This window comes from Urocampus carinirostris, chromosome 1, assembly GCF_059441175.1.
Source record: "Urocampus carinirostris isolate Australia breed hairy pipefish chromosome 1, RoL_Ucar_1.0, whole genome shotgun sequence".
In the NCBI taxonomy this organism is placed as follows: domain Eukaryota; kingdom Metazoa; phylum Chordata; class Actinopteri; order Syngnathiformes; family Syngnathidae; genus Urocampus; species Urocampus carinirostris.
In genome coordinates, this window is record NC_142349.1 from 28400255 (window position 1) to 28471875 (window position 71621).

At 40.8% G+C, this 71621-nt stretch overlaps 4 protein-coding genes and 2 pseudogenes across 6 annotated transcripts; 5 read left to right on the forward strand and 1 right to left on the reverse strand.

The window, feature by feature from the left end:
• The first annotated feature begins 2136 nt into the window (after nucleotides 1–2136).
• LOC148374186 (uncharacterized) lies at nucleotides 2137–9148 on the forward strand. Of its 2 annotated transcripts, XM_088333413.1 has the most exons (7): nucleotides 2137–2273; nucleotides 2673–2779; nucleotides 4228–4302; nucleotides 4636–4734; nucleotides 5033–5072; nucleotides 5316–5370; nucleotides 8256–9148. In XM_088333413.1, the coding sequence occupies exons 1-7, from the start codon at nucleotides 2225–2227 to the stop codon at nucleotides 9001–9003; spliced, it is 1173 nt and encodes a 390-aa protein (XP_088189539.1). In that variant the 5' UTR covers nucleotides 2137–2224; the 3' UTR covers nucleotides 9004–9148. The 2 variants fall into 2 exon arrangements, with proteins under 2 accessions (XP_088189539.1, XP_088189546.1); XM_088333420.1 differs by lacking the exon at nucleotides 5316–5370 and having other exon boundaries at nucleotides 8256–8427.
• Nucleotides 6211–6321, forward strand: LOC148374187 (U2 spliceosomal RNA; annotated as a pseudogene).
• Nucleotides 9149–20623: 11475 nt separating the features above from the next.
• Nucleotides 20624–23645, forward strand: atf4b (activating transcription factor 4b). Its single transcript, XM_088333461.1, has 3 exons — nucleotides 20624–20797; nucleotides 21958–22404; nucleotides 22464–23645. Exons 2-3 carry the CDS (start codon nucleotides 22062–22064, stop codon nucleotides 23384–23386), a joined length of 1266 nt encoding a protein of 421 aa, XP_088189587.1. The 5' UTR covers nucleotides 20624–20797; nucleotides 21958–22061; the 3' UTR covers nucleotides 23387–23645.
• Nucleotides 23646–25675: 2030 nt separating this feature from the next.
• LOC148374189 (GTPase IMAP family member 8) lies at nucleotides 25676–36849 on the reverse strand. 2 transcript variants are annotated; one of them, XM_088333441.1, is made up of 6 exons: nucleotides 35655–36849; nucleotides 34395–34950; nucleotides 32175–32272; nucleotides 31965–32096; nucleotides 30178–30768; nucleotides 25676–28090 (listed from the first exon to the last, which is right to left on the reverse strand). In XM_088333441.1, exons 1-6 carry the CDS (start codon nucleotides 35683–35685, stop codon nucleotides 28017–28019), a joined length of 1482 nt encoding a protein of 493 aa, XP_088189567.1. In that variant the 5' UTR covers nucleotides 35686–36849; the 3' UTR covers nucleotides 25676–28016. The 2 variants fall into 2 exon arrangements, with proteins under 2 accessions (XP_088189567.1, XP_088189558.1); XM_088333432.1 differs by having other exon boundaries at nucleotides 34395–34953; nucleotides 35655–36848.
• Nucleotides 36850–36899: 50 nt separating this feature from the next.
• On the forward strand, nucleotides 36900–51492 carry adsl (adenylosuccinate lyase). Its single transcript, XM_088333450.1, has 12 exons — nucleotides 36900–37154; nucleotides 38973–39176; nucleotides 41407–41451; nucleotides 41598–41677; nucleotides 41752–41923; nucleotides 44783–44829; nucleotides 46305–46395; nucleotides 46498–46567; nucleotides 46660–46807; nucleotides 50308–50488; nucleotides 50582–50758; nucleotides 50845–51492. Exons 1-12 carry the CDS (start codon nucleotides 37011–37013, stop codon nucleotides 50929–50931), a joined length of 1446 nt encoding a protein of 481 aa, XP_088189576.1. The 5' UTR covers nucleotides 36900–37010; the 3' UTR covers nucleotides 50932–51492.
• A 112-nt stretch (nucleotides 51493–51604) lies between these two features.
• LOC148374191 (U2 spliceosomal RNA) lies at nucleotides 51605–51742 on the forward strand (annotated as a pseudogene).
• Nucleotides 51743–71621: the final 19879 nt, after the last annotated feature.

Sequence of the window (71621 nt, forward strand, 5' to 3'; positions counted from 1 at the left end):
AAAAAAAAAAAAAAATCCATACAAGGATTGTTACGGCATACTCCATTTAAAAGATCAAAAAACGTATGCAATGCGGGAAAATCGTTTAAGTAGAATGTTCACAGGAGAGGTAAGATTAAGCCTGAAAATCCAGCCCGGTCGACCTAGCCTAAGTGTATTAAAGCCCAAACCAGCCCGAGCCTGACCAACTAACTGGATTTGCAGGACCGAGCCCAAGGCAAATCTGAAATTTCATATTTATTTTGTGAGGAGAGGTGATTTAAGATCACAAGTTGAAGACAGACTTTCTCAAGGATATCCATGTTAAACAAGACTGTATGAACATTTACATTACTTGTATTTCTCTGTCTGTGGGAGTTATATTAACCGACAATTTCCCATCATTGACTGAATATATGTTTTTTGTACAAAATTGATCTTTTACCGCGGTCAACATTACTGACGGCCCACATATTATTATCTTATGAGAGAGACAGTAAAAATTCAGGGCCATAACTAGCGCCAATGACGGACTTTGGACACGGCTGGCCTACTGCATTAGAATAAAAAGGCCAATATAATAAATTAAATTATGCAGACCCCAAAATTGATCAATTGTCACCATAATTCCCAGTTGTTGCACTTTTTCAGTAATTGCGATTGTAGTATATTGTCATGAATTTCAAAGGTCTATATTTCGGGATATTTAGTTTTCCTTTTTATGTTCCATTTAGAATTCATTTGACAAAAAAGTGGCCTGTGAAAGTATCTTACTTCATTTGCTAATGTGACATTTCAACAACATGTCATGGCCAGCATGGTCGCATTGGTGACCGGTCTGCCCCGCCCCCTGGGCACCAGCTGAAGCAGATCAGCTAATTGCGTGTGTGCTACTTAAGGTTGGGTTGTGGGTATTGCGGGTGATGGTTCATTACACATTTTCCGTTCTGTTATGCCCTGTCCGGTCCTGTTTAGTTTGAGTCGGAGGAAACCTGTACCTGCCTATTCTGAGTGTAAGAATGTTTTTGTTCTGTTTTGTCCCGGAGTTTTGGACGACTTTTATTTTGTTAAATAAAAGTTATGATTGTCACCGCAAATGAGTTCTCCCTCTCTGGCCCGGTCTCGCTCGTGACACAACATTAAGCCTCTTTCAGGATTTTTCCAATTTTTATAAACAATATTGCCAAGTTTTTAATTTGAATTTCTGCATAGCTTGACGTAATCTCCATGCACAATAGAAAATGTGCTTCTTTGGATTATAACTTAGTACATCATTAAATTAAGTAATATCTGCTACATTTAAAATCCAACCACTAAATAAATGTAGAAAAAAACTGTCACTGCTGATGTTTTGCAACAATGAGATTTGATTCTGGTTTGGAAACACATTTAGCGCATGTGCAGGACATTTCTGAGGTCATAAGATCAAACATTCCTGTGTGGAGTTTGCATGTTCTCCCCGTGCTTTCGTGTGTTTTCCTCCGGGCACTTTAAGTTTTGTATTTGCGGACCCCTGCTCTAGAGGAAAGTTGGAGTTAAGTGCTGTCGCTCAAAACACATATTTTAAACTAAATACCTTATGGCTGGCTCTGAATTTATTTTGTCTGTATATTTCGATTTGTATGGTGTCATTTGTGTTAAGACGAGCCTGTGCAGTGACCTTAGAGAGGCAGTTTTGTTTTGATTCTTGTTATTTAGTAACTAAATAAATCTTGGTTGTGATGGACGTTCTGAGTTTGCATTATGGAGTATTGATTCCCCCAAACTTATTTGTAAGAACTAGAATGTAATAGTTAAATTGGTGAAAGTAAACAACGTAGCTCAACTCAAAGGGTAACATTAAATAGCATGAGAGCAATTCAAATCTTTTTACTTGAGCCTGATCAATTCAGTTCACACATTTTAAATTTGTTTATGGAACGGTTACACATAAGTATAAATTGTTAGTTTTATGTACATTAGCTGAGTGGAATGATAATTCTAACTTTATTTATCCAAGTTACCATGACCATGAAGATTTAATTTCATATTCCTTAAACAGCTCAACTAAAACAACTAAAAGTATTTAAGTTAATAAACTTAAATGGTTCATGGCAATCGGTTTCCTCAAATGGTTTCAGTTCAACTTACTTATCAGGTTTAACAGTGTGAAACAATGTGCGTGTGGATGTTTGTGTAATGACAGACTGTTTTTATCCTGAGGTATGGTTTCCACCCCCTCAAGATATAAAAAGGCAGTAAAGCAATGCAACATGTTGAACTACCATGGGTCTGTCTGGCATCCGAACGTGACGGTAAGCATGATTTCATTTTTATATCATCAAAACATGCGGTGAGTTTTAAAATGCTTGAAAAACAAAATAGAATACTTCCACCACATTTTAGGATAATATGTCTTTTGTTTATTTATGATGCCTCTTCAAATTCATGAGAGTGAATTGATGGAGAGTGATAAATATATAGTGGAGCACGAGCAGTTTTAAATTTGTAAAGAATCCATGATGGTGATGATGATTTCATATAAAATCAAACACTGAGTCTTACCTGGTCCAACAAGTGTCCCAAAGATGTAATTGAGGAAGTTTAAGATGACGTAATGACAAAGGAAGATTGTGGTTGTGGGTATTTTGTTATTTGACAGTACATCATATTTTCTGATTTACTTTCGTATTGTTTTTCATTTACTTCACCAGAAATCAGCCACCTCACCAAATACCGGAAGCTTTGTCCTGTAAACTCATCTCTATTTATTCCCAAAATGCTGGCCAATCAAATGACATCACCAATGGAATTAACAATGGTATAGTATACATTTTATGCCTTGATTTCCCATCAACACATACTTTTATACTAGGGGTCACCAACGCCGTACCCGCGGGCGTCAGCGTGCCGGTTCTAAAAAATAGACCTAATCATGAAATATCAACGTCTAAAATGTGATGAAATTGTGTTGCGATTTTTTAAAAATTGCATTTACAGTGTTGACAATTAAAAACAACGAGTATACCAAATACAAACCTAAAGAAAATCGAAGGAGCACAGTTTGATAATCCGAGAACTCTGACAAAACCCAGGGAAGAAGTGAGTGCGCATGACAATCTAAAGAAGTCTCAAAGGGCTGCACAGACCACAGATCATTGCAAACCACAGACTATCATTACACCATCCCTTGATCTAAAACCTACATGAGGGCAAGGAAAAACTCAAAAACCTCAACATGAAGAAAATGAAGAAACCTTGAGAAGGGACCGCACAAGAGGTACCCCCCTTCTAGAATGACCAGGCTGCAATGGATGTTGTAATAACAAATAACACAGATTTTGTCAACATAAAATATAGGTTATTCATAAGCTATAGAATAGAAGTGTGTTTTAAGCCTATATTTAAACAGTTCCACTGAGGTTGCAGATCGAATCTCAGGGAGAAGAGCATTCCACACCACCGGGGCCCGAATGGAGAACGCTCTCGTATCTGCGGATCTCATCTTGGCTCTTGGGATCACTAGTAGACCAGCATTTTCAGAGCGTAGGCTCCGGACCGAAACATAGGGGGAAATTAAATCTAAAAGATATGAGGGAGCAAGTCCATGCATGATTTTGTATACTACCAACAGAACCTTAAAAACACATCTTAAGCTAACAGTGATCCAATGTGATCAAACTTTCTTGTCTTAGTTAAAAGCCTATTGAAAAACTCTTAAAAATGTGTTACCAGGTTTAAAATATATGTTTTGTCTCAATGGCTGCACATTTAGTGATTAGTAAAAATGATATATTTCAGTTTTATTTAATTTAAAGAGAGTTTGTTTTCCTCCCTACATCATTTATCATTTGTACAAACATGGTGCAGAGTTCATGAAACTGATGATAGCTTCTTGAAACGCGATTTCCTGCAAAATGTTGTGAATATTGTCTTTTTTCCTTTTTTTTTCATTTTGAGCATTTATAATTGAAACAAATGAAAAGGTAAAGAAGAAATAAAATATTGCATCTTGAAGTTTATCCGTTTCCTACCTCGTTGATTCATTCCGAATAATAATTCATCATTAAAAATCAGTTCTCCCGTAAAATATCAGAAGGATAGAAAATTCGATGACTTCATTTATAAAGTCCAAATTCTTGTTTCGGAAGTGCGTTATCAAGGTGCCCTTTGAGTTACTCCATGACCATGAAGTTGCTCTCGGCCTAGAAAAGGTCGGAGACCCCTGCTCTACACCAATGATTAAAAAGGCTGTATGATTTCCTCCAGGTTCGAAGCACCTACGAAAGACAATTGCCTCTGCCTCCATTTTGGCGAAATTCCTTCCAGCCTAAGACAGATAACGTGAGAACACACATATATCACATTTATTGTTAACTTGACGTCTTTCAAATAGCAGCCAGCAGTCAGCGGAGCAAAACCTGCAAAGCCAGATTGCTGTACGCTTATTTTTTCATTTTGGCCAACTAAGCCATTGTTACAGAATATCAGCCCTCATTTTCCTGAAGAAGTAACGGCTGCTAATTGGATCTTACGTGTTGTTATGAAAATAGCAAATAAAATAAGTTCTTTTTAGTGACACATTTGGTAGTTCCACTTAAAACAAGGTTCTTGATACTTAAAACTTCCATAACTGACTCACTGTAGTTGTAGTAATGATCTTGTTTTGATTTATAGCTTACGGCCAGCTTGCCAATAATGTCGGACAACGAACCACTCTACATTGACCTTCAAGAGCCAGGCTACCTGGAGGTCTTGCCGGGAAATGAGGGCAAGGTGAGAAAGACAGAGCATCCATCTATCTCAGGGGTCTCCAACCTGGCGCCCGCGGCCACTTTGGTGCCCCCTGAGGACAGCTGAGGTGCCCGCGGACCTGTTGTGAAAATACTCCACCAGTGCTAAATCATTTCTAGTAAAAGATATATTTCTATTTTTATGTTTTGGGGTGGTTGTCTGATTCAAATGAACCCTACGTATATTGCGTTTTCTTTCTGTCCGGTTCCAGTGAGATGTTTGCAAAATCCAATGACTCCATTTGAACTCACAACTTTTTCTGCATTTGTTTCTGTAACAGGATGCCCAAAAGAAAGGGCATTGGATGCAAAGTTTTTCAGGTATGTACATAGAGTGAAAGCCCCGATTGAGCTATTACTATAAATTAATATCTATTTACCAGATAATGGCTAATAGGGGGATTACAGTATCCCATATTGTTAAAAAGTAATGTATCAAAGAAGAAAAACAAGAAAAAGGTATTGAATGCAATTTTTTTGTTTTGTTTTACAAATTATCAACAACTAATAACAATCACATTTTTCTGGGTATAATTAATATGAATGTTCTTGATTTCTTGATAGGGATTGCATGTCCAACTTTGACGTTGCAAGAATTAACGCTCACACAAAAAATAAGGTAATCACAGAAATGTATTTAACCTCAGTTTAGCAATTATTCGTGTTCAGGTCCATTGAGTTTTAAAACAGATCGAATGGTGCGGTCATTTAAAATAAAATAAATCAGTGGTTCCCAAAGTGGGCGGTACCGACCCCTGTGGGCGGTGGAAAGGTCTGGGAGGGCGGTGAGGAAGAAGAAGGAGGTAGGGTCGCGGCAGTTTGAAGTCGGTCAGAAGTATGAACGTAGTGCAGTTGTGAAACCGCAAAGCACTAAAGCACTGCGTTTTTTTCAAGGTTATGTAGTGAGTGATGGAGTTTTGGCCAACCACAATTGTTACTGTTTGAGTTTTAAAAGCGCCGACAAATCAGAGGCAATTTTTATCATGGCACAAGCCAATAAACGCGATTCAAAGTTTACAAGCACCACACTATGCCACACCCACCGTGTGAGCTCATTGAGTGTCATGGCGGACTCCGTAAACATAGACCCAGAGTCAACGAACGTGAAGGAAACGAAGCTTGCACTGAAGAAGGGCAGTGCATCACTTGTTTGGACCTTTTTTGGTTTTGACGAAGCGGACGTGGAACAGAAGAAAACGCCCGTTGCAAAATGTACTTTTGCATAGTCGCTAGGTCCAGAGGAAACACAAGTCATTCGTACCAGCACTTTAAAAATTATCACGGCATGTAAAAAGAATTACAAGTGAAAGACCAATAAGGTGCATCTACAAGTGTACTGTGTGGTAAACAAACCTCATTGTGGATCTGGATTTGTGTACTATCTAGCGTGATAATTGATTTGAATAAGCTTTGATGCTAGGTCCTTAGCTTGGCCAGTGGCAACGGGTAACACCGGTGCATTCCTTTAAATGCTTTGATTTTTGCATTTCGGAGATGGAATATGAGCTTGCTCTGTCCACTCCACGCATCGGCCCGGTATTGCAGTACCTCCGGGAACGGTGCATTCGCAATGATCGCAGCAAGGTTTAGGGCTAGGACCTTAGCTTGGCCTTTTGGCTGAGAGTAAGTGTCCCGGCTCCTAGGCTTTGTAGCGTATTATGAACTGACCGATAACGGATAATGGATAATGAATAACGAAGATAGATCAATAACCCTTAAACCCCCCCCCCCCCCATCAAAGCGGTATCTGCGCCCTTCACGCCATACGAAAAAAGTTCGCAAAGGCCCAAAGAAATAAAGAATAACCATTGCTGTGACTCTAGCTAAAAATGTTTGATAGTGTCCGACCCGAAAATGGCATTATCGATTAGAGGTGACACTTTTTATTTATGCAAGTTAATAAGTGAAATGTTATAATAAGAGTAATAAATAGTTGTAGCAGTAGTGTTAATAAGTTAGCAGGAATGGTGGGTTTGAATTAATACCTGAATACATTTCTTGCACTGATGAACATGCTGCAGTAGCACATGGATACATTTTATATACATTAATTGCAGACATGTCATGTTTACAGCCTTAAAAGTATGTGGATTATTTTTAGTGTGCAATGATTACCTTTTTATAGTGTGCACAATTCAATTTTGTTGTTTACTTTGTTTGGGGTGGGTTATTTTAAGTGCATACATTTGATCTTTTATATTGTGCAAATGTTCTTGATTTTATAAGAGTCCATTATTTCCCCGTTTCAAATGTTATTTATGGTAGAGGTTGACTTTGTTTGGTTATGAAGACATTTCAAAATAAATAATTGGAATGTTATTTTGTGATGATTTATTTTGAAAATTCTCCAGAGCTTAAAGTGCTATCTAGTGCATTTCATAAGTGGGTAGGTACTTCTATCCATTGAAGAATTGAAAAGTTAAAAAAATGGTCAAGGGGGGGGGTTGCTGGTGGAGAGGGTGATGGGGGCGCTAGCTATACACTGGGGAGCCAAGGAGTGCCAGCTTGCAAAAGTTTGGGAACCATTGAAATAAATGATTGGATTTTTAAGAACAAATAAATAAATGATACATCAAAAAGAAACTGTTTTTTTATTTATTTTGGAAGAAAAATCACATGTAATAAAGGGATTTTACCAATATTTCTGCAAAGTGTAAAATTGCTCACTCCATGTGGTCCATGGCCCTGGTTAAAGGTAGGGTGCATTGTTTGTGTGTTCTTAAATGGGATTATTCATGTCAAATCATAGCTTGCTGTGAACAATAACATTTTGGACTAAAACACGTTTGAAAGTATTATTCTTAAGTGATCCCAAGATCCAAGAAGAAATCCACAGGTTTGAGAGCGTTCTCCATTCGGGCCCCGGTGCTATGGAATACTCTGCTCTCTGAGAATGTATTTGACACCTCATCTTCGCTTAAAAACACACTTACATTCAATAGCTTATGAATGATGAACCTTTATTTCATGTTGATGATGTCTGTGTATTGTCTGTACAGTCCTTTGAGATTCCTTGTGATTAAGGGCTATACAAATAAACATGACTTAAGTTGACTCAAAAAAGTTAAGGTACACATTTTCTCCAACAAGTAGGTGTTATAAATGCCTCCTAACTGAGATCAAAGAACTCCTACACTTTATTTTCCATCGCGTCTATCTGCTTTTTCTTACTTTTAGCAGAGCTGTTTAGGGCGGAACACCTTAGGTTCCCGGAAGGGGGACAATTCCTCACGTTTGGACTCTACTAGGGACGAGCATTCCATCCCTAGAACCTAACGTGTTCTGTCCTGAAATGCTTTGCTAAAAGTAAAATAAAAGCTGAAAGGCACAGTGTAAAATAAAGCATAATGGCTCTTTGAACTTAGTTAGGCACTGTCAACACACACTAAGTAAAGAAAATATTCTACCTTCAACTTTATAAGGAAACCTGGAACGACGTACGCCACCTTTTAGTCGTAGTTTTCTGTCTAATTTTAAGACTTGCTTTTGTTCTTCACTTTCCAGGGTGTTTAATCAGAGAGCTCTGAGCACGAAACATGCCATAAATCTCTTTTGCGCTCTTATGGCAGAGCGCAGTCGGCGTCTGCAAGACTACATTTCAGAGTTCAAATCCATTTCGGGACGTCTGAACAAAGAGAAGAAATTGGTGAAAAATTTGGACATTGCTGGACGCACTACAGGTGCAATGGGAGGGGCGGCTGCTGTGGTGGGATTGGCCCTCGCACCAATAACCCTGTGTACCTCTTTGGTGGTAACAGCTGTTGGCGTGGGTATAATGGGGGCAGCAGGAGGGATGGGTGCTCATGCTTCAAGGACCAACAAGAAATTTGGAAAGAAGAGCGTTATTGAGAAGGTTGTGTTGAGTTACATTTTAGATGTTTCTGATATTGAGGAGTGTTCAAATTTGATCCTCAATGAAATGAAGGAAGTGCAAAAGCATGATCTTGTGAGGTTACACCAGGCTGGAACTGATCCTGAAGCTTTGACAGTTGTTCTGAAACTACAGTATGTAAACAATAACCTGAAAAATATCAAAAATGATCTAGTTTCTGATGGAATGGCTTCTCATAAGATGCTGAATACCTTTATTGCAGAAATTGATCCATATTTTGAGGAAAAGGGAGGGCGTAAAATGTTAAAGACGAAGTGTGAAAAGAGCCTTTCATGTGCAATTCAACTGCTTGCTGATGGCCTTCAAAAGGAGCTTGACTGTCTGCAATATTTGTGGAACAGCATTGTGTCATGCATGTAATATGTCAACACTCACACTCAAAAATATATCCAACCCACCATTTGTAAATGTTTGATTTATGTTTTGGTTGAGTAAAGTATAAGCTTGGACTATAACATGTTGAAACTGTTCTAATACAAATAAAAATAAAAGGCATCTATCTGAATTTTCTGGGTTTATGTGTTTGTATTTTTCCTTCATTTTTCTTGTTTTTTTTCCTTTTTCTTGCTTTTTTTTCTTTCTTTATTTTGTTCTTTCGTTCTATTTTGGTTTCCCGTTCTATTTTGGTTTCTCTTTCTTTGTTATATTTCTCTTTTTTCTCTTTCTTTTATATATGTCACGAAGTGGGGTGGAAGGCGGGGTGACCGGACCGGAACGGAGAACTCAATTGCGTGACGATCCAGAACTTTTATTTATCAAAATAAAAGTTGTCCATAACTCAGGGACAAGACAGAACAAAACAGGTTTTAACAAAACGTGCAAACACATGCTTCTTCCAACTCAACAAGCAGGACAAGGCATAACAGAACAGACAATGGGTGTATATATATAATGAGCCAGCACCCGCAAAGCCCACAATCCAGCCTTAAATAGCAGACACGCGATTAGTTGAACTGCTTCAGCTGGTGCCCAGGGGGCGGGGCAGACCGGTCGCCAAGGCGACCATGACATAGCCCCCCCTTTAAGGGACAGCTCCCGAGGTCCCAAAAAGAAAAAATTACTACCTCGCGCCCCGGAATGGTTCGACGCTCACGATTGGGGCAACCCCGCTCCCCCCTCCGAACACGCAGGAACGGGGAGAGGCAGGCGCCATCTGCGTCGGGCGGATCGGAATCGGCGCTCGGCAGGGGGGGTCCGGCGGGCAAACTGGACAGGCGAAAAAAGACAGGCAGAACCGGTGAGAACAGGACAGGTAAACAAGGGAGTCGGACCGGCAGAATCAGAAGAGTCGGACTCAGGACAGGCAGATTCAGAAGAGTCGGACTCAGGACAGGCAGATTCAGAAGAGTCGGACTCAGGACAGGCAGATTCAGAAGAGGTGGACTCAGGACAGGGAGATTCAGAAGAGTCGGACTCAGGACAGGCAGATTCTGAAGAGTCGGACTCAGGACAGGCAGATTCAGAAGAGTCGGACTCAGGACAGGCAGATTCAGGAGCGGCGATTCAGACAGGACAGGCGGAATCAGGACAGGCAGAATCAGGGGAGTCGGACTCAGGACAGGCGGAATCAGGGGAGTCGGACTCAGGACAGGCGGAATCAGGGGAGTCGGACTCAGGATGTAGTGGAAAATAGACTCGCATTTGTCGAATAGAGTTGCATACATTTAGAAATGTAGAAAAACCTGCTTACGTTGCTTACAGTAGTGAGGGAATGTTGACATCATTCGAGAAGATCCTTGACAAGATAGTCGAGTTTACCAAAATGGGCATGAGACCTACAAGGCCTTTCTTCAAGGACTCTCTGAGCAAACTGAGGCAACAACATGTCCTAATAAGGGTACGAACAACATGTCCGTGTTGATTACTGAGGACTAGGGCCGCCTTTTGGGCTGAAGCTATAAAAGCATTGTTATGTTTGGAGTTCTCTGAGTTCTTTTGGGATGATGAAATAAAAGGCTCCCCCTCATGGCTGGTTCCCGATGTACTTAATTCAATCACGAAAGAAGACTTAAAAGATTATCGAACCTACAATTTCTCCTACAAATGGCGCCCAACGTGTTTTTTTGGCTCAAATTGACTTCTCGTCGTGAACGCTGCCCCGAGAAGCGGTTGAGGTAAGGACAAGGTTTTTCTTTCCTTATTTCGGTTGGCTTGTCGGGGTAAGTGAAGTACATTGGGGCATGTGACGTGAGGGCTAAATTATGAAAATGCGTGCACGTGGGTAATCCGTCTGTAGTCCGGCAACAAGTTGGACGGATTGTATGAGTTGATATGAGATTTATGTCCGGAGACAACCTTGTGCTCAGGGACTGTTGTGATGTTTTTTGGTCGGGCTCCGGGGAGTCTAGACGAAGTAACAGTGAACTAAGTGTCGGTGTTTGTGCATTTGGTGACGGTTCGGTTCTCCGTGGTGATGTTGAAGGAGATCGGTCTAGAAGGCGATGATGAGGAGTCATCGGTTGCTGATATTTTCGGTGACAGAGAGTAGACGATCTATTAATGGTCCTACGGAGGTGTGTTTTTTTATGTGAAGAGTTATACCGGCAAAGGTTAATGAGCAGATGTTTAGATGTTGTATTATTGAGATGACTTCGCGTATAGACAGCGTTGGAGGAGCTGTGTGTGTACTGACGTTTTTTTTTTCGCTCTGAGCGTTATCTCGCTCGGGAATGTTGGCTGTAGGTGTGTGCGTGAGTTGTTTGGTGTGCGTCTTTGCCTTTTGCGGTCTTGTGTGTATCTTTCGCGCGTCTGAATGCGTGTTAGGGATGGGAGTGTGTTTGAGACAGTTGTAATCGAACTTTGTGTGTGGGGGTGTGTGCCAGCTGGCGATAATTGTGCGTGTGTCTCTCTGTATGTGGATGTGTGTTCTGTTCGGTTCGGTTTCTCCTCCGCTCGCTCGACCCCGCCCGCCGGAGTGAGTGTGTGCGGATGATTTCTTAACTGTTTAAGGGCTGGGACGACGTTGTGCGGAGGAGAGCCTTTGTTTCTTTTTGTCTGTTTTGTTTTTCGTTTGTTTGGCGTTGGGAGGGGAGTTAAGGACGTATGGATGAAAGATGGAGTCACTGCTTATTCTCGCGGGCGAGGACACAGTGGTAGTAGAGAGTGGTTTAACGGCATGAGGGGTTTTGGGAAGCAGTGAAACCGGGGTGAAAAAATATTGCGCGACTGGTGTGTGAGATAAGTGTAAGATACTTACGTTACTGGGGAATACATTGGGATGAATGATTCGTCCAGCGCTTCGTCTGCGTGTGGCCTCTGATTTGTGAGATCTTGTTCCGTTAAAGGTATAGTTTGGGTAAATTAAGAAAACGATTTGTCAAGCATTTTCAAAAGACAATAAGGAGCAGACTACTCGATCTTGAGGAAGACCATGAAAAATTTAAGAATTTAATTGCTAAGGTGATGTCTTCATGGTCATTTAACCTAGACTAAACATCCGAGTTTGTAAACATGACCGATTTAACAGGATTCTGAAGTCAAACGGACTGTTGAAAAGGGCTGAAGATGGACAGAAAAACAAACAAAGAACAAACAAAGACGTTCACTCATCCGTTGTCTGCGCCGCTTGTCTACAGCAGGGTCGTGGGGACACTGGAGCACATCCAGGCTGTCCTCAAACAGTGAGCAGGGGGCAATCTGAACTGATTGCAGCCAGTTTCGAGGAGAAAGAGGAGGAAAACTGGGCACGACCAAGGTCAGTGATAAGGCTCATGGACACATTCCTGCTGCAGATTGCGGTGGAACGTCACAATGGACTGAGCCAGACAGCCAAGGCCGTCGACGAGGCGGTGATAACGAACAACACGAGTCTGCATTGAATCACGTTAGGATCTTGTTGATTGACGTGGTGTTTACAAATCTGAGGAATATTGATACGTTTGGATTGTAAATTATTTTATTTTTAACACAGGAATACTGCTAAAATTGTATTTTGAATCTGCTTTCCAGGAAAACGGTGATGTGTCTCCAGATGCAGGAGCATCAGGAGGATTATTAAGGAGAATAGGTAACAGGGGAATACCTTTGTAAAATAGCTGGAGAAATAAGGTTACAGGTCTCCGTATTTACAGGCCACGGTAGACGGAGTGCTCAACCAGTATATGAAATCTGTGCAGAGAACAATATCAGGAGCAGTTCAATCAAAAGATCTAGGTGCGGAAACAGTAATAAAGCTTTTGATCAGAGAAGTTATTCCGCGATTTGGTATACCGTCTGAAATAAGCTCAGATGGTCGTAATAAGCATTAGTTCAAAAGGTCGTGGAAAGAGTAAATGGAATATTAAAATCAAAGATAAACAAGATCTGTGTGAGTACTAGGCTCAACTGAGGGGATGCGCTACAGTTAGCGCTGATGAGTTATCGCATACAAACTCATTGGATCACGCATTTAACACCGCATGAAATGCTAACAGGCAGACCAGTGCCGCATCTGGGAGGTCCCTACAAGGGACCGCCACTTGAGCAACTACAAACTGAACTGAGAGACTGTATGAGACAATTGACGGCTGTCATCTACCGGCTGGTTAAGAGACGAGGGTCCAAGGTCGAACAACCATTGGGGAAGAAGGTGGTCCCAGGGGATCTCGTCTACATCAAGGTTTCGACGAGAGTGGAACCAACCGAGGCGTAAGGGACCGTACACCGTCGTGAGGGCAACGCCGACAGCAGTCCAGGTCGAGGGCAGCTCAACCTGGTACCATCTGAACCACTGTACCAAGGCTCACGCTGCCACCGTCAATGGGATCAACCAAGATCAACAGGGCAGTAATGTTAAATTAGGAAAACAAGATGTGTATGATAAAGTGGTGTGTGGTAATAAGTTGTTTGATATGGTTGTTACTAGGAGCAGAGCTCGAGAAATCGCAACGGCGAATGGAAATCGCGGGTCCGGAAGTGCAGACCTTGACGCATCAAAAAGACAGCAGCCCGGTTAAGTGTGACACTACTGTACAACATACCAAAACGGTTGAGAATTTGGAAAGTACAAGTACATTTTACCTCTTGAAGGGCTCATTGGCCCTGAGGTATGGAAACTCGAAAGTACCAAAATTAAATTATTACGGAAAAAAAAAAAAAAAAAAAAATTGGGATAAGGCGAAAACGTGTAAAATATAATTGGTAAAATATGGTGTCATGAGAAACATGCACTCAAAACCTTTTAAAGGGACAGTGTGTATAAATTGACCCCAAGATGTCTCTGCATTGTGTAGTGCAACCGAAATAAAAGTGCTTAACAGGATAAAAGAGGAGAGTCACAGTGCCCAAAGAAGCACTATTTTCTTCTAATTATTGTGTCGTATCCACTGCCTCTAGGTGATGCTCATGTTATGGAAACTCTAGTAACTCCAGTTTACAGTCACGTTGTCACACCAGCAGTCCCTGTTTTGAATGTAAATTACTAAAAATACTTTATAAGAAAGCTGATTAAACGACTTAGGTTCACTATCGAGACATTTTTGATAGAAACTCACAGGAAAAAACTTTAACCCAAAACTCAAACAATTTTGATTGGGTGGGTGTTAGGAACTATAAACAGGACATGCGCATTTTACTCCATTGCCCAGCGCATGTGCTAAAAGTAAATACTAAGTATCTTCAGTTTTAGGAATTTTTGGCATTTTCACAAAATTAACTTTGAGACAAAACGACAGACAAAATGAGCCTCAGCACTCATAAGTGACGGCGGGAGGGAGTCGAATTTTAAGTCCTACACCTCTATTGATATGGAACACTCAAACGTCACACAGTGAAATTAAATTCGCTGAAAGAAAAACACCGTAGAAGTACAACGACATTAATACGGTAATGCAGAAATGCCACTAGTGATATACTACATAGTTACTGAACGGGTTAACATATTGTAACTGACAATTAAATTTGGCATGACACTCCATCATCAAAGTGGGGTAAAGGAACGGAAAAGATAAGGTTTAATACAGTATTTACAAAAAACAAAAAAACAAAAATACATACCACACAATACATAAAAATTGTATTATAAAAAGAAATGTGCTGAGCACGGGGGTAAACAAGTTAATCGAACACATTTTTCCACAATTGGGTCAGAATTAAACCTCTAGGGTTTAATCCAGCTATTCGTTTGCAGTTAACCAAAAGGGAACAAGAAATGAGATGGCAAAGTATTACAATAATATAAATGGAATTACTAGGAAACGAAATATGGAGCTTACAAACAGGAACATAGTATATGGTGTAGCTATAATTCTGCAAGAATACTGCTACAAAACTGCAACAGCATTAATACTAGCACTACTAAAGAAATCGTTCAAACATAAAGCCTCAGGTGTACTAAAACCTACTTCGAAAATGTTACAGAAATGTATTGTTTTGGATGGAAACGATAGCACATCTCGTTAGGAATCTAAAACGTTCGTTGTTTGGGAAATCGTTTTGACGCTAAGGGTGTGCAACGTAACGTCCGAGAGCCTATGGAGTTCCCGGAAAATAAATGTTTTTCGGTTGGAAAACGATGAATTTAGGGGTGGAAAGTTTAGAAAAATTATGTTGAGTTATTTTAGATGCATTAAGTTAATGCCAGAACCACACCATGAAAAGATGGAATAGTGACGGAAAATGAATAAAAATGTTTCGTTTTATAGTTAAGAATTGGAGAATTAAGTAATGAAAAGACGAGGAAAAAATCCAATTGAGTGAATTGGGATAGATTAATGTGGGATGAAGGCATGGTTATAAGATCAATGCACGTAAAATTTCACATTAAGCTAAAATAGTAGATTTAGTTGGTTTGGTAAAGAAATAAAATGAGAATAAGGTAAAATTAATTGGGATGGTTGTATGTCAATTTCCCATTGGGACTAGTGGGCTAAAAAGCAAGTGTTAATATTCAATATTCAATATTTATCTGGATAACTCTGGATAAGACCGCAGAATGGATTAATTACATTTATTAATTTATTACAACCAACGATGTTTTATTTATTACACTAACAAGGCCTTTAGTAAAATAGGAGGACGTCATGATTTTTATCTGGTGGCATTAACAGTCGGGAAAACCTACACTATATGATGGAGCATCTGAGGGAATGGACACATACAATGATATGGACTAAATGAAATATCTAATAGTAATTTCAGTTGACACACAACACACAATAGCGCTAGGAATAAAAGCTACAAATATGTTGTTTTCTAATTGTGATTCTCTTGTTGGTATGTCACACTGCCGGGGAGCAAGCTGCTGTCTGGGATGGTCAGGATGCATCGTCGCTTCCGGGTTTTTGGCTGCATGGAAACTGAGCGTGATGCCTGCTGGGATGAACACTCACTCCAACATCTGACTTCACGACACCCGTTGATGAATACGACAATGCATGGTCTTCAAATTGTTCACGGGGGTCAGGCCAAAGGCCAATGTGTATACTGTATCACTATCCAGTCATGCACTCATCTTGAAATGTATCAACGACTGTTACCAAAATTTGTTATCACTTATCAGTTCAATTATTCATTTACCTTTATCACGTACAAATCAACCGTCGACGGTCTACGTGTATAATCCAGTATGTACGGATAAAGATAAATGAAGGGGGGGTTAGTGCATGGGTCAGATGTTTGGAGTGTTGGGGTTTTTGTTATCGAAACATGAATAACAAGAGTTGAGATAATCGCAGCAGGCTGACCGCCAGGATCGTGTTTTCATTTTTATTTTTTCCGATAATTCTGTGTATCTATGATTTAAGATACTTTACCACTACCCTGTATTGATTTTTCAATTTTAATTTCCATTCAAAGTGGGAGTATAAACTCCCAAAGGGGGGATATGTAGTGGAAAATAGACTCGCATTTGTCGAATAGAGTTGCATACATTTAGAAATGTAGAAAAACCTGCTTACGTTGCTTACAGTAGTGAGGGAATGTTGACATCATTCGAGAAGATCCTTGACAAGATAGTCGAGTTTACCAAAATGGGCATGAGACCTACAAGGCCTTTCTTCAAGGACTCTCTGAGCAAACTGAGGCAACAACATGTCCTAATAAGGGTACGAACAACATGTCCGTGTTGATTACTGAGGACTAGGGCCGCCTTTTGGGCTGAAGCTATAAAAGCATTGTTATGTTTGGAGTTCTCTGAGTTCTTTTGGGATGATGAAATAAAAGGCTCCCCCTCATGGCTGGTTCCCGATGTACTTAATTCAATCACGAAAGAAGACTTAAAAGATTATCGAACCTACAATTTCTCCTACAAGGACAGGCGGAATCAGGGGAGTCGGACTCAGGACAGGTGGATTCAGAAGAGTCGGACTCAGGACAGGCGGATTCGGAAGAGTCGGACTCGGGACAGGCGGATTCAGAAGAGTCGGACTCGGGACAGGCGGATTCAGAAGAGTCGGACTCGGGACAGGCGGATTCAGAAGAGTCGGACTCGGGACAGGCGGATTCAGAAGAGTCGGACTCGGGACAGGCGGATTCAGAAGAGTCGGACTCGGGACAGGCGGATACAGAAGAGTCGGACTCGGGACAGGCGGATTCAGAAGAGTCGGACTCGGGACAGGTGGATTCAGAAGAGTCGGACTCGGGACAGGCGGATTCAGAAGAGTCGGACTCGGGACAGGCAGATTCAGAAGAGTCGGACTCGGGACAGGCAGATTCAGAAGAGTCGGACTCGGGACAGGCAGATTCAGAAGAGTCGGACTCGGGACAGGCGGATTCAGAAGAGTCGGACTCGGGACAGGCGGATACAGAAGAGTCGGACTCGGGACAGGCGGATTCAGAAGAGTCGGACTCGGGACAGGCGAATCAGAAGAGTCGGACTCAGGACAGGCAGATTCAGAAGAGTTGGACTCAGGACAGGCAGATTCAGAAGAGTCGGACTCAGGACAGGCAGATTCAGAAGAGTCGGACTCCTCAGCACAGGCAGATTCAGAAAAGTCGGACTCAGGACAGGCAGATTCAGAAGAGTCGGACTCAGGACAGGCAGATTCAGAAGAGTCGGACTCAGCACAGGCAGATTCAGAAGAGTCGGACTCAGGACAGGCAGATTCAGAAGAGTCGGACTCAGGACAGGCAGATTCAGAAGAGTCGGACTCAGGACAGGCAGATTCAGAAGAGTCGGACTCAGGACAGGCAGATTCAGAAGAGTCGGACTCAGGACAGGCAGATTCAGAAGAGTCGGACTCAGGACAGGCAGATTCAGAAGAGTCGGACTCCTCAGCACAGGCAGATTCAGAAGAGTCGGACTCAGGACAGGCAGATTCAGAAGAGTCGGACTCAGGACAGGCAGATTCAGAAGAGTCGGACTCAGCACAGGCAGATTCAGAAGAGTCGGACTCAGGACAGGCAGATTCAGAAGAGTCGGACTCAGGACAGGCGGATTCAGAAGAGTCGGACTCAGGACAGGCGGATTCAGAAGAGTCGGACTCAGGACAGGCGGAATCAGAACAGGCAAGACAGGACAGGCGGAATCAAAACAGGCAAGACAGGACAGGCGGAATCAGAACAGGCAAGACAGGACAGGCAGGGGAGTCGAACAAGACAGGCAGGGGAGTCGAACAAGACAGGCAGGGGAGTCGAACAAGACAGGCAGGGGAGTCGAACAAGACAGGCAGGGGAGTCGAACAAGACATGCAGGGGAGTCGAACAAGACAGGCAGGGGAGTCGAACAAGGCAGGCAGGGGAGTCGAACAGGGCAGGCAGGGGAGTCGAACAGGGCAGGCAGGGGAGTCGAACAGGGCAGGCAGGGGAGTCGAACAGGGCAGGCGAAAACAGGACAGGGGGAGTCGAACAGGGCAGGCGAAAACAGGACAGGCGGAGTCGGACTGGCAGACAGCGGAGTCGGAGTCGGACAGGCAGGCCGCGGAGTCGGAGTCGGACAGGCAGGCCGGGGAGTCGGAGTCGGACAGGCAGGCCGGGGAGTCGGAGTCGGACAGGCAGGCAGCAGAGTCGGAGTCGGACAGGCAGGCCGGGGAGTCGGAGTCGGACTGGCAGGCAGCAGAGTCGGAGTCGGACAGGCAGGCCGGGGAGTCGGACAGGCAGGCAGTAGAGTCGGAGTCGGACTGGCAGGCAGCAGAGTCGGAGTCAGACTGGCAGGCAGCAGAGTCGGACTGGCAGGCAGCAGAGTCGGAGTCGGACTGGCAGGCAGCAGAGTCGGAGTCGGACTGGCAGGCAGCAGAGTCGGAGTCGGACTGGCAGGCAGTAGAGTCGGACTGGCAGGCGTCAAATCCTCCCGGGGCCCCATTCGAGGCACAGCAAAGGCCACGACGGGCGGGGCCGTGGTTCGGGTAGGGAAGGATACCTCAATGGGTGCTTGCCAAACGGCGTCCTCCAGCTCTCCCCAAATCGCGCAGGGATCGTTCGCTGAGTTCAAATGTTGGCTGGCTCATTCTGTCACGAGGTGGGGTGGAAGGGGTGAGGTGACCGGACCAGAACGGAGGCAGGAGGCAGGAAGGGAGAACTCAATTGCGTGACGATCCAGAACTTTTATTTATCAAAATAAAAGTTGTCCATAACTCAGGGACAAGACAGAACAAAACAGGTTTTAACAAAACGTGCAAACACAGGCTTCTTCCAACTCAACAAGCAGGACAAGGCATAACAGAACGGACAATGGGTGTATATATATAAAATGAGCCAGCACCCGCAAAGCCCACAATCCAGCCTTAAATAGCAGACACGCGATTAGTTGAACTGCTTCAGCTGGTGCCCAGGGGGCGGGGCAGACCGGTCGCCAAGGCGACCATGACAATATACTTATTGTTTTCTCTTTCTTTTGATTTTCTTTCTTTCATCTTTTCTATTTTAGTTTTTCTTGATTTCTTTTTTCATTTCTATTTTTGTCTCTCTTATCTTTCTATTTTTGTTCCTTTCATTTTTTGTTTCTTTTTCTCCCTTTCTGTTTTTGTTTCTCTTTCAGGTAATCCGCACAGCGGAAAAGATTGTGGGCACCGGTCTGCCATCCCTGGAATCTATATATAATGATAGAGTTTTGAAACGTACCTCAAATATTCTTAAGGATGAGAGTCATCCTGGTAATGATCATTTTCATCTGTTACGGAGCGGTAGACGCCTGAAGTCATTCAAGGGTACTAAAAGGTTTACAAACAGTTTTCACCCGAGTGCTTTACGAATTTTTAATAATTGTAAATTGTAATTTCTGTTTTTCGTTTTATATTCAGAATGTTGAATGTTGTTAAATTTAAAAATTCTCACTGAGCCGAGACAACGAGACGATTTCCGATGATTTTTATGTGAAGATTATTGGTTGAATAAACTAACTAACTAACTAACTAACTAACTAACTAACTAAACTAGGCTTGCATGCATGGCTGCTATTGGAGTGTGAGTGTGTGTGTGAATAGGTAAGTGTGAAGCACATTGTAAAGCGCTTTGAGAGGTCTTCATTGACTTGAAAAGCGCTATATCAATGCAGACCATTTACCATTTCTTTCCTTTTATTTTTGTTTATCTTTCTTCCTTACTATTTTTGTTTCTCTTTTTTTATTAATATTTGTTCTATTTTTTAATTTTTATTTTTGTTTCTTTTAATTTTTGTTTCTCTTTCTTTCTTTCTATTTGTATTTCTCTTTCTTTCTATTTATGTTTATCTTTCTTTCTATCTAGGTTTCTCTTTCTTTCTCTCTATTTTTTACTCTTTCTATCTTTGTTTGTCTTGTTTTTCTATTTTACTTTCTTTCGTCTTTCTATTTTTGTTTCTCTCTTTCTTTCTTTCTTTCTTTCTTTCTTTCTTTCTTTCTTTCTTTCTTTCTTTCTTTCTTTCTTTCTTTCTTTCTTTCTTTCTGAGCTAAATGAGATAGACGTCTCTGTGATGAATTGCATATAAAAATGATAAAAAAAGCTCCAAGTCTGAAACATGTTGGTGGCCCCTGCATTAAAGTATGTTGATAATCCGGAAAAACCTTAGTCGTACGAAATATAGTTCTTAGCGGATTGATTAATGGACGCGTACTGCGGAAGGATACCGGAAGGCGCGACACATCCATTCAGGGATCATTCGCCATTTAGAAATCCTTTCAGCACAGGGAGCAACAGCAGTTTCAAGAGCTCGCTTCAATTTTGCCGAAATGGCAGTGTAAACGTGCGCAGCGACCCAGCAGCAGCCAGCAAAACAGTGCATCCAACTAGTGCACTGAACTACATTTATTTCAGCAAACATGTCGTAAGTATCCTTTTAAAAAAGTCGTATTTAGTTGTTCCGCGTTTGGGGCCGAGTTGGCCGCCATTAACGGCGACGTCGAGTTCTAAGGAGTGTCAAGTCCCATTTATTTATACAGTGCTTAACACAATAGTATCAAGGCTTTAGCGGACTACGGCTAATCATCTCTTTGTAAAATTTATAACAGATAAAATGTTTTAACAAATTTGTAACCGTGGATGACGTAACTCGAGTCCAAACGGTGGCAACCAATCCCCCATCCCATAAAACATAATCCTGTTATTTCAATGAAGATGTCGGCAGAAGTCTTAATCTGGTATAATAATGTTCCATGTATATTTTACAATTCTCTAATAGTCGATTGGTGACTTTGATGTGCCTACGTAGCCTTCGATTTAAAATCTCGCCGCGTGATAAAATGGCGGCTTTGTGTTGCCGGGGGAGGGGAAGTCTTTGACATTTTGGAGACGATTGACGTCACAGACATGAAACCACGTGACTCGGTTTTTTCCATTCAGCCTGTGGCAATGTAGTCAATTTTCAGCACGGAGTACTGCAAATTCCTTAGCTTGCTAATTATTTTAACATATACAAATGATATGTATTAGAGATATGATCTGTTAAGTTGAACGGAACAAGACTTATCCTTCAGCTGCATGTTTGGGGTGTCCTTATGAATTTACAAAATTAATATTTTCTCCATTAAGTATATGTTAACAATGCCCAACTGAGCTCAAGAGAGGATTTGTGCTATATCTTAAACTGCATGTACCTGTTTTCATCTTAGCAGAGTTGATCAGGGCGGCACACATTAGGTTCAATTAGTGAGGGCTTGGGTGGAGGGCTTTAGAGAGTGACGTCATTCTTGTCCCCGCAGGGTTTCAACATTTTTATTTGACAGTGTAGCATGAAAACGGTGAAAGGAAAAGCCTGCTTGTCGAAGAGTTCAAACTTCAACACCAAACCCTAAGAAAGGTGTAACTAGGAAGTTTATTCGAGCATGTCCTGGATAAGCCGTCTGAGACTGCAGTGATGACGGACAAGGATATGGCGGCAGAGAATCCTATAGTTCCAAATTTCGTACTGCTCCTTTTAAAGACTATTATTTAACACACGACTTGTATTTCAGTGTTCATTTTTATATCTCCTATATTTATTTGCAGGTCCCACGTGGAAACCCTCAAGCCCGCTGCACGCGACAGCAAAAAAGAATTTGGCACCCTCAGAACATTGCCACGCACTCCGTTTGTGACCAACAACGCCCACTATGACCATGATGATGACAAGCTCACTGTTTGGCCTGGAAGACATGGAGGCCCCTCTTTGGGAGCCTTCCTCTCCCATGGCTGATGTCATAGGCTCAAATACATCTCAACCTGAGCAAGAGGACCATCGCAAAGGAGGCCAAAGTTTGGTGCGTGGCGTCATGTCACCATTCAACTCCTCATTTCCGTCTTCCACCTCTCCTCCTTCCTTATATCCCCCCCCTCGCTCACCGCTGGCTCCCCTCCAGGGGAAACTCGAGGTTTCATCTCACCTACTTCCATTCCCCTGGCTGGCCCCATCTGGGCAGTTGAGCGATCATGAGGTTGTCTCAGATGACGGAAAAGGTAAAACTCTAGTGCTCTGTAGTGCAACAAATTTCTAATGGTACTCTTTATGCCCACAGATGATGTGTTTGGTGACCTGGATTGGATGGCCGAGAGGGTGGATCTTGGCGACTTTGACTTGGACTCGCTGATAGGTGCTTGCAGTCCTAATGCGTCTCCTAGTGATCCAGATGATCTCTTGTCCTCCCTTGATTGCCCCATTGAGCTTGATTCACTTCCAATTGCTACCATGTCAAGTCTTGCTCCACCATTTCCGGATAGTCCTCAGTCGCCCTCAGTTGATTCTGATCCACTCGTCTCCTCAGCAGAACCGGCATCCCGCAGTGTCCCCTCCCCTGAACCATCTATCCCAGATCCTCAAAATGAGTTTGAAATCAAATCGGAACCAGCAGTTGCCCCGTGCGCTTCCCCTCCATATGTCGATTCACCATCCTCCCCCGCATACACCCTGGACTTAGGCAGTGAAGTTGATGTTACCATGGATGAGGTGAAGCCAGTGGTGGTACCTCAGGTCCAAAGGGTTGTGCTCTCCCTTTCTCCAACCCGAATTGTCCTCGTCCTAGCTCCTAAAGACGGGAGTGCACCCTCCACTCTATCCACTCGGTCCAATCTTAATCACTCGTCCCTCTCAAGCTCACTTCCAGCAAGGTCCTGCAGAGCCAGTCCATACCCGGACCCGAAACAAAAAGAGCCTCCATTTCTCACGGGCAAAACCAAGGCATTCCAAGGTGCAGATGCCAGAGGGCCTGTCAAGGCGCCGAAGAACAAAAAAAAAAAGAAGATGGAGCAGAATAAGACGGCAGCCACTCGTTACAGGCAAAAAAAAAGGGCACAGCAGGATGCCCTTTCCACAGAGCATTCTCTACTAGAGAGGAAGAATGTAGAGTTAAAAGAGAAGGCTGAATCAATGGCACGAGAGATTGAGTACCTAAAAGAGCTCATGGAGGAAGTTAAGCAGGCAAGGTTGAAAAGTGGCCTTTGAGCACTGACACATTATCAACATGTATTTAAGCAGGAATGCTTGGTTGAGAAACTTGCTTCTACTGTATGATTTACGCACATTGTAGTCAGGATTCTTAGAGTAGTCATTTTTACCATCTCCTAATGTACCCTAAAATTCTTAGAACAGCCTTCGGTTCAGTTTTGTCCGTCATATAGTTGGGCCTTTTTTAATCTATTTAAAAATGTATTATTGCCATGTGTATTATTATGACCTAAGATAAAGATTGATTAAAGACTCATGTTTGAGGGATTTCTTACATTTTGTGCATTAAAATAAAAATGGCAGAGTGCAACTAAAACTTACACAATTGATGTCAAAATCATGTTGAATGGAAAACTGGACAATGCATATTTGGACATTGCTTACCAAGGGGAATTTTGCTGATTTGGAAAAACATTGAAAGCATGTAGTATGCAACTGGACACTGCTGGAGCAGGGCTCATTTATCTAGTACTGCGCCCGAGTAGCCCTCAGGCCGGTTCTGAAACGAACTTGGCCTTGAAGGGTCATTGTGATCATCTTTGAAATGAAATTTCAAACTAGCATGACATGTTGCAAACTGATCAATATTCCCAACTTTCTCAAAAGTGGCATGATTAATGTCTGAAGTAACCCGATGTTCCTGTTAGGGCTGGTGTTTTAGTGTTTGACAGCCATAACCCTACTTTTAATACAACCTGGTAAAAAAGACAAATTATAGATGGATACTTTATTCATCCCCCTAGGGAAATTCACACTTCCAGCAGTCTACCCTGTTGTTTATTAACAGATAAACATGATGCCCTAGGGGTGCTTGTAGCGGAGTGGATGATGTCACACGCTAGTCCAAAAGTTTGACATCCCTGCGGCAGATGGAAATCTTTTCTTTGTGTCCAGGGATACACTACCTCGTGTTAGCAAGTCCGCCTCCTCTCCGATTCCCGCAGGATTTCGTGTCTGTTTGGCGGCGCTGAAGCCGGATGATAGCTCCGGATGGCTACACGTTAGCGTCCGGAATGCTAAACGTGAGCCACGTTTCCGCAAAACAGCAACTGCACTCCTTGTGCGCTTCGATGTTTTCCACCAGCACTCGTTGGTCTTATTTGGTAGTGAGTTCACATTTACCATGATTACGGATGGTACCGAAGACTTATAACGGCGCTTAGCTAGCTCCGGCTCTTCTTCCACAATAGGCCCCTTCATCACGCCGGCACGAGAATTCTTCAGGGCAAGGAGTTGATTCCTTGAATAAATGCATTTTGTGCGCTAAAACCCATGTCCAAGATTGGTATTAAACTGATACAACCCTGTACTAATAGTCGTTTTCATCCAAAAACCTTGGTGACTCCTAGTCTTGACTATTGCTTTCAAGAAACATTTGGAACCATGGCTAGGCGCTTCAGTTGTGGAAATGGCCATCCTTGGAAATATTCATGTAGTGCGCGTGCAACACCACACCCTGGTTAGACTCAAATCCTATTTCCTCATCCAATTGTCACTTAATATGGCGTACTACATTGAGCAGGTGAGGCCTAAAATACTCATAACTACATCAACACTAGATGTCGCCAAAGAAACACCAACAGCCTTGGTGAAAGACCAATTGTGTTTACATTAGTGAATGATGGTGATAGTAAAACGACGAGTACTTATTTGTTCATAACCCCTTTCTCAATGCAATCTACTATATTTGCGAGCAATGTAACGACAATGCTGAATTCATGAACGTTTTTCATACCTGTCAACCTCCATGGCTCCATGCCAGTAAAAACTCGTATTTTCCAGTACAAAATACAAAATCTAACAGCATATTTTATTTTTCCGGAATGATGCATGATGGGAAATTCCCAGGCGGCAGACGCATGCGCACAGTAGCATCAAACCGCTCGCTTCATTTGCAACGGGAAAAAAAAACAGAGGTAGTGGCTTCCGCGGCGAGCTCCTTTGACTTGATTGATTTGCCGTTTCATGATAGTCTGTGTTTACCAGTTGGTACCCAAAATAGACAAATTTGCGTTTTTCTGTACAGATTTTTTTGTACGTCGTACACGTCTTAAAATGCATAATAAACGTACTTTGTAAGGCAAAAACGTACAGATTGACAGGTATGGTTTTTCTGGACACGTGCTTCTCAATGCCTGTGTGACTTGACCGATCACGTGCGTTTGCCAAGTTGGCTAACCAAGGACAGTCAAAAGTAGGTAAAAATATCAATTGCATGTACACTATTATACATTTATCCTTGATGTCAGTTAAAAAAACACAAAGTAAGAATGAAGCAAGACATAATAACAATATACCAGCTATCTTTTATTATATTACAGTCAACAAAGTGCTGAAGATGTCACCATCACCATGAATACATCAAGTGATATCACTTTGAGCTAATGAAGTGTCAAACATAGCGCAAAGTTCTTCATTTACAAGTGACATGAGAACTCACATACTTTACACTGTAGGCTAAATATAACCCTGCTAATGCAATAAATCCACAGGAGAGCAGTCTTTATTCAACAATTGAAACAGCCGCATATTAAACTTTTCAGCCATGCTTTAAAGCACAGCAGAAAGGGAACGAGGTCAAATAATTTTTCTTTTTCTTAAATGTCTTCTTGGATCCATCCATGAAGTCTGACCAGGTGTTCCAGTGAGTATTATCAAGTAAGATTCAAAAGATAATGCATGTGTATAAGCGGTTGGCCCACAACTCTCTTGGATCTTATTTATCAGCATGCAGCGCTCTAACATGCCGACATGGGTATATATTGAATCTACACTTATCAATATTGCATTTATTCTAGAGGATACGTAGAAAAACGTATCCGGTAGCCCTATTTTTGAGCTTGAGATTCACGAGGTTATGCGGTTTCTGTAAGCATGCGAAAGCTTAATGTAACCTATAGGAAACAGCCTTGCAGCCAGGGCTGTACTTTCACTATTACGCTTTGACACTGAGGCACATAGAGCGATGTTGAACTTGTAACATCGAACGGCTGCATTAGCACTAGAGGTGAAGCAGAGCTGCACATCCTGGGTAGCCATCCTAAGCTCCCAATAAGTGTTTGTGTCCTTCCAACAGACTAAAATAGTGCTCATCAACTGGTAGGTTGGGACTCAAACTTGGGTCGCGTTCCCGTTTACAATGAGTCGCAGGCCTCATCCTAGGCAAAATGAAAATAAAAACAATAAAATAATGGAGCGTCTGTTCGATTAGGCTTCTCAGATATTAGGAGACTTGAAGTGACCTGCTAGTTTGCTGCGACTTCTCCTTGTTTGATGTTTGTCTAAAAGCACTCTTGCACACATTGTCTGTTTTGAACCAGTTAAGATCAGTTGGTCACACGTTGGCACAATTGCATGGCGTGAGTTGTCACATATATTTCTCACCACAAAAAAACACAGCTTAAGTTTTTTTTTTTCACACATGTTAAGCGTGGCTAAACGCAGACACAGTGGGAAATATATGAGAGATGGATTTTATAACCTTGAACACAAAGCTACTGAAATGAAGTGTTTTTGATGTCTTTAAATATGCAGCTCATTGAGCATTTGTGGGAATATTATTACTGGAAGTTGTTTTGGTCTCTTTCAGTGAATATATTTTACTCTCTCTGATTTAAACTGGCCAATCCTTTCAACAAATTTGAGATGTGGAATATTTGTTTCTTGATTTTGGTTGTGGCTTGTAATTAGTTTAGGGTGGTGCGTCCTAAAGTCAGAGCAGTTGAGAACAAGTGGACTAAAGTGATCCAATTTCAACAATAGAGATCTACAAGACAAAAAAAAAAGCACAAACACTGTTGTTGCTGCAAACCTGCTTCTGGATTTAATAAGACCCTCGTCTGCAGCAATTCAATCGGCGTTATGCAGCTTTTCTGTCAATGTGCCAGATTTGACCCGGAAAAGTGAGTGAAGCTGCGCCAACACTGACTCATCAAGCAGAGAACGAATCAAAAACTCATAAAGAAATCACATTTTAAATATCACACAGGATCTGAGCAAAAGCGTACAGGAGCGAGTGAGCAAATAATGGCGAGTGCGGGCGCTCCCAGCAGTTTTTTATCTTTTATCATCATCTGGCACAGTAATGGTGTTTTGATTCCGTGTTCAGTGGGTTTCTTTTTCATAGAAGCGCTTCCCCGCAAAAACCTTTGATTAGTTGGAATCAAACAGCAGTAGAGTTGACGCGTTTTCCGAAATGAAAGGTGCAACAAAACAGAAAGAAGCTTTCCTCCGGAGAGCATCACGCATGAAAGGCAACGAGCTGCCAACCCCAGATAATGTCATCTTGGACAAATCCCTTCGTGATTGAAATGGATTAGACTTCTGATGTGTACTCGCTTGCTGCATCACTCGAATCAACTCTTAAACCTCTAAATCTCAACCGTCGGCGGATGGCACATCATTTTACAGAGAGGTCTTTCATTTTGTAAATATTCATGAAACATTTCTTCTGTGAAAGTGCTCAAATCTCATCCAGGATTTGTCTGTCGTTTTCTCATATAAAGAGTAACTGGCTATCCACACCTTTTTTCCTACAACATCTAGAATCTCATATCTAGATGAGGTTAAAGGTACATGAGGTTAGGTCAAAGTAAACTCACGCAGGCGCGCTTTGCTTTCAAATTGATCATTGCAGCTGGCACCCCCGACAGTCGTCCTCAGGCTCGGTGTTGTCGGATGAGTAGGAGCTCTCCTCGCTCACTGTCAAATGCAACACAATCCAATTACACAAAGTTGATGACAAGGCAACAACAGCACACGGTCCAACAGTAGTGTCATCAACATTTTCGGACTCCTGACTACAGTAAACATAGCCATCTGAAGTGAATGAATACGAAACCTGTATCAAATATTTTCAATCAGATAATGCAAATCTAAAACATGCATGTGTGTTTGCTCGCTGTTATTTGCACAGGTGTACAAGTGCACTGCTTCACACGGGAGATTGAGTTATTTCAACTATGATGACATGAAATCAAAGAGCAATTAAACCAGTGCTGTCATAAATACTGCCCACGGGAAATTATTGGCCCGTAAGCCATCTTTCAGTGGCATGAATCAAATCGAATATATTCGTAAAGCGCTTTGCCACTCCAATTGCTGTATAAAATATTAGGAGTACCATAAGAAAATTAAATCCCCTCCTTTATCCCAACCCAACAACCTGAAAGACCTAAAACACAGGCACACACACAAAAGCTAAAGTACATTAAAACAAAATAAATAGTATTATAGATAAAATCTGATTATGGCAAGGTACAGACTAACCATGTGAGGAAAGGGATTTGAGGGAGGCACTAAAACTACTTTGTTCCTAGAAATATGCTTTGTCCAATGGTTATTTATTAACTATTTTAACATTTCCTAAAAAATTCACAATTTCAGTAAAAGCCAAAACTTACATTGTAGGAATGTATTGGGTGCTTGTTTATAAAACAAACAAAACAAAGCAGTAAACAAGCAAACTAAACAAAAAATATTTTGGTATGCTAGATAAAAAGTTTTAAAAAAACTGTGACCCTGGATAAAAAAAAAAAACAACAACAACAAAAAAATTGAAAATGAAAAGACGACAAAATAGAAATTTAACAATGCAAAGCAAAATAAGCTTCAATTCCAATCTCCAAAAAATTATCTAAATTATCTACTTATCTACTCTACATGGCCCTTTTCCCCTGTATTCTATACTGTAAGTCACACAAAAATTAACTTTAAACCATTGGACAAAAAACGATTGGAAAAAAACCCCCAATAGTTTATTTTGAACTCGTTTATTGAAATTGATTGTTAAATAGCGTGGACCCAAAAATAAAATTGTACAATTACAAGTTGTTTGTTTTATTTCCAGGATCCTTATGTTACAAGGATTTTTGGACAAAGGGCCTTCAATCAGCGCTAAATCTTACCCTGACTTCTGAATTGCCCCACTTTCATAAAGAAAACAGTGTTCGGTTCCTTGAACACGGATTTCAGTCAGGTAAAATCAGTGCAGTTATTACCTGGCTTACTGGCTCTCTAAAACGACTGCATGAATGGAGCCCTGTTCTGATGAGTTATCATGGCAACGGTGCACCACAGGGATGCATTTTCGACTCCCGATTTACTAGAATCTATATGCGCCTAGAATATGACAAAAGCAAGAAAGAAAGCAAGCAAGAAAGAAGGAAAATAAGAAAAAAGGAACAAAGAAAGGTAAACAGGAAGAGATAAAGAAAAGAGGAAAGGAAGAAAAGAAACTAAAAAAAGAACAAAGGACGAAAGACAATAAGATTGGAAGAAAGACAGACATATAAAATAAAGAAAAAAGAAAGAATGAAAGAAAAAATAACAAATGATAGAACACAACTGCTATGCACGTGCAATACACACAAACAAATAAGGTCCGCTTGTCTACCACGAAAACCAGTTAGCAATGAAAATATGGACAAAATCAATAAAGGGATTCATCATACCTGGGCACGTTAACGCCACACCCCAAACACACACGAACTGTCCTTGCTCCCCCTCGTTTTTGACGGAAGACGATTGCATCGCACAAAATTTAGGCAAATCATTCATTTCAAGTGAGTGTATTTGTTCTTGCTGCTATTTGTATTATCCTCATTTATTGCATGTTTTCACGTGGGGAAGAGGAAGTAATTTAACCTGTGCAGTATGTTGTGCTTATCTCTTAGTTAACAGTAAAGTTGAAGTTGAGTCGATGCAGTTCCTGTCTTGTATGTGTCACAAAAGCATTCTTAAGGATCGTCAACTATGTGTTGAAGTAAATTTAAAAATGTAAGACTTACACCATTCGGTCTGCACCGGTAGGAAGGCCTTGTCCCCGTTCTCCCTGATCATCTCCTCGATCTTATCCAGGAGGTTTGAGACACTCCTGTCCTTGCCAGGGGTCTTACTGTCCAAGACATGATAATAGTTCCCGCAGTACTCAAGCAGTCTTTGGAGCTCCCGGCCCCCTCTGAGTATGTGCTCCTCGATGGGTGTACGGCCCAGCCAGTCGCCACAGCTGAACAGAATCATAGTGTGGAGGCAGGCGGCGTCACCAAAAAGAGTCTCGATGTGGGCTAGGAGGGTTCTCCTCTTCCTGGCGGTTAGAGAGGAGACCACAGGAAGGACCAAGAGTAGCGTGTGAGGTCCAGGTCGCAGAAGGGCGGCACCACGCTGTGACTCCTGACGGATGCGCTTGGGTGTGCGCCGCACCGAGAACCAGTCCCAGCCCGGTGTGTCCACGATGGTGACACGGCGACCGGACACAAGCGCTTGCCTCCGGAGACAGAGATCCGTCTCCTGGCCTGACTCAAAGAATCGACGTCCCAGGATGGTGTTCCCGACAGAGCTTTTCCCGACACCCTTCCAGCCTAACAACAGCAATCTCAGTTCTGCAAACACGAGATCAAAAGCATGGGAAAATAACTGGCTAGCATTGCGTTTGGTTTGGACCAGCATAGCTGATACAGAGAACAGACATTCCTGGAATTTAAGGCAATCCCAAATTTTTAAACATGCAAAATGTCAAGAAATGCTACATGGTTTATGCATAAAATTCATACATATTTCATTGGTTGTGACAACTATTTCCCTGAGATAATAAGCATTTTGATGACAGCCTGTCTTGTTTTTGACCTCATGGGCAGAGCAATCCCAGCACACATACAAACCAAGGGCATACCAAACACTGGGGAATAAGCAGTAACATGTTGCACTGCAAATATACATGAAATGCGCCTAGATCTACTGTATTGTTTATATCCAATTGTTGTCTGTCTCATATCCAGACTGACCGAAAATCTAACTGCTCATGACAAGTTGCCGCAAGCAGTTTGTGAAAACTAATATAGAATAAACAATACATCTCAATAAGGTTTAAGGGATATTTGCAGTGCAACATCTATATTTTAAAACGATAAATATATTTATTCTGTCGATCTTTAGTATGGCCCGTTTCCAATGTTGTGTTCTGGACTGACAAGCAGACTGCACTTTATAACGAATATTCAAAGTTACCTCTATGAAAAGAAGAAAGAAACTGGTAAAAAGATTGAACACTATCTCATAAGAAGGATCTTAAACACAATCTACCAATCTGTGTTCAAGAAACGATCACTCCTACTCCCCGGTTTGTTGCGAATGTCAAGTTCGCCATCGTCCTCATCACTTGCCTCAACCATTGGTTTGAATTGATGCAGCCGTCCAGCTAATTCTCTGTAACTGTTTTTTCCGCTACGCACATCTGTCATGGACATTCTCTGGTCATAATTGGCCATAAAATCGGGGTTCACTACAATCACCGTCTGTTTCAGTGCGAGCATCTCATTTTGTGTTAATGGTATTCGCCATTTTGAAATTGTTGTGTTACTTCAATGCTGTACAGCTCCACAGCAAACAAGCCCAATGGGACTACCGGTACTTGGAGACTAAATTTCTTGCTCGCTTAGAATATTCTGCAACATAGTTTCATGATAGAAAAAAAACCCTTTTGATAATACATTTAAATCTGATTGGAAAACTAACATGGACCTTTCTTTGTTTAAATTGGGAACAAATTTTCCCCTTCACAAACAAACAGTCCCAGTACCTCTGGGAGGACCTCCAATCATCTGCTCTCTCTGTCGAGCATGCTCCTCCATCCTCATTCTCTCTTCCTCCAGAGCTCTCCTTGCCTGCTCCTCCTCCAGCAAAATCAGCTCATTGACTTCAAAGTACCAGCCTACCCAAAGAGCATCATGCAATTGCCAGATTTATTAATTAGAAAGGCAGTGAGAGAAAAGCGAGCGATACAACACACCTTGATTGTCGGTAATCATTTCTTCCACCTTTTCCATCAGCTCAGGGACCTGTGTATTGTCTTCTGTGTCCTTCCAGCGGTTATCAAAAGTGTGGTACCTGCAGGTACAACCACCATAGATAGATTTCAAATTGCTCCATGTAACAGTTTGCGCAATATATCTTTACAAAAGCTGTTTTATTTGACTATATAGTTGTTCCTAAAATGATCTCTTAAAATCCTTTTGTCAGTATTATTATGACGGTTTTTGGGTTTGAATTTCCCTTTCCCTGTCTGATGACGTGATGCCAGAATGGAGATTTCTTTTTTTTTGTACACACGAGGCCGTAACGATTGGAATATAAATTTTTTTCATAAAACATCTTGAAATCAAGCATTTGCAGAGTGAACAAATTACTGTCAAACATTAGTTCCTTTTGAGTAAAATTGGAAATTATATCAACAGTTTTGAGAATGTACATCCAATATTTTGACTTGTTCATCTATATTCATATATATTATGAGGCCCATACTGGTTGGAACCACTTGGAAATGTAGATGACATTAGCCACTGGATTAAAATGAGTTTGACAACTTTAATCTGCAGGGATTTTATTCTTTTTTTTAATCCTGTCCAGACCTTGTTGAAATTAAAGACAAGAGTGTTATTCTTTGCAAGTTTTTTTTTTGCAAGCCTCATCATTACTCAGCTAAACGTGGCAAGAAAAAATAAATACATGTCCTCGACACCAGCAGCCAGAGGAACTTTTTTATTGCAGCGTCATATTGCCATCAACGAGTTCCAAAAACGTGATTTTATTCTTTTAACGATAAATCATAAATATTTATTTGACTTTAATACTGATTCAATGGTGATGCAGTTTCTTACAATACCAAAATGATCTATCAAAATTATGTTCTACAGTCATTTCGTCAAAGTACAACTCTGTTGAAGGGACAGTGCATTATTTAGCACTTCCGAGGGGTAAAATAGTTCATTCATTAAAAAAAGACACAAATTATTAATATAATGAGCAAAAATAAATGAACTATCATATAAACATGCATTTTTAAGAATCTACCATTCCTTTTACCTAACATGAGCCTCACCTAAACGGAGCTAACATAACTGTCAGTCATCTTGCTGCTATGGGTACCCCAAATAACTCAAAGGGCCGGGGAAAAAAAGGAGAAGAAAAATGGTGGGTTTTGGTCATTGTACATCTCTAGTTTGTATTCTTCCATCTGCTTTTTAGCACTCGTTTTCAGTTGCACTACACAACACAGCGACATCTAGTGGTCGAAATATACACACTGTCCTTTTGAAATTAGGTTTTTCGAATGACCTCTAAATTATTAACTCAAATTGTATCATCATGCTGTGAGTACGGCTGTAAATATAAACACAGAGTGATACAGTAAGTTCCTGCAGTGGTATGGACAAAAGAGTGCATCTATTGTTTTTCCTGAAATGGGAAAGGATGCTGCTTAAGGGACAAGATTGTGCTGGGAATCGCAAACCGATAATTTGAGAAAAACATCACATTCACTGTGTTTTTAGGTTAAGAAATGTCTCTCTAGCCAAAAGCTTCAAAGTTGATTAGCCTGGATATGTCTCCTTAAATCTGAGAGTGAAGCATTGGACTTTGGGACCCTTTTTTTAACCAAAATAGTGAACCTATTTGTATCCAAAAGTGTTAAACTTTCAACAATAGAGTTACTACACAACCACTTGTTCTTCGTTTATATCCCCCATTTGTTCATTTTTCTTTTAAAGGGACAGTGTGTAATATTTAGTGCCTTCTAGTGGTACAAAAAACTTTAATTCAGAAAAAACAACAACATTGATTTGAACACTAGGCAAAAAATATGAACTATCATACCAATATTAATTTTTACAAAAATCACAAGTAGAGAAATTTGTATTTCTTTCACATAGTGAAATCCCTACCTAGAAGTCGCCGCCATGTTTGTCTGGCTTCTTGCTTCTGCACTGTACTCATTGGCACCTGTTTTCGTTCACATTAGACAATACAGTGCCATCCAGTGGTCAAACATTACACGTTGGGGCTTTTAGGTTTTTGAGGAGATTGAAAGTTTAGAATGATTGTTATTTAGAAATATTTAGAAAATGTGTCAAAAAATGTTGAACCATTGAAGAGTGTGAAGTGCTTTATTACAAATATATATTATTCATGAGGGCCACTAATGTAACTAAACACGAGTAATCTAGTACTCTACCTGCTTCCACATCGTTCCACCAGCCACTGCAGGGCCTCTCCTGTGTTCGCGATGTGCTCCTCAATGAAGACGCCTTTCTGTAACTTGTCCACTCCGGTGAAGAGCACCATGGAGTACCTCCATGTTCCACCTCCTAGGGCCCCGAGCTGCTCCTCCGCCGCTCTTCTCTCTGTGTCAGTGAAAGGCTGCGTGACGCACACCACCAGCAGGATTGCGTGAGGTCCAGGAGGGCACAAGATGGCCCCCATGCATGGCCCCTCACTATCCAGGCTAGGCGGGGGTCTGGCCTGGCTCTCCGATTCGGCGCCAGTGTTTCCATTATCGTCCGCGTCGGTTTCGTCTTCCGTGTCGATGGGGATGGCCCACGGGGGCGTATCGACCACTGTGACCCGACGGCCAAAGATCTCCGTCTGACCCACGTTGCTATGAGTGGTCTCCGTCCCTGCGTCAAAAACTTCTTCTCCCAGGATGGTGTTGGCTGAGGAGGTCTTACCAGACTTTGGACCTCCAAGGATCAGGAGCCGGCGTTCAGGTGGGTGACGACTCCTGGAGTCCACTGCTGAAGATATTAATCGTTGAAAAAGAAGAATTGGAGCTCAGAGAAATTGATTCTTTGGCACTGAATATAATGGCATGGAGCACTTCATCCGTAGGGATGGCAAATAATCAAAGCTGGTATTCTTTAGCTTTTATGACAAATCATTTTAAGTAGAATTTACCTGTATATAAAGTTTGAAAACTACAGCAGGAGAACAATTTGACTCTCTTGTGCTCTGTTTATTTGCTTTGGCAAATGAAATTGCATTTCCGTGTGCCTAATTTATTTGACTTAGTTTCTTGCCCTTCTCCTCGAGAGTCAGCTTTTAGTTTCTTTTGCATCAGTAAAGAACCATGGGTCAAGGAGAATTTTGTTTTTCCTACGAGGCATGCCATATGCATCAAAATGACTTCTCAAATGAAAAGCTTTTAGTTATAGCGTAAGGATAAGATATCTAAATGTGACACATTCAAAAAGCAAATGCCATCCACAATCTTTTCACAAGAGGGGGTCAGTAAGAGGGGTGGAGTGTAAGGCTTGTCAGCCATCCACCTCCGAAGTGTTGCTGACACGCTGCTCGTGTGCCACTGAATGCATGGGGACTATAGCAACAGTTTCTCAGGCTTGAGGATGACAGTCTCGAGAATCTCAACCCATAATATATCTTCTGATCGAGATGATCAATGCGTGAGGTGTGCAACAAAGAAAGGAAAAACACTTACCAGTGCCAGAGGGAGAGGACACAGCAGCCATCTTGTGTGCAGAACCTCTGGCTTCCTCCTCCTCAGCCCCCCTCCTCAGTCTCCTTCTTGCCTCCACTGTGGATTCCTCTCGTAGCCTCTTCAGAGAGAAGAGTGTGTGGTGATAGCTCGAGAGCAGGATGCAGAAGGCTGGCAGCCCAAGTACTCTTCTGCTCCGACCCTCATTCTACTGCAGCATAGCCCTAAGTGGTCTCCTTTCTCTGCCTTTCTCACTTTCCTAAATTCTCTCCTACTCCACTATGAAATTTTGGAAATCTTCTAACCCTTTGCCCCGGTGTTTTCCATCATCCTTTACATTTCTATACACATTACCCTGTGGTGACACTACCTCCTTTGTCTCGTTATCTGACCAGCCTCTGAGTACGCGTGTAGTCTATCTATGCAGCAGCAATTACAGGATGCCTCATCACATTTACAGCAAAAGAGAACGCTGTTGCTCAGCACCATCAGCAGCAGCATCTGTGGGCAGCGGATGCAGACTGCAGTCAGCAGGACCGATGGAAAGACGGATAGACAGAGAGCATGAGAGGAAGGGGAGGGGGTTTTGCAAGAAGTGGAATTTACGGCTGAATGTACCCCGCAGCTGCGGAATCCATGTTTTTATGACGCCCAGAGACACAAATAACATACATCGCATGAATAAATTCAAATGCTAATGTGAAATGCATGCAAAGCCATGTTATGTAACACACCAACACGGGCGCCCCTGCACACTAACATGATTATCTTGATTGAAACCTGTGTCCCTCAGCCTGCATTATTTCTGATACATTAACAAGGATGATAAAGTATTAACAATATAAGATATGTTATAAACAATATCACTCACACAAAAACTATTTACAATTTCAACAGGAAAAAACGCATCTCTGACATAAGATGAATTAAAGATATTGTGGATAAATATCTCTGAATTTATCATACTGCGAATACAGTAACACAATTACGAGGCATTTTTGTCTTGTTGGAAAACTATAATCACTTATCGCACACTTTTGAAACAAGGAAAGTCCTGTTGGCTTTTTTTAAGGATTAATCTCACTAGTATTGTTGACTTAAGATCACACACACACACACACATATAAAAACGAACATATGCAATTATATTTTTTGATTAATGATAATGTGAAATGAGTTGCTTGACTAAACCTCTCTATCGTATTTTGCCAAAAGTGTTACGAATCACATGCTGTACCGCGCGTCAAAGTGTCGCAAAATTTCACGAAACTCGTGAAAGGTACTAAGCCGCTACTTGGCCAGTGCGCTAGAAGGATTCTTTGAAAATTCCCAAGCTAGCACAATCCTTATTTGAGAAAGATGTCAGAAACTGACGAATTCAACAAATATCGTTCACCACTGGTGTCGAGATATGCTAGCAAGGAAATGGCTTACAACTTCAGCGACAGAAAGAAGTTCACTACCTGGAGAAAGCTGTGGATCTTTCTTGCTAAGGCTGAAAAGGTTTGCATTTTTCTCAATGACAAGCTAATGTTGCCATCATTTTATCTTGTTTATACGTACGAATGTATTGACCTTAACGAAGGCATATCAAATAACCTTCCCTAAAAATAGACAAAACGACCCCTTCACCATATGAGTTCTACTGACAGAGTACACTCTTCGCTTCTTTAAGACCTACAACATACTAGAATTTATACTTGATTTAATTTGAATGTCGCTGTTTTAACCCAAACGTATTATTATTAATAATGAATAATTCAGCAAATAAATACCTGACTACATCTAAATTCTAATTAAATGCGCCAATGCAATCTCACATAATTGTGGTACAATATTGGTAATCATCTCAAAAGTAAATAAGCATGTAATCTATTCCCGCTAAGTACGTAAATTATTTAAAATGTAAGTCATGTTGTATGGGTAGTTTATGCTATAATGACATTGGCATCATACCATTGCAATTGATCGTGTCAAAAATTACGGATTTATTCATACAAAACACTCAAATGCACTGCTATGCACGAAATCATAAAAAGAAGGTTCATCCAAAAAGATACGTTTGAGGTAATTATTTGAACTGAAATTCATTTTGAACCAAAGTTGATAGGGTTACAAGATCAGTCTTTGTGTCAGTTTTGTGTGATCTATTTCTGAATTGGAGAACCACTCACTGTTGATGTTTTGAAATTATGTGCCCACTGTTTAATGTATTTAGTAAATGTATTGTATTGTGTTATCATAATCTTAGAATTAAGTGTGATTGCTTTATCATAGTCAAGACATGGTGATGTTAAATGGTAATCACATGCTCATACATGCATCTTCTCACATGACCTTAGAGCTGGATACAGTCCATATTTGCACTTTGGAAGACATTCCTTTGTTTTAGTTTCCTCATGTTGAGATAAAAAGTTTTTAAAGGCTAAAACGTGACGATAACGGTAGACGAGAGTTTGAAATTACTTCTGTTTAAACGAGCTCAGCGTTGTCAATCTATTAGAGATTACTTAGTTAGTCGTGAGGACCTGGAAACTTCATGATCTTTAAATGTGTTCAGGGGTGGAGGGACCTGTTAAGTCATTTCACAAAAATGTCACATGCCGTCTGCAGAAAGAACAGATAATCAAATTATTAGGTTCTTAAACAGTAGTGTAATTGGAGTCACATCGTCTTCCGCTTTTAAGCAAGCACAGAAAATAGGGTTGGACATTCGAAGACCTTTCAAGTATTGTGAATCTTAAAAGAAATTTAATAATCATTGAAATGAAGTGTGCATTTCTCTGGTTAAAAAAATCTTTATCGTCCACAATAAATTATACAAAACAAATACAACGGCTTAGTGGCAGATCGTAAAAGCAGAACAGAGTTCTTAAGACTCAGTGACACTTTCACGTTAAATTGTAGAACCAACCATGTGATTGGTTTTGTTTGTATTTGTCAAATTCCATGAACTCCAGATGATTCCAGTTTTTCTTTACTAAGTAAAAAAAGCACCTACAAACATTTTAACAAATATGTCATTCCTCTCAAAATGGTTATTTTTTTTAATCTTTTATGCTTTTCACTCTAGTTTATTTACTGTATTGTGTTAGACACATCCCTTATGCACCCACTCTAGACATAGTTAGGTTTATGGATTAAAATATAAGATATCGAAGCATGCAGTCCACCTGCATCAATACCAGCAACAAGATATTTCATTGCTTGGTTTCTTTGACAATTAATCCATTAAACCATTAACATGGTATATGAATTCAATGTTTCAGTTCATTTTAATCCAATCTTCATTTTTTTTGCTTTGTTTGCTCCTCTCTTCAGGTTTTGGGTCTGCCTATCACAGACGAGCAGATTGTGGAGATGGAGAGCCATACAGAGGACATCGACTTCGCCATGGCAGCTGAGGAGGAACGTAAACTCAGGCATGACGTGATGGCGCACGTCCATACATTTGCTTACTGCTGTCCCACAGCAGCACCCATTATACACCTTGGAGCAACATCCTGTTATGTGGGTGATAATACGGTAATGACCACCAAGCTCCAAAATTGTGTTATTCAAATAAAGAAAAATAATATACAATGGAACCTCGGTTCTCGACCATAATCTGTTCCAGAACCCTGTTCGAAAACCGATTTGGTCGATCACGGAAAATCGTTTTTCCCATTAAAAGTAATGTAAAACCATTTTAATCCGTTTCAACACCCTGATTGTTTAGCAAGAACGTAAACATGAAGCTCACCCAGGCTAATCGTACGTTCGCCTTAGCGTAATCTTCCGTACGAAAGATTACGCTAACATGAACGTGTAAAAATAAAAAAAGGATTATGAATAGGATTTCTTACCTTTGTAGTGGACGGTGGGGAGAGAAAAACCAACAAAAGTTTTTCAACCTCTTCCAAAACTTGCTGCAGTTGCCTGCTTATAGCGCTAACTTCCTTCGCCGCATCACTCGATTTCACAGCCTCCTTATTCTTTACTGTCGTACTGATAGTAGATTTAGCCATGCTGTATTCACTAGCAAGATCGGAAATTCCTACACCTCTTTCATATTTAGCTATTATGTCTTTCTTAAAGGCAATAGTTGGACGAACAACTTGTTTTTTTTTTTTTCACCTGTCCTGCGTGCACCGACCTTCTTCGGAGGCATAATTAGGGGCTAAAACACCCGTACGCCGCTCAGCACCCTAGCGTACCGGCGTTCGAACTCCAATTTTTTGACCGAACAGCGAAGCAAGAAATTCGCGAAATTTTTGGTCGCACGCCGATTTGTCCGAACTGAGAGGCGTTCGAAAACCGAGGTTCCACTGTACAATAGTACCTCTTTGTCCAAGCACCTCTAAACAAGAGAATTTGGGTGTACAAGAATTTTGCTCGGTATATGGAGGAAATCCAGTTCACGCTTATCCACTGTGCGCATGTAACTACAGGTAAAAAAAAAAAGAAATAGTCTTGTGAATATTTTTGTGTACTTTCATTTAAAGTTTCAGTCGCTTTAATTTTAAGTGAATTGTTGGTGCTTGCGTATCAACAGTATCTCGATTTCATACTTGTCAACCTGCCCAAATTGCTCCCCTCCTTAATGTTTGCAAATCCTCTTCATTAAGCGATACTAAACCTTACAAACACAACATGGCACCTATTACCAGCAAGAATGACTATGTAGAGAACAGCATCAATATCGGCAGCCTACAACGACATTATCATGTGCTACCTGTGACAGAGACGATCCGGCCTAGAGCTGAAATGATCAAGACCGAGATGAGGTCTTTTTAACTACTGTATTTCCTTCCATATGCAACAGTTATACGGCGTACACAATGTGAAATGATGAAATAACGTATCAGAAGTTGACAGGTATGCGATCTGAAAAAGCTGAGGTCAATCATGGACAATCCATCGCATCCACTACACAGCATTATCTCCAGACAGAAGAGCAGTTTCAGCGACAGACTGCTGTCACTGTCTTGTACTACGGACAGACTGAAGAGATCTTTTCTTCCTCATGCCATGAGGCTCTTTAACTTCACCCGGCAGAGTAAAGGCCCACATTAAACCACACCACCTACATTGGATATTACCGAATCTTACTGCAATATGTATTCTGTGTAGCACTATTTAGTTACTCTATATAACACGCTACAGTGGGCATTTGCACGTCACACTGGGTATTTGTATATTGTATTCTTTTGTCTTTATTATTGTACTGTTCTCAGCTCAGGGATGCTGCTGGAAATGTGAATTTCCCTTCGGGGATGAATAAAGTATCTATCAATCAATCAATCTCAGTGTTTCCTGCTTACATCATGAAGACAGTCATTCATTTTTATGAAAAATATGCACTTTTACTTTTTCTACGCATATTTTTTAAATTAAGTGCTTAAAAATGACAATCTATTTATTTACTTTTATTCTGAATGTCTCTAATCCGATTTGCTGAAATGGTCTATTTGAAAACAAATATCCAATAGAATATAACATGTACGTGTCTGCAAGTATATTTATTGAGAAAAAATAGGATTGGTGTCAGATTTCAGACTTTGTAATCAGTCAATCCTTTTTTCTCTTGGTCTGGCCCCTATTCCAATTTTTTAACCCCATGTGGTATGCGACCCGAAGTTTGCCCACCTCTGATCTATATGTCGGGAAATAGCCACAATTTAAATAAGAACGTGCATTGTCTTCCTTAAAGTGAATGACAACAGGTTCCCCCTGAGACTCTGTCATATTCTCATGTTTTGTTCCTCCTCCTCAGGATCTTATTATGCTGCGTGACGGATTTGACATTCTCCTACCCAAGGTGAGGCTCAGCTGTATAGCCACAAATGTAAACTCATTCATCCGGGAATGTAAGTAAGGTTAATCATTCGGAAATGGCGGGTCTCAGATGTTTCCAAGTGTTTTTGTGGTACTGTTACATTTTTGTCGTTTCTCTGATTTTGACAGTTAGCAAGAGTGATTGACAGACTCTCCAATTTTGCAGAAAAGTATTCTGACCTCCCCACGCTAGGTTTCACACACTACCAGTAAGTCTATTTGTTGTTTTTTTCCGCCGCTTTGGTTTCCTTCCCTGCGTCACGGTGGCTTATCCGACCTGCAGGCCGGCCCAATTGACCACGGTGGGGAAGCGAGCGTGCCTGTGGTTGCAGGACTTAGTCATGGACATACGAAATCTGCAGCGAGCCCGAGATGACCTGCGTTTCCGTGGGGTCAAAGGGACTACTGGCACCCAGGCCAGTTTCCTGCAGCTTTTCCAAGGAGATCACAACAAGGTCAGAGTCCATTTGAATCATGGAAGTCTAAACCACGTCTCGGAGGCCCTTTGTGAGCTCACAACCACATTTTTAGTGGCCTGTTTGCCGTTTACTGTAAATTAATTTAACATAGCTATAAAAAAAACTGTGATGGACAAAGGTGATTCAGATTTAGATTCAAAAATAATTTCTTCTAATTGATTGTGCCGGGGTACATTTTGTAAACATACGTTTTTTTGGGTCTCTGTGTGGTCCCAAAGAAGGGGTCAGGAACATTTCCTTGCAAGCCAGATATCGCTCTTTACATGAGTACATCTAGCTTAGAGATAAATTAGGCGCTTTAGTAATCTTTTCTGTGACTTTCAAATTATCGTGTATGTCAAGCCAAAGTAACACAACAAGCCAAATCTTTGGTCCAAAATAGGGCAAATGTGCAACTACAATTTATACTCACTGTGTTACACTAATAGATCCCGTTTTTGGCTGTATGTCTCTAAGGAATTCTTCATATGATAACTTATTAACAATCTATTTCAGTTGGCACTGTATGATGAAAACCCACAGAACAAACTGTAAACACCCAAAACGCCATCAAAGAGTGGTAGGAGTGGGCGGATCCCTCGACACATAGAACACTCTCCTAAATACATCCGTATCCTTCTCATTTGCAGTATTTTGTGACAATTTTACTAAAAGAACTCTGCTCACACCTTGTTAGGAAACCTATAATTGACAACACAAATGAGTGTTAAAAAAAGTAACTGTAGGAGAGAAACAAATTTCAAGTACAAAACTCAATTCCAATGAAGTTGGGAAAGTGTGTTAATTGCAAATAAAAATTGATCCAAGTAAATTGCAAATTCTTTTCAACCCATATTTAAATGAATGCACAGCAAAGACAACATATTTATTGTCTTCACTCATAAACTTTATTGTTTTGGGAGAAAATCATCAACTCTGTAATTTGATGACAGCAACACGTGCCAAAATAGTTGGGACAGGTGTCAATAACTACTCAGAAAGTGGATGAATGGAAATCAACCAACTATTTGCAGGTGAACAGATGAATTAGCAACAGGTGAGAGTTGTTACTGGGTATAAAAAAGGGAGACCCGAACAAGCTAAGTCATTCACATGCAAGGATGGGGCGAGGTTCACCTCTTTGTGAACAACTGCGTGAGCAAATTGTTGAACAGTTTAAAAACAACATTCCTCAAAGTACAATTGCAAGGAATTTAGGGATATCATCATCTACAGTCCATAATATTGTGAAAAGGTTCAGGGAATCTGGAGAAATCACTGTGCGTAAACGGCATGGCCGTAAACCATTATTGAATGCCCGTGACCTCCGAGCCCTCAAGCGGTACTGCATTAAGAACCGACATCAATGTGTAAAGGACATCACCACATGGGCTCAGGAACACTTTGGAAAACCACTGTCAGTCAATACAGTTCGACGCTATATCCGTAAGTGTGGGTTAAAACTTTATGTTGCAAAGCGTAAGCCATTCATCAACAACATCCAGAAACGCCGCAGGGTTCTCTGGGCCCGAGCCCATCTAAAATGGACTGATACAAAGTGGAAAAGTGTTCTGTGGTCTGATGAGTCAGTTTTCCAAATTGTGTTTGGAAATTGTGGACGTCGTGTCCTCCGGTCCAAAGAAGAACAGAACCACCCAGACTGTTATGCACGCAAAGTGCAAAAGCCAGCATCTGTGATGGTATGGGGGTGCATGAGTGGCCAAGGAATGGGTAACCTGCACATCTGTGAAGGCACCATTAATGCAGAAAAGTACATTCAGGTTTTGGAACAAAGTATGTTGCCATCCAAACAGAATCTTTACCATGGGCGCCCTTGCTTCTTCCAGCAGGATAATGCCAAGCCACACACTGCACGTCTCACGACAGCGTGGCTTCGTAGTAAGAGGGTGCGGGTGCTTGACTGGCCTGCCTGCAGTCCTGACCTGTCTCCCATTGAAAATGTGTGGCGCATTATAAAGCGCAGAATAAGACAAAGGAGACCCCGGACTGTTGAACAGCTGAAGCTGTACATAAAGCAAGAATGGGAAAGGATTCCACTATCAACGATTCAACAACTAGTCTCCTCACTTCCTAAACGTTTATTGAGTGTTATTAAAAGGAAAGGTGATGTAACACAATGGTGAAGAAGCCCCTTTCCCAACTACTTTGGCACTTGTTGCAATTATAAAATTCTAGGTTTATCATTATTTGCTTATGGAAATAAAGTTTATGAGTTTGAACATGGATAATCTTGTCTTTGTGGTGTATTCATTTAAATATGGGTTAGAAAAGGTTTGCAAGTCATTCTATTCTAATTTTACTGACATTTTAAACTTTTTCCCAACTTCAATGGAATTGACTTTTGTAGTATATTTGGTGATATGGGAAAAGGTTCTGGCATTATTATTCTTTAAAAGATTTAAACAAATCATAAAACATCACACCGTGAAATAAAATATGTTGAAGAATTACCTTTTGTCGGGAGAATGGGTTTGATGGTATTGTCAAATCTTGTCTTAAAATGATATGGCTCTCAATAAAGAAATAAAAAAAAACTTATTGCTTCACTGGGTCTTTTAATCAAAAAGGTTCCCGACCCCTGTCCTAAAGTGTTAGCTTATCACGGTTTGCTTTTGTTTTGGCCCTGAATACATAAAAAGTTTTGATTGATGTAAAATGCATGGTTCTACTTTGGAGCAAATACAGCCATTGAAAATATATATATAACCTTTCACATAAAGCAATTTATTACATCCGTTTGAATTTATACCGAATATAATTCTTTTATGTGAGCAAGAATTGTAAAAATGAATTATAAACTCTGCGAATGTAAGCTTTTCATTTTTTTTTTATCAGGTGGAAGAGCTTGACAGACTGGTGACTGAAATGGCTGGCTTTAAAAGGTAAATTGGGGATTGACTTCATTATGTGCATTTGGACATTAAAGTGGATCTCGGTTTTATTTATTTTTTTATCAGCATCAAATGACTTATTAGACTCATATTTATGGTCAGGATATGGTCAAATTGTCCTACTAAAATTAAACATATTGTAATAGTTAAATAGAAGAACATTGACTTGTCTTTATTGGCATTGATATCAACATTGTGTAACATGAGACGCAACGAGTTTAGATATGGCACTCCAGGGTAAAAAAAAATAAAGACTTTGAAGAGGATAAATAGGCAAAAACAAAATAGTTACAACGTAGTGCTTGGAAAAACTGGCTTAAGTAAAAAAAATCCCATACAATAAGTGTAATAACATTTACCAGCTGTAATTAAAAATAAAACTATATAATTCACTAGGTATATTATAAAAATAAAATATTAATAACAAAATAATCCAATAGAGCAGTGTCTTTTAAATGGTTCAAACAACCTGGATCAAGTTATTTCTGTATTAACTACTCTTTCACAAAAACAAAATTGACCTGGTTACCTTGTACACTACTTATTTACATTATTATTTATCTGTGAGATAATAACAAAATATTGGCCCCACTCTTAAATGTGCAATATCTTGATGGGACATTGGGTATTATTCAGTGCTTCTTATTTGTAAAAAAAAAAACCATTTATCTATTTAGAAAAAAAACAATATTAATTTGAAAAATTAGCAAACATGTATGAATGACCAGATAAATTAGTATTTTTTTAAATACTCAAAGGTTGATAACTTTTAAATGAATTTTACACGACCAGAGGTTCACCTAAAGTGAGTTGACATGATTGTCTGCCATCTTGCTGCTAACACAATTTGTGAATGGCTCAGCAAAAAAACGTGAAGGAAAAATGCTCTGCTTTGGTCACTTTGAGTCTCAGTACAGCAGTTCGTATATCGCTCTAAACTTGTCCATTACCAAATTCAATATCTAATATCACTACGTTTACTGCTCACCTTGCACAATGTCTGACAATTTCCTTTTTTCTGCACTATGATGTCTATGATTGCACCAATGCATATGCTGACTATTTTTTTGCACTATGATGACTTTGCACCAAATGCAATATTGCACAACCTTTACGATACCAACGGTATCACGACAACACTGTATGTAACATCCCACATGCCGACATTTCTTGTGTAAATACCATGTAAATTATAACTATAGCCTTATCCCCCTTGTTTTATAACCTTATCTTCTCTGTTCCTTTATCTTCTTGGCTCATACCTCACTGTGAATGTATAAAACTGGAGTGTCATGCCCAATTTCGTTGTCACAATATGTTAACCCATTTTGTAACAATGACAATAAACGTATATTCTATTCTATACTATTCTAAATATTCCAATCAGAATATTAATGTTACATTAATACAGACAAGCAAGTCTTGGATGTTGAAACTGTCACGTTAATGACGTGTGTGCTATTCAGAGCCTACCTGGTGACTGGACAGACTTACAGCCGAAAAGTGGACATTGACTCTCTTTCCAGTCTGGCCAGTTTAGGAGCTACTGTTCATAAGGTAATGTGCACGTTTGGGGAAATGCTTCCCTCTAGTGCCCAAAATGACATTAATAAGCAAAACTGTTAGCCCAAGTGTTAAAGTATGTAATTTTTTCCACAGATATGTACTGACATCCGCTTATTGGCTAACTTGAAGGAGATTGAGGAGCCTTTTGAGAAAGAACAAATTGGTACCTATGTGTTAAACATACACAATCCGATTCAAGTGTTTGCATATGTTTTACAACCCTAATCACAAATTCCACTACCATCTTCCATGCAGGTTCGAGTGCCATGCCATACAAGAGGAACCCCATGCGGGCCGAACGCTGTTGCAGCCTGGCCCGCCACTTGGTGGCGCTGATGGCTGACCCATTGCAGACGGCTTCGGTGCAGTGGCTGGAGCGCACGCTGGATGATAGCGCTAACAGGTCAGCTGAGCTTCTACATTACCTGTAATAACTGAATCAAAGGCAAGATCTTAGGCCCGGGCCTGAACCTGGCCCGAAATTCGTCTCAGGCCTAAAATGTCAATCACTAGTTCGGGCTCAGGCTGGGCCGGCCTTCTCTCTCGCTGACTTTAAAAAAAATTATCTGCTCGTCATGTGTTCTGTGCTTCCTTTTCTTTGTGGAAGGTTTGCGCTGCGCCACATGCACGCTCGTCGGCGCTCACCAGCACTGACGCGGAGGGCCGAGTCGGCCAAAATCACTTTCTTCCTCCTCCATCCTCCTCACAGATAAAATATGAAAAACGACATTTCCTTTGGGCTCGGTCCCTTAGATCAAGTTAATTGGTCGGGCTCAGGCTAGGCCGGGCTTCAATAGCCGCGGATCGGGCTGGATAATTTTAGGCCCAAACTTACCTCTAAACTGAATTAAAGATCCAGGCTTTCTGTTTTCAGATGGGCCGGATCAGTAAAAGAATGTCAACTCAATATTTTTAGCATACCGTTTTTCTACCAGTATTATGCTTTATCATTCAGCCTACTTCAGTAGCCTACCCTACACATGATCATAATTGATGACAAGGGACCTATTTACAAAAAATGGGGGGAAAACTGATTATCATGTTTGGCATTGAGTGTGTGAACGGTTTTATTTTACCAGTCAATTGAATGCAGTTTTACACCAGAACCAACTCACCACAGGATATAAACTCTAAAAAGATAATTGCCTTAATTGTCCTATTAGTTTGGAATTAATACAAATAAATTCAGAATAAAAGTTTTAGCAGTGCTTGAGCAATACGATTAGACTACAAACTACTATGATGGGCCTGCTAAAGCTGAGAGTATATTTTTTACTGCCCTTTTGCTGCCAAACATAGCTTTTTTTCAATCCATTATTGATTTTAAAAATCATAACTTTTTATAGACATGACCTAGAGCAGGGGCCTCCAACCCTTTTCAAACTGGGGGGTTATTTTTTGTGACTAGTTTGATATCCATTTCTAAAATAACAATATTATTATTATGTTGTTACTATATTTTCACCAGGTTCATTTGTATGAGTAGAGTTAAATAGACTCAGTCGACCACTAAAAAAAATAATTTTACTAGAAAATCACAATGACCCAGCACTGGTGACCTATTTTCAGAATAGGTCTGTGGGCACCTTAGCTGTCCTCAGAAATTCATGGCGAGCTGAATTAAATCATCTAACGGACTGGGACTATTTTTAGGATCATTTATTTCTCTGTTCCATTCATTGGCATTGATATGAAATGATATATGAGCCATCACTTCACGGGTATCGTAATCGACAGGCATTCAGCATAGCACGGTTTTGACTTCTATCTTGAGACGCTCAGACATTTTAAGCTCTAGCAGGCCACATTTAAAACGTGGTCTACGAGTTTGACAAATTTAATATATACATATGTGTTTTAAAATACTTGTAGGTTGAGAAATTTGCATCTAGTCAAGTCAAGTCATGTTTATTTGTATAGCCCTTAATCACAAAGAGTCTCAAAGGGCTGCACAGATCAAAGACTATTTTAAACTATTATTACAGACTATTATGACACCATCCCCTGATATTCTCATCTCATCTCATTAGCTACACCGCTTATCCTCAGTAGGGTCGCGGGGGTGCTGGAGCCCATCCCAGCAATCATCGGGCAGTGGGCAGGGAACACCCTGAACTGGTTGCCGGCCAATCTCAGGGCACACGGGGACAGACAACTCACTCGCTCAATCACACCTGATATTGAAGACATAAAATATAGGTTATTCATATGCTATAGAATAGAAGTGTGTTTTAAGCTTAGATTTAAACATTTCCACTGAGGTTGCAGATCGAATCTCAGGGGGAAGAGCATTCCACAGCACTCGAATTGTACATATCATGAGCCTCACCTACAGAAAGCTGACATTATAGTCCGCCATGTTGCTGCTACAAGTACTCTAAAAAAACCAAAAACCTCATGAAAGGCTGCGCAAAGAAATGATAAGAAAAATGGTGCTGTTTGGTTCTTGCTCTCGTTTGAATTTGCACAACACCATACAGCGACATTCCATGGTCGAAAAATACACTCTGTCCCTTTAAGAATTAACAGCCACTAAAAGTTGCATTCTTTAAAAGAGCTATACGGATTTTGCAACAGTATTTGCTGCTGCCTTCTCCTGGCTGGTGTCATCATTGCAACTTCAGCTCATGATGAGTGTCCAAGTATGTGCATTCCTTAGACACACTCGAATAAACTCCTCATTTTTCAACTTATATGCAGTCAAAAATAAAGTATAAGGTTCTTAGAAGTTGGTTGGGCATTGATAGATAGATAGATACTTTATTCATCCCCGAAGGGAAATTCACATTTCCAGCAGCATCCCTTCGCTGAGAACAGTACAATAATAAAGCCAAAAGAATGCAATATACAAATACCCAGTGTGACGTGCAAATGCCTACTGTAGCGTGTTATATAGAGTAACTAAATAGTGCTACACAGAATACATATTGCAGTAAGATTCGGTAATATCCAATGTAGGTGGTGTGGTTTAATGTGGGCCTTTACTCTGCCGGGTGGAGTTAAAGAGCCTCATGGCATGAGGAAGAAAAGATCTCTTCAGTCTGTCCGTAGTACAAGACAGTGACAGCAGTCTGTCGCTGAAACTGCTCTTCTGTCTGGAGATAATGCTGTGTAGTGGATGCGATGGATTGTCCATGATTGACCTCAGCTTTTTCAGTGCTCGTCTCTCAGCTACTGTTGTTAGGCTGTCCAGCTCTTTGCCCACAACAGAGCTCGCTTTCCTAGCCAGTTTATTGAGACGAGAGGCATCCTTCTTCTTGACGCTGCCTCCCCAACACGCTGCCGCATAGAAGAGGGTGCTTGCCACTACTGTCTCGTAGAATATTTTCAGGAGCTTTTTGCAGATGTTGAAGGAGGCCAGCCTTCTGAGGAAGTAAAGTCGGCTTTGCCCTTTCCTACATAGAGCTTCTGTGTTGGCAGACCAGTCCAGTTTGTTGTCCAGCTGCACACCCAGGTATTTGTAGGTCTGGACAAATTCTACACATTCTCCCTTGATGGTTACAGGAACCGGGTGAGTTCTGGTTCTCCTGAAGTCCACCACCATCTCTCTGGTCTTGGTGGTGTTTAGGTGCAGGTGGTTTGCGTCGCTCCATCGGACACATATTAACACATATTTAATTGCAGAGAACACAAGACATTTTTTGTCTTTGGAAAATTAGGAATTATGGGTTCTCAAGGGCTAGCGAAAAACATAAATCTATAAATTCTAACTAGCTTAGAGTAAATAAGTATACATAATACTTGTAAATTTATTGATACCACATTTGAGCCCTTTTTTAATTACTTTTTTCAAACGGTCCATCTTTTCCGTCAATTTCATGAATCAAGGGTGGTCAAGCGAAATTTTGTCAAACATAGTTAGCTTCAACTCTAATGATCTTTAACTTGTTTCATCACATCTAGGAGGATCTCCCTGCCGGAGTCTTTTCTCACTGCTGACATCATCCTCAGCACGCTACAGAACATCACGGAGGGTCTGGTGGTCTACCCCAAAGTAATTGAAAGACACATCCGCCATGAACTGCCCTTCATGGCCACAGAGAACATTATCATGGCCATGGTGAAAGCCGGAGGCAACAGACAGGTACCCCAGCGCTTCTCTGTGACACTACTGAAACATCATTAAACTTGCTAGAAAGACCAATTCAGATTATGCTATCTGGGTTTGGCTTCACAGGACTGTCATGAGAAGATCCGTGTCCTGTCTCAGGAGGCAGCCGCTGTGGTCAAACAAGAGGGTGGTGATAATGACCTGCTTTCTCGAGTAAAGGCCGACCCGTATTTTTCTCCCATTTTGGGACAACTGGATGCCATACTGGACCCTAAAACCTTTATCGGCCGTGCTCCTCAGCAGGTAAACTACAGCAAACGAAGTGAATTCAGTGTTGGCAAGACTGGATTAGAACAATTGTCAGTGTTAAATTCACTGTTGTCCTTTAGGCGGCCAGATTCCTGACAGAAGAGGTACGCCCTCTACTGGAGCCTTACAACTCCAAAATGGATGTTAAGATTGAACTTGAGCTCTAACAAAAAGTGACTTCATGGTGAAGTCGTATCTTAAGATCATCTACATGTCTGATAAGCAATATTTTATGTTTTACAGTGCTACTCGAAAGTCAAAAATCTTTGACAGTTTTGATTCCAGCTCTATTTTTCAAGAAGTAATGAATTAAGAATAATTTAATACGTGAACCCGAGATGATCTGCGTTTCCGTGGGGTCAAAGGGACCATTGGCACCCAAGCCAGTTTCCTGCTGCTTTTCCAAGGAGATCACAACAACAAGAGCTGGACAGAAATGGCTGGCTTTAAAAGGTAAATTGGGGATTGACTTCATGATGTGCATTTGGACATTTAAGTGGCTCCCGCCTTCAATTTTTTTTTATCAGTATCACATGACTTATTTGACTGATATTTATGATCAGGATATGGTGAAACAGTCCTTCTAAATTTAAACGTTTTGTAATGGTCTGCAGTTTGCAATAATCTGTGGTCTGTACAGCCCTTTGAGACTCCTTGTGATAAAGGGCATCACAAATAAACATGACTTGACTGTATTGCTATCAAAGTAAAGAGATGTTTGAATTTTCCCCTCTTGTCATCTGTCATCTATGTGACACAAAACCTCTGGGTTGCAGCATCCCAAAAGATGCCATACCGTAAATGCGAATAGCCTTTTGGTGACTTTGATGTGCTAGGTCCTTAGCTTGGCCCTTTTGTGTACTTTCTATGAAGTCACCATCTTTGATTTTTGCATTTCGGAGATGGAATATGAGCTTGCTCTGTCCACTCCACGCATCGGCCCGGTATTGCTGTACCTCCGGGAACGGTGCATTCGCAATGATCGCAGCATGGCTTTAGGACTAGGACCTTAGCTTGGCCTTTTGGCTGAGAGTAAGTGTCCCGGCTCCTAGGCTTTGTAGCGTATTATGAACTGACCGATAACGGATAATGGATAATGAATAACGAAGATAGATCAATAACCCTTAAAAACCCCAAAACCCCCCATCCCTAACTTACTGACCGATAACGGATAATGAATAATGAATAACGAAGATAGATAAATAACCCTTAAAAACCCCAAAAACCCCATCCCTAACTTACTGCTTCATTAAGATGACGATATTGGAGTGGCTATACTCCTTCCCACAATGCTCCATTCCTCTCCTCATTCAGTTCAGAATATTGTATGTTTCGTACAGACTAGTCACTGCGAGTTAGTTCAAAGATGCTGATATGGGATTGGCTATACTCCTTCCCACAATGCTCCATTCCTCTCCTCGTTCAGTTCAGAATATTATGTGTTTCGTACAGACTGGTTTCTGGCGCGTTAGTTCAAAGATGCCGATATGGGAGTGGCTATACTCCTTCCCACAATGCCCCATTCCTCTCCTCGTTCAGTTCAGAATATTGTGTGTTTTGTACAGACTGGTCAGTGCGAGTTAGTTCAAAGATGCCGATATGGGATTGGCTATACTCCTTCCCACAATGCTCCATTCCTCTCCTCGTTCAGTTCAGAATATTGTGTTTCGTAAAGACTGGTCTCTGCGAGTTAGTTCAATATTGTATTATTTTGTTCTATATCTATTAGCAATTGGTGCCAATGCTTGCAGTGATGGTAAGGTCTCCTAAGGGCATGAAAATCCGTGCAATTGGAAGAATAAGAATGTGCGTGTGTGTCATATATTCACCCAATCAGTGATTTATTTGGTTATGTTAATGTGTTTATCTTCGGTACTGGGGTTTGGAAAACATTGGCTTGTCACCGTAGGTTTCTATCCCCTCTGTATGCCAATTTTATTTTATGATACCCGCCTCATAATGGATTAATGTTGTATGCCGGGGGTTATTTGATTTCTTCAAGCTTTTACAAGATGCTGTCAGTTTTAATATTACTCAGTGGTGGTGAACACTTATTTATTTCCCCTCAAAAGAATGCCATATACCGTATACAATATGTTAAGTTCACTTTAAAAACCTGTGCATATTTAGCGGTGTGCCCTGCTTCATTTCCAAAGTGAACTTTCTGGGCTCTGTCTCATGTGACCTTAATGAAAACTGAAGATAATTTCTAGAAACACAGACTGTGTATCAAACAATCTAGTTTTGAACAGAAGCCTTTACTGTACTACTTAGTCTATATGTTGTGATACAATTTAACAAAAAACATTTATTAGATAGAATTTAGGCCATCATTTTGAATAAGGGGGAAACACTTTTTGTAGTTTATTCTACCAAATTATTTGATTGGATTTAATAGACAAAATAATTTCAACATAACTGACGCTCATACATGGTTTTGTCTTTCTCCCCATTGCAAAGAAAAAAAAAGATAATACTGTAAACACTTGCGATATGCAATAATCACATTTTAACAATATACTCAATATTCATGAAGACTGGGGTAGTGTGAGGAGGGTAACGAGGACAGCAGAGAAAATAATCGGGACTACACTTCCCTCCATTCAGGACATTGGCCAGAAGCGCTGCCTATCCCATGCTAAGAACATTATCGGGGACCCCTCTCACCCCCATCATGGACTGTTCACTCTGCTAGCCTCTGGGAAGAGGTACTGCAGTGTGCGGTGCAGGACCACCAGGTTCCGCAGTAGTCTAGTCCCCCTGGCCATTAGACTGTTAAATGGTCAATCTAACATATAGTTAACCTAAATCTAAAAGGCTGCTAATCTGACTTTTTGCACTACTGGCAGTTCTTTATAGCTTGCCACTCCTTGCACATTTGCTCTCTGCACTATTGTACTTACAGCGTTATTGTTACAGTGTTAATGTTACTGTTTACCTGACTTGTTAACCTGACTGCCCATTTTGCACATTCGGTTAGCTACTCCTCTTGCACTATCGGCACTATGGTAAAATACTATACGTAGCCATAATACAATACAACTTTTACTTATATCTGTACATTGAAGGAAACTGTGCGGGTCAGATGTATCGACATTTCGTTCTGTATACACGTGTACTAGAATGACAATAAAGTAGATCTGAATCTGAATCTGAATTCAACCTCCCCCAAACATACAAGCATCTGAAATACAGAAACTTAGTTTATTATTATTAGTTTATTTTTTTAATTTTCTTTTACACTTTAAATGATTATATTATGCTCCTGAGTCCCTTGTCGAGACAAATATTGGAGAAAAGTATTTCCAAATCATATACAGAGCAAAACTGTACAGATCTTTCAAGTACATCGATGTTGCCAAGTCCGTTTTGGAGGAGAGGGGGTTGAAGAAAATCTGACTTGGGATTGAACGTAAGTCTTTTGTTACTGTTACTGGTGATGGGTTGTTGCGATTTTTCTAGTAAATTTGATTTCTAACTGACATGATTTTTTAGCGGTTGGTTCAATTTCTAATAATTGCACCCTTGTAATGACAGTAATGACATTAGTTGGTATTTTATGGTCCGTGCAGCCCTTTGAGACTCCTTGTGATAAAGGGTTGAATACATAAACATGACTTGAGAGACTGTTGCTATGGACACGTTCTGACCGATGTTTACTGTACTGCACCTGTTCAACTCACCTGCAGATATTATTGGATATTAGCCTGTGTTATCACTTGCCTGACTTCCATCTGCCGTGCCAGTCACTGTTCTGTTGTTCACAAAGCTCTTCCTTGACTTGACACGTTACTCTGAGGTTTTAATTTTCTTATTTGCAAAGCATCTTTTCACTCCCAGTGAAGTTTTTTCACGAGTTTCATCTTGGGAAATATATTGTCAACCAAGAGCTCTCCGAATACAAAGAACAATATTGATATTTACAGTGAAGGGACTTCGTAAGAGTACAGTACTGACAGATTCCATCCTAGGGTCTTACTATAAACCAGATCTCACTGTTCTTTGGCCCATGAGATTAATAAACTTTTTAATGTCTTTGCACGCTTTAGACCAATTTGTTGATCTATCCAACTCGCAGAAACGAATGAATGATGGAATGCACTGAGACGGCAGAGTTTGGCATTTGTAAATTCGTCACTATTTCCAAATAGGCTGTTGGCGCCAGCAACAGTCCTGTACCTACTGTACTAACGGAACTCTACTGGGCAGTAATTCCCATGACCACACGAGGGGACTGTTTAAACGTTAGTCACTTGGTGAGAGTCATCAATAGAATATTTGCCTCTCAAGTTAATACATTAATTTTCAGGTACACTATGATACTACAATTTTAAATAGAAAAATCTATTGAGTTATACTTTTTCAAAACAAAGCCCATTTCATGTGTCAATTTGATACATTAATGATACATTTTCTGCAGAATATGAAATCACATCATGATTCGTGCACAGCAAAATAATACCAGGAAATGTCTGTTCTTGGTCTTTGTCCCTTCCATCTGTCAGCTGGTCGGACAATAGATGAAGGGGAACCGCAAAGGAAAAAAATGTTTCCGTAATGCGAACATCTGCATAATAGAAATGCAGGCCGAATATATAATTGATTTCCCCTTGGGAGTTCTTAGAATATATCTACAATCAAAGTAGCTGGAACAATAGTGTACAGACATTTTCAATACAGACCTGCAGGCTTAATACAATGTGTGCAAGTACTTATAGTGAAATCCTTAGGTAGGGACATTTGGTAAGGCTTTATTAGATCCCACAATAGTTAAAGGAGCAATCTCATTTTTGTAGCAGTTTCACAGTAAACTATAGAACGGAATTGATTACATTTTATCTTAAAAGTACTTTTGGTAGAGTTGATTTATGAAAACCTTGACTCTCCAAGACAAAAGAGCTTTCTGTGGTGTATCCGAATGTGGATGGAAATTTCCCAAATTCAAAAATTTAGCTTTTTTTTCTCTTAAAAATTGCTTTATTTGTAAATGAGCCCCGTTTGATTGACAGTAACTGTATCGGTATATTGCGAACATAGCTGAGAAAACAAACGCACAGTGAAGAGTCTCCACTGTACAAAAATGCACGCAAACGTTTTCACAAGATGGAAGGGGCCTGGTTGGAGTACAAGACTGTGCTGTAATTCTCATACATTGTGACGAATTGGCATAGTAAAATTCTGAAACTCTCCCAAAAATGAATTTGCTTGGGGCTTAGGCAGAGGTCTATCTTAAAGGAAGAAAACTTAGCCCTCACTGCTCAACTCTTTCCTTCCAGCATTCTTTCACATACTCTGTTCTGCGTGCTGACTGGAGGGGGCCTTTGACAAGCGGGCCGGGCACAGCCTGCAGTTTGATGGGAATTTCTCAGAAGCCATTAGCTACTAGTCACAGCATCTATTGAAAGCTTTTATTGTTATACATAGCAAACACTCTCAAATGCAACCATGCAACAAGCTACTTTTATTTTAAAACATCTCTCGCAACCAGGAGTTCATTTCCGGGGTTGTAAAGAAGTAAAGCAAAGTAAAATGAATGAGCTTTCCATATGGCTGACAAGCTGTTAAAATGACATAATGTTCTTAAATTAAATTATACAGCAAGGCTTTAGGGCTAGGACCTTAGCTTGGCCTTTTGGCTGAGAGTAGGTGTCCCGGCTCCTAGGCTTTGTAGCGTATTATGAACTGACAGATAACGGATAATGGATAATGAATAACGAAGATAGAACAATAACCCTTAAAAACCCTAAAACCCTCTTAAATTATACAGCAACTATTAGAGAGGAATTCCGAGGGAGTGTGTTGGTGCCAGAACACCCCAAACCCCGCTGTTTTTCTATTGAGTCTGAAAGCACCCCCCCCCCCCCCCCCCGATGAAATAAAGAAAACTCATTAAATCACTGGTAGTGATGTGCAAGATCTCAAAGGCCCTTGATGAAAATGTCAGTGAAAGGTCCGAGTCCTTTGTTGTCATGTTTTATGTGACATTTTCCTTGTTTCTTTTGACTAGGACTCAGAAATTAGCTAGTAACAGAGTTTATAATGTAATCTGGTCTAACTCCTGCAAAAGTAAGGACTCCTTTCAAGCGGCAGAGGACAGCCCTGACAAGCACTCTCGCCTACCTGTTTGCACCTTTCGCCGTAATTCAACAAGTCTTATCGTTGCACAGGCAAATCCTGCACATTCCACCTGCAGAGGCCACTTCATCTGCAAGAAAGCTGCCTCTGCCAAATTTCCTAAGCTTAGAAAGGATAAGGAGGTCGGAGTTGGAGATCATGATTAGGGGGTGGAGTTGTGAGAGAGTAGAATAGAAACAGAATTGTCCAGAAGTGAAAGCGGGAGATGGAGGGACAGATTAGGGAGGCATTCAGAAGCAGCTGACATATGAAGCAAGTCCAAGGGTGATGACGGACAGAGCAAAAGGAGTTTAGAGGAGGAAAAAGATGAGTGGGCACCAGCAGCCGTGATCTCACCCTGCTTAGCAGAGGCGACTTCCAGAAAGATGCCTTTTTTCTGAAAAATACCAAGCCCACCGCATTCCATCTAGCCACACAAAGGCTCATGCTAGACTTTGCTGATCAGTCAAGGGTTAATTACATAAGTAAGAAGACCACTGCAAATGGAGACTGTAAGACATGTTATGTTATGAGGCAATGAAGCCAGTCTAGCCATCTAAAGATTCCTTTATGGCACTTATGAGTAACAGACTGTCATGATAGTGCCAAACGGCTACAGGTCAATCTACTATCCTATGGGGATGAGTAATTCTATTGTAGCTGTGTTTGGGTGTATGAAAAGCTTGCAATGGCAGTCTGGCACTTGCAACGTCAGTTGCAACCGCACGATTGCTTGTCATTTTCAGAAGATCACAACAGCAACCTTCAAGGGACCATCCCAGCAAAAAAATGCACTGTGCCCAGCTCTCGCACCAAAAATTTAATTAGGTGCTTGGATGAGAGTCAGTTTCACATATAAGCAAAATTCAATGGCCATTTCTGTGCTAGCCCCTGCTCACAGCTTAATTCAATCTAAAAAAATGGATTGCAGCCACAGGAGTGGAGGTCCTATACACCTGGTCAGAGCCGAAAAAAAAAAAGTATGCACTGTACTATAATGGATCGCGGCCACGATAGTGCAGTTCACCTGCAAAAACGGCACGATTCAGCTGCCCAGCCAGACAGATATAAGATGTGCAGGCCTCCGTTCTCACCTACAATCAATCGGAGGAAATGAATCATGGGCAGAATGGCAATTCAGCAGCCTTGCTCACAAAATTGTAAGGCGTACCAGCCCCGGTTCACGGAAATAGATGGCCTGGGATAATGGATTAGGGCTGTCAGGGTCTAGGTCATTTTTAACAGGCCAGAACTGCAAACTTAAGCGGCCGGACCTGACAAAAATACACTGTGCCAAACCAGATGCGACAGGGAAAAGTTAACCTGGTTTCACCTGGCCAATACCCCCAAAGTTGTTTGGCTTAGTCCCCACCAAAAAAACTGGGCTACTGGCCCCTGCTAACATCAAAAGGCAACTGGGGATTATTGATCGTGGTTGCACAAGCACAGGTCATGTTCGGTGGGCCAGATGCCCAAACTTCGACAGCCAGGCCCTACAAAAAATGCATAGCGCTGGCCTCCTCTCACCACCAAAGACACCCAGGGGTAAGGATTTGCAGCCGCAATACTTCAGGTCATTTTAGGCGTTTGGACAAAAATGATCTGCGCTGGCCCTGGCATACGGTTGAGGATCATTTGCGGCGGAGAGAACTGCAGGCTTCAGCAACCTGGTCTGAAAAAACTGAGCTGTGCTGGTCCCGCTTGTAGCAAAAGTCGATGGGCAAGAAATGAATTGGGTGCATGAGTGGAAATCATTTTCGGCAGGCAAAATATGCAAACTTCAGCAGCCCGGTCCGACAAAACTGTGCCGTGCCAATCCCACGCTTGAACAAAATTTCTATCTGAGAAAACGGATCACGGCACACAGCTGCGGGTCATTTTTGGTGGACAGAACGGAAATATTCAACGGCAGGCATGGCCTGAAAAAACCTGAGCTGGCCCCTAGCTTGAAAAAAAAAGTCAAGAGTTTATCTGAGAGCATCGAAGGTCTGCATGTTCTCAAGGAATGAGCCGATGGAGGCTGCGGTCGTGACTTGAATCCAGGAGATGGCGGCAGAGAGTAAAATCTTTCAAATTCCGGACAGCACTTTTGATTATTTTATTACATGTTTATCCAGTAGTGCAACATCTAGTCTTGTTGTAAACAATGTTCACTACATTGTTATCAATGACAATAAAGAACATTATAATCCTCGAAATCAGCTGACCTGCCCAACAAATAGTATGCTGTGTCGCTCCTCATTTGCAGCAATAGGCTGTCGTGGATCATCAATAGCAGCTGCAAGAGTGCAGGTCATTTTCCCAGACCAGAACAATCGAAAACATATATTTAAAAAGACCAAATTAAACTATGATTATTATTAGTATTATCACTCTTATCATTGTCAGTCCTGAGACTGCAAACACAACCGGCAGGTAAAAACATCAATATTTTTTAGTGGGTTCATTCTACTATGTGCCAGTACCCTACCATACATCATCCTAAAGTATGCAGGAAGGAAGACCAAACCAACTCTGAGCACCCAGTTCGGGTTCCCAGACGAGAATGGAGAGCCAGCGCTCTTCCTACTTTGGCCACCACCCAACATTCTCCCCTCACATGGTAGTCTTGGTTAGAGTGGTGTGTGACCATCGTAGAATAGACTATTGTTGATCATGTAGGGAAAGGCAAAGGAAGACAGAGGGGTCAGGGCGGTGGGAGAGTGAAGTTCTGGCAGGGGTAAAGCCAGCGCTTTGACCAGCTGGTCAAAAAAGCGAGTGGACAATGAAGTTCGGCCTGTATCCACCCACTCTTCATCCCTTGGGCTATTTCATTGTACTTTTGACACTTTAGTCTGCAGGGGTTCTGAACGGCACCAGGACAGTCTACAGGGAAGTTTTCATAGAAACACAATCCAATTATATTATATCCAAGAATAGCATAATAATCTTGCATTCACAAAATATATTTAGACATTAAACAGTGAGGAATGATTCTCTAAATAATAACAGCTGCCTTTTTTGTTTTTGCTTTTTTGAGAACCTGGCGACATGTTCTCAAATGATGCTGGACCCTCAGAGAATTGGATTCGTTGGAGTCCTTTCAGAAAGAGAAATTACTCGATACATCTAAATTTTAACAGCATATAACATTAATAGAAAATAAACTAAAACTGCCTTTCAAAGTGATGCCATTTTCTCAATGGGTGCTTCTGCTCGTGGGAGACAATGTTATATCCATCCATCCATTCATTATCTGCACTGCTTATCCTCAGTAAGGTCGCGGGGGTGCTGGAGCCCATCTCAGCTGTCTTTGGGCAGTGGGCAAGGGACATCCTGAACTGGTTGCCGGCCAGTCGCAGGGCACACAGGGTCAGTCAACTCAGTCGTTCATTCGCACCTAGGGACAATTTAGCCCGGCTAATTAACCTGACATGCATGTTTTTGGAATGTGGGAGAAAACTGGAGTGCCCGGAGGAAACCCAAAGAAGCACTAGGAGAAAATGCAAACTCCACGCAAGAGGTTCGATCTTATGACATCAGAACTGTGCCGCACACGCGCTAACCACTGCCCCGCCGTGCTGCCCAAAATGTTATATCATCTTTCTCTATTAAGGCCCAAAATAATGCTTCCATATTCCCTTGTTGCTATTCATAATTACGGTATACAATTGGAAAAGGTTTCAGGTTTCAGCTTTTGAAAAGCTGCCCCTTGAAGAATTTAAGGAATTCCCATCACTACGACCTTATTTGAGTGAGAGAAGCCACCCGATAACTGCAGTTAACTGCTAAATTTTGCAAACACGTAACACAACAACATACAAGTGGGGACACACAGATGACAGGCACAAAGTGCAAGATGAGTGAAATGAATGATAACAATCCCTCTTTTAATGCTTTTGTCTTTTTCTTTTCTTGGCTTTTTTTTCTCAACCTAACACCTTTCTGCTTTCCATCATACCTAACTCACTCATTCACGCTCATACTTGTCAACCTGTGCGGTTTTGCCGCACAAAGTACGTCCATTATGCATTTTAAGACGTGTACGACGTACGAGAAAATCTGTACGGAAAAACGCAAATTTGTCAATTCTGGGTACCATCCGGTATACACCGACGATCACAAAACGGCAAATCAATCAAGTCAAACGAGTTGGCCGCGGAAGCCTCTATCTCGGTATCGTTTTTTTTTTTTGTTGCAAAAGAGGCGAGCGGTTTGATGTAGTCCGTCTCTTTTTAGAGAACCGGCTTTTCGGCTCCACTCATTAAAGAGAGTCGGCTCTCAAACGGCTCACTTGCTTTGATGCATTATATTACGAATTATTATGTTGTATAAAGAAGTTAAGAAAAAAAGGAAGTATGAAATGAGAAAATGAAAAAAGACAGGTTTGTGGTTATCCCTTAAATTAGTATGTTACCAACAATGATTTAATGCAGAAAATAAATTCATAATTTGAATAAGAAAATGTATTATTCTACTTTATTATATTTGCATGTATTTTTTCCTTCTACAGTGAACGTCCAAGCTACTTCATTTTTGAACTTTTTTAATAATAAACCTCGTTCATGTCGAGCAACTCAGGATCTCACAACAAAATGCTAATTAACAATATATATGATTTAACGAAACACATGTACAATATAACATGTTTACATAAATAAACACGTTTGAATAAAAATATGGTGTAAGATTATTTTGTATTTTGTAAGGGAAAATCCGACAGTTTGTAAGGGCATGGAGCCCTGGAAGGGCACGCTGTTCTGTCTTAATTTTACAGCTACAGAAAAGGAGGTGGTGGTAGGCCAAACCAACTTCAAATTTGGGAGGGGAGAATTCTCCTAGATGATAAAACTCACCTCATCAGCTACGATGTTGCACTGAATGAGGCCAAAAACTAGAAAATGAATGTACGAGTACGGTTAGATAGTGCGAGGCCCAACATCAACCTTGACATGAGCCGGCCTTCCCGATTATCTACTCTGATATTGCACAGAAATCTCCAAGACCCTATAAATGCAGACCTGGATTTGTTTTCTTTAATTTTTCATCTTTTTATAAACAGAATATAATTGGATGCAATATTTAATAGCATTTGGTTTAAAGTGTCTACCTCTCTAAGGCTAAATATTTCATATATAGTACATTGTTGAGCTGTTTTCCAGGATAGCACTTTTGTTTCTAATTTATTAGCCGTGAATTTGAGGTGAGAGCGTGAAAAGCTGATGTGTAATGACAAAAGTAAAGCATGTGTGTTTGTTAAGGTGTCACTGACATGCACAAACGGGCATTCGGTGATGCCAGAACGTCTGCCCGTGACCTCTTCAAAATGCACGAAATTGTTTTTTTTTTTATTTTCCTTTATTTACTTTGTTTATCTTCTTACGGCCATGTCAATGGTTTTACAGTAAGATAATTAAGATATCTTGTATGGATTTAAGGACTAGATAGGTATTTCTACTTACTCCTAGTCAATTTGAACATGTAAACTGTGCTGACCGTTTATCTTTTGTTGATCTTTTGTATACCCTTTTATTTTCCCTTTGGTGCTGTGTTCATTCACACGATAATGTTCAATAAACTAGTAAACATAGACTACACAAATACAGTTCATAAAATTGCACTTGAATTTTGTGTGTGCTTTTTTTTTTTAAGTAAATTATTAAAACGTTTTCTAATATCAATAGTGTGTCATGATTACCGATTTGATTCACCTGTGCCCGCTCATTTGGCGCCAACCGCCGCGGGTTCTGATTGACTCCCTGTCACTATTTGAACCCAGCCCTGTCTATCTCGTTGTCAGTCCGTCTGCAAACCTCTGTGTATACTAGGCAAGCCTTTTTCGACCCTGACTCCCACCTGTCCTGTTTTTGTTCCCGTCTGTCTCCGGCTACGACCTGTTTTGATCCGGACCACGTCTACTCTCCCGTCCCGGCTTATGACCTCTTTTTGTCCCCGACTACGTCTACTTTTTTTTTTACTTGAGTAGTTATTGAATTTCAGTCTATTTTTTGCTCGATAACAATATCAAGTTTGATGGATGATAATTAATAGGTTAATTACATTGATACGAATGAAATCTTTATCACACACAGTGCATGGCATGCTAGCGGCTTCATGGTCAACTCAACGTGCATAAGGATTAATGGGAACTGAAACAATGTTAGTGTTTTAATTTTAATACACTGCTGTTAGGTCACTTAGTTGTCAGTGAGAAAAGTTTGTAAGTTACTGTGGCAGCTATACTTGCACTTTCTTTGAGTGTATCACTGCGCCCTCGTTCGCAAATGACAAAAAAAAAAACCAAGCGAAAGTGGCTTTTCGTATTTAAAGTAAAACTTGTAAATTATTGTGTCTTCTATATACCATTATCTCTCATCTATTCATCCATTATCTGCGTTGCTTATCCTCACTAGGATCACAGGACCATTATCTCTCATAAATCTGAATCTATTTCTATGTGTAGTTGATACGGGGCTTCTGACTTCCTCACAGATAGCCAACATTTTGCATCCACCCTTTCAAGGTTGGCGTCGTTGGACACCTCGATGCCATGAATATAACTGCATATAATGCTGACTTCTGTGATAAGTTTGCATAATCCGGAAGAAATGATATGGCTATGCTCTACCCGGCAGAGTAAAAGCCCACATCAAGCCACACCCCCCTACATTGCATATTACCGAATTTTATTGCAATATGTATTCTGTGTAGCACTATTTAGATATTCTATATAACACGCTACAGTGGGCATTTGCACGTCACACTGGGTATTTGTATATTGTATTTTCTTTGCTTTATTATTGTATTGTTCTCAGCTCAGGGATGCTGCTGGAAATGTGAATTTCCCTGTGGGGATGAATAAAGTATCTATCTATCTATCTATCTACGGAATATGGATTAAGGAGTCGCTCGCTGTAGTTTCGGCCACCCTATTTGCTCAGTGTTTGATACATGGATACCGCAACTATGGTGGCTTAGTGCTCTCTGTCAGATCTATTAATTGCCCCTAACAATTCTTTGAATTACTGGCAGGCGTCATTGTACGCTGCTCTGCCAAGCAATGCTGCTTGAGAGGACTGCTTAATAGGTCGAAGCCTCCATTCAGCATTTTTTCGTCGCACTGACCACAATGAATCTCAGATGAACGTGCATGTGCCGTACAAGGATGGGGCTGTCCAAGGCCTGCATTTTCATATCTCACATGACTCCGGCAGATGAGAAATAAAAGCCATCCGAGAAATCATTACGATGTGGAACAATAATAACTGGGGGAACTAAATGAAAGCCTGGAGAAGCTTGTTGACCTTTCGGAGCTAAACTGGTCCTGGCTTCTGTCTGTGCACTGCTGAGCCCATTGTGTTCTCAGACCTTATCATTGTGTAGCAGTTTCCTTTCCCTGCTGTGTGAGTGCACAAGTATGAGAATGAGTGTATGACTTGTTGCATGTACAAATGTAATCCTGCCCTTGTGGTCAACGCTATGAAGATGAATTGGAAAGAAGGACTGATAATCCCGATTACTTGTGGCTCATTTTATAGAGGTGTGCTCATATTTATTGGTTCCGATCATTTGGAATTTTTTGGAGAAGATAAAATGTGAACTAGAGAAACGTGGATGTAATTTGATAAAGCTGCTATTTCATCGCTTAACTCGATTGTATTTGGGTGCCTGCTAAATTGCAGTGTTGTAGGCATTCTTTTATGATGCTGTGTTAAAAATATTAACAAAGTATTGAACGTGCAAAATGTGAGGAAATAGTACAGAGAGAACTGCCAATGGGGTTCTAACTGGGACCGATCCACAAAAGGCAACAGCTGCCTGGGCGGAAAAATTTGAGGCTGGCCGACCAAATAATACGCAGTAAGCAGCCAGGCTAACCAGCAACCAACAAAAAACAGCCACGGCGATAAACAAGGCTAACACCAGGCTAATCGGCCAAACAACACACGGTGAGCAGCCCCGATTCTAACGGGGAGCTAGCCGGAGAAAATTGTACCAACTGCGGCACACGTGGTGAAAAACAAGAAAAAATAGCCACAATCCCATACCTAAAAGGAAGCTATGGTAAACAAGGAATGCAAGCTTTAACGGCGCCAGGTAAATTTAACCCACACAGCTTTTTTCCCTAATCCTTAATAAGGTAATTGATTAAATTGTGTGAAAAGGATGGATCGATTCAGTCGTAATAAAATAATGGAAAAATAATAGGATTATGTTCATTTTAATTGATAACAATGTAGTGTACTTTTTCTTCAACAAGAATAGACGTGACACTCCAGGACAAATACAAATATAAATAATTAAAGTCTTAAAAGAAAAACAAAATAAACAAACATTAAATAGAATTGGAATAGATAGGCAATACAAGTTAGTGCTTGTAGACAGGCCTAAGTTGTGAGTGAATCACAATGTCATTAGCAACGATAATAAGAATTAAATAAAATAATAATATATTTTTCCTACACAGGTGAGATATTTTTTCACAGTCTTGTGTCTATAAACCTGTTATCCCTTGTTAAAGGGACCTGTAGCACCTACCATAGGGCAACAGGTCCAAGTAGTCGTGGCCAGGATGAGATAAGCCGTTTTAAAATGTTGGTGGTCTTTACTGTGGTAGCATGAGCCAGCAGTGTTCCCCAGACAGGACAGCAAGCAACCAATCATTTTCTAATTAATTTGTAAGTTTCTTCTGTCGGCTGCCGTATGCCAGGATGCTCTCCACCTAAATGAGATCCTAGACGCAAAGCCTGCATGAAACAGACCTTAAGTGTGTCTCCTATCCTGAAAAAAAACCCCATGAGATCTTTCTGCTTCAATCAATCCTCTGACTGGTGGTGTAGGAGAAACCCGTCCTGTGATGTCACCGTCAGCTTTGTTCTTCAAGACAATACACCCACACCGCTGGGCTTCCCCATACCCAGCAACAGGGGGTGCTCTTGTGTCCTGGTGACATGTGCGCCATGACTCATCACCCTCATTCTCCCACGCATTGCATTCGCGCACACATACATGCTCCGGCGTGCACACGCAAACCAACGTGCAAGTTTAAACAGTCTCAGTTCACCCAAGCGTTACAGAGACTCACGCATCCATACAATGCATCACTTGCTTTACTGTACAGCATAGGAACAATGACGACATGGGCTCCATGTAGGATGTGGGGGTGGACTGTTGTCCCCGGCAACTGATATCCCAACACCGTGAAGCATGCTCCATAACGAATCAATGGCTGTATTGATGCTCATGGAGAGAGTGATACAACACAGGGAAATGAGAACAACAGTGGTTGTGTGCATGTGATCATTTGTCAATGTGTGATCTTGTTGCTTAGTGTGTGTGCTTTATTTAGAGCGATATCAGGCTGTAACTAAAGACTATTTATGACTTTATTTATTATTATCTCTAACAATTATTCGATGAATATAATAAAAAACAAACAAACAAAAAAATTCACCTTTCCTCCTCTATTTAAACATTGACATTTTGGACAGGTAGCAAATAGTGGACAAAACATCAGAATATTCTATAATATATATTAAAAAAAAAATCATAAACATTAATAATAAAATAATAAAGTGCTTGTCGTTGGATGTTCTTTGAATGAATGTTTTTATACAGCATTTTGAGGTCGCATATTGTCATCAGAAAATTGCTATATAAATACATTTGGATTTGGATCAAGATAACCTCGTGCATCAAAATACAGTTTCGAAGCACCCTCTGCTGGACCAAAGTGCTACTACAAGTTTGCACTTTTTTATTTGCTTTGAAATAACTTGCAGGTAAATCGTGCGACCTCAACAAATCAATGATACAATTTGTTGCTAACGCTTTTAGCAATCAATTTTAATCAATTTGATTGATTTGTTGTTGCAGCCCTATAGTCATTTGTACAAATATTTCAAAATGTTTAATTTGCCTGTGTGACATGATTACCTATTCAGCAATTTCCACATTTATCGCACAGCTAGCTTTACAAAGTGTCACAATTTATACATAATTTGATGGTTGTTAGTAATGTAAGCTTGTTTGAGGATAATTCAAAATGGTTGGCAGGCTCATAGATCAAACTCACAAATTTAGTTCAGACTCTCACTGACCTTTTATTATGGTGGTCCTGGGGCTCTTATGCATTTACTGTTAGGGATTTCAAGAATACTCATAACTGGATTCAATTTTATTATCTTGAAAAAACTTTTATCAAATTTACAATTGAAATTTTGTGTTTTTATATATGGGAGCAGCAAAAATAGAAGGCACTTATTTCATCCAAACATTCAAATATCACTATATATATATATATATATATATATATATATATCTCATCTCATCTCATCTCATCAGCCGTACCACTTATCCTCAGTAGGGTCGCGGGGGGCTGGAGCCCATCCCAGCAATCATCGGGCAGTGGGCAGGGGACACCCTGAACTGGTTGCCAGCCAATCGCAGGGCACACACAGGGACAGACAACTCATTCGCTCATTCACACCTAGGGACAATTTGGACCGGCCAATTCACCTGAAATGCATGTCTTTGGAATGTGGGAGGAAACCGGAGTGCCCGGAGGAAACCCACGCAAGCACGGGGAGAACATACAAACTCCGCACAGAAAGTCTGGAGCTGGATTTGAACCCACGACAGGTTCCCATGACATGAACTGTGCCGCACAAGCGCTAACCACTGCGCCGCCGTGCTGCCATATATATATATATATATATAATATATATATGTGTGCGTGTGTTTGTATATATGTTATGTTACATTATCTAACTATCATGGGTCTTGATATAGATGGACAAAATATGCTTGAGGGCAGCACGGTGGCGCAGTGGTTAGCGCGTCTGCTGCACAGTTATGAGGTCATGAGATCGAACTTCCTGTGTGGAGTTTGCCTGTTCTCCCGTGCTTGTGTGGGTTTCCTCCGGGCACTCCGGTTTCCTCCCACATTCCAAAAACATGAATGTCAGGTTAATTGGCCAGTCTAAATTGTCCCTAAGTGTGAATGAGCGAGTGAGTTGTCTGTCCCCTGTGCCCTGTGACTGGCTGGCAATGAATTCAGGGTGTCCCCTGCCCACTGCCCGAAGATAGCTGGGATGGGCTCCAGCACCCTTGTGACCCTACTGAGGATAAGCGGTGCAGATAATGGATGGATTACAGGTAGGCGCTCGTCTTGGGATCAAGAGATCGCAGGTTTGATTCCTGTCTCCTCCGTGTTATATGTCGAAGTGTCCTTTGGCAAGACACTGAATCCCTAATGGCTCCAATAAGCAGGTTGGCGCCTTGCATGGCTGCACGGCTGCTATTGGTGTGTGAATGTTTGTGTGAGTGTGTGTGAATGGGTAAGTGTGAAGCACATTGTAAAGCGCCAGGGTTGGGTAGGGTTACTTTAACTTGATTACTTTCAATTACTTTTGGATTACTCCAATACCAAATATGCTAATACAGTGGCACCTCACTACTTCGCGGTTCCACGTTCGCGGGTTCAGAGCTTCGCGGGTCGAAAAAAAATAAAAAATAAAAAATAAAATAATGGAAAAAAATATATATATGTATATATATATATATATATATATATATATATATATATATCTCATCTCATTAGCCGTACCGCTTATCCTCATTAGGGTCGCGGGGGGGGGGCTGGAGCCCATCCCAGCCATCTCCGGGCAGTGGGCGGGGGACACCCTGAACTGGTTGCCAGCCAATCACAGATATATATATATATATATATATATATATATATATATATATATATATGTATTTTTTTTAAAAGCACTTTTGAAGGTGCGTCGCTACTTCGTGGTTCCACGTTCAGCTTCGCGGGTCTAAAAAAATAAGAATAATAAAAAAAAAAAATAAAAAAAAATAAATAAAACTATTTATTTATTTTTTAAAAGCATTTTTGAAGGGGCGTTGCTACTTCGCGGATTTTCACTTTTCGCGGGTGGTTTTGGTTCCTTTTAACCGCGATAACCAAGGGATTACTGTAAAAGACAAAAGAAAGTAGTATGAATAAAATTACTAAATTTTGTGCAGGCTTGGGATACATGGAACAGCAAAAATTATGTTGGCAAGCTGTTTGGATTTATTTTCATTTTGTTTCTGTCGCATTTTATGTCAGTTTTGCCGGATATCAAAGAGATCAAAGCCAGGAAAGAAAGCTTACCACGTGTTGTGAGTCATAATTTTATTCATATTTAGTTTCTTTTGTCTTTTATTAGCGTATTTGGTATTGGAGTAATCCAAAAGTAATTGAAAGTAATCAAGTTAGAGTAACCCTTCATTGACTCCAAATGTTGTAATTTATTCTAAGGTTTTATACAGTTGAGTTGCATTTTGGTGTCTGGACAGTGATATACAAATGTTATGTTATGCTTTCTGGTTGATTTTTCTTCCCAATCATGTTGCAACAAACATCACATCACTAAATGAACTAATGACCTGAAAAGAAAGAGAACATCTAAAATTGATGTGCTGCTTGTAGATGTCCAATGACAATCCCCGATATCAATAATTGCCCTACCCTGCTGTAACTAAAATGTTTTGTGCTAAAGAATTTAAGTACTCATGTTGATGTATTTTGCCGATTGTAAGGTTTGTAACAAAGTAAATACTTCTATAAAGCAATATCACACACAACGCATGCCTCTGAGAGATTTCATATTTCTCTGCTTCCACGCTGACATCCTGACAGCGTGTTAGCGTCAACCTTTTCCGTATGACAGCCTGGATCCGTTGCTGATCTGGTGATGTTGGAACTGATAAGAAAACGGTCACAATAAACCACCTTTGGCCATCAAAGCTATCCTACTATTGTTCCTCCGTGCACAGGAAGAAAGGTTTGTTGTGTTATTGTTGGATGGGGGAGAATGAGTTGCAGCAAAGCGTGTGCATGTATGAGTGTGCGCGTTTGGGGCTGATTGAGTGGGGGGGATTTTATTCACTTATGAAAGATGCATAATGCATAACGGTTATGTAGATGGTTCAAACGTGAACGCGTGGTGACAGGAAGCCCTGCATGTTCTGTACCTGAATCAGAGCGGAAGAGAAGTTTGCCGTGCAGGAAAACACCTGGGAGTTGAGGGAGAACAAACAAACCCGGAGGAGGAAAGGGGAAGACGAGAGGAGAGGCAGGATGGGGACGGGGTCCAAAGAGAGAGAAGTGAAAGAGAGCAGCTGCTCTCAAGCCTTCGCCTCTGCCAGAGTCCAGGAAGAAAAAGTTCCGGTTCAAGCGGAGTGAGTTCCAATCACATCTGCTCATACACGGACCTTGCTTTGCAGTCTTGTGCCTATAATGGATGTTCATTGCAACTGTTTTCCACTGTTTCCCTGATGCGAGTTATGTTTTTTGAACAGTCCCATTTTGGTGGTTTTATTCATGCAATATTACAAAAACACCGCCAGGAAGAAATGAATTTTGAAAATAAAGTGGCGCATCACATATACATACCTGTCAATTTTAACTTTTTCCTGTATTTTAAACGTTATTTGATCATTTCAAATTGTGAACGCTGTACGACAAATCAAAAATGTAAAAACCTCTTCTTTGTTACACCCAACTCGTCTTACCCATTTCGCCTCTAATACAGATGGTCTTGGTCGCTCATAGCAGATTACGTCATCATTGATTGCTAATACCCCGCGACCCTACTGAGGATAAGCGGTGCAGATAATGGATGGATGGATGATTGCTAATATTGTCATGGTACACTAGCAGATGCTCTCCTTGATCAACTATTTATTTGGCAAAATCTATATTCTTTATCCTGTGTGTGGAAAAAACTTACTTAAGGTCCTTGAGCTAAGAGGAACAGTGACTGTCTCTAGTTGCTCTAGTGTGTCTCAAGGAGCAGCACAATGCCCATATAACTAAAAAGCATGACATTTTACAATTTACATCTTACATTTTTACGTTGCTTTTTCAAAATGAGGGGTTTATTCTGCTTTTTTATGTTTTTATATTGGTTACCTGCATCGGTGATTGCAAAAAGATGCCAGTTATTTTGAATTATTATACACTGTGTAAATCAGGGATGTCAAACTCCAGACTGTATATTCTCAGGAATGTCAACTCTAAATTTTTAGCTTTGTTATTCAGTATTATGCTTTACAGTAGTAACCTACTTTACACATTTAATTAACACATAGGATGGGAAAAAATATTTTCACGTTAGGAATTTACTGCGCTAACTGGTTAATTTTTACAGTTGAGTGTTTGGAGTTGTATACCTGAACCAACCGCGCTATATGACACTCAAAACTCCTTTCTAGCAGCTGGATAGGCATTTGGTATGCATTTATTAAAAAAAAAATCATAAATGGCTTTTTTTCTTAACATACAAAAATGTATGGGGAGCCGGATTACATCATCCAACGGGCCAGATCCGGCTTGCGGGACATATGTTTGACATGCCTGGTTTACGTCATTGTGACTATCGGTCAATAATATTATTTGACATCCACACCCTTTAAGGCATATTTGCTTTTGTAACTTAGAATGTTTAGTAAAAAAAAACATGCTCAGGGAAGGACGTTAAGAAGAAGTTGGATTTTGTTTTTTTACATCTTGAGTGTTTTTTTGTATAGTCCTCTGCAGTTCTCTTTGCAAGTTCAATATCCATTGATGTCTTCTCACCTCATTGTGAGTGACTACTAAACTATAAACCTATCACAAACAATAACAGTGAGTAACAGTCATTTCTCACATGGTGAATTTTGACTTGAAGATACCATTAATTTGTTCGGAGCTACAACAGTACATTTA

Bases quoted from the DNA above. Each gene is read 5' to 3' on its own strand.
- LOC148374186 (XM_088333413.1), top strand. From the start codon at position 2,225: ATGCAACATGTTGAACTACCATGGGTCTGTCTGGCATCCGAACGTGAC. The intron at 2,780-4,227 runs GTATAGTATACA...GATTTCCTCCAG, and splicing joins CACCAATGGAATTAACAATG to GTTCGAAGCACCTACGAAAG. The intron at 4,303-4,635 runs GTGAGAACACAC...TTTGATTTATAG, and splicing joins TCCAGCCTAAGACAGATAAC to CTTACGGCCAGCTTGCCAAT.
- adsl (XM_088333450.1), top strand. From the start codon at position 37,011: ATGTCAGAAACTGACGAATTCAACAAATATCGTTCACCACTGGTGTCG. The intron at 37,155-38,972 runs GTTTGCATTTTT...TCCTCTCTTCAG, and splicing joins TTCTTGCTAAGGCTGAAAAG to GTTTTGGGTCTGCCTATCAC. The intron at 50,489-50,581 runs GTACCCCAGCGC...TTGGCTTCACAG, and splicing joins AAGCCGGAGGCAACAGACAG to GACTGTCATGAGAAGATCCG.
- LOC148374189 (XM_088333432.1), bottom strand. From the start codon at position 35,685: ATGGCTGCTGTGTCCTCTCCCTCTGGCACTG. The intron at 32,273-34,394 runs GTAGAGTACTAG...TTGTACCTGCAG, and splicing joins GTGGAACGATGTGGAAGCAG to GTACCACACTTTTGATAACC. The intron at 30,769-31,964 runs GTACTGGGACTG...TCGTGTTTGCAG, and splicing joins GATTGGAGGTCCTCCCAGAG to AACTGAGATTGCTGTTGTTA.
- atf4b (XM_088333461.1), top strand. From the start codon at position 22,062: ATGACCATGATGATGACAAGCTCACTGTTTGGCCTGGAAGACATGGAG. The intron at 22,405-22,463 runs GTAAAACTCTAG...TTATGCCCACAG, and splicing joins TGTCTCAGATGACGGAAAAG to ATGATGTGTTTGGTGACCTG.